Genomic DNA, 72,089 nt, shown 5'->3' on the forward strand with positions numbered 1-72,089 from the left:
GTCATAGCCTATCGTTGGGCTCAGCGAGGACAATCCTTGTGAAGGGGCCACGCTACGTCATCACCCGTCTCAAAACCCGATAAAACATCGGAAAACCGATAAAACCGGAAAAACCACGATCGAAGTCGGAAATGAAATGAAAGGAAGGCTCCGAGTGACCTGGTAATCATTCATCCTTGCCCATTTTGATTTTGGGTGTGAAAGGTTTGAAAGATTTTTTTTAGAAAATGCTTGAATGATTTTTTTTGAAGGGTTTAAATGATTTTATTGAAAAGTTTGACTGAACTTGGGATGACGGTCCCAAGCTGCCTACGTACCCTGTGGAAAGGGATCAAGCCAACGTAGTTCGAAACAGCTTTTCGAAAAACGCTTTGAGTGTTTTTTGATGTTTTTGTTGCTTTGTATTTTTATGTATTTTTATCCCTTTTGATTGAAAGGGGGTTTTGGCTCAAGAGGTTGCCGTCCGTCATCGCCTAAACCCGACGAGAGTGTTCCCAAAATCGATGGGGATCCCGAAATCGTCAAAGCAATGAGAAGCACTGATAGGATCAATGGCACTGCTAGCATCTAGTGATGTGGATATAGAGAGTTGGACATTCATAGTTCCAAAGCTATCCCGACTTCCCACATGATCCAAGGAAGACAATTGACAGAATCAACTAGTTACAAGCAATAAGCACAACTAACAATGTTAAATGATGGAGTTCCAAGGAGAACCACATTACCATTATGATGAAAATCATTTCACTTCTTATTTTGCACTTAGTCACCTGAGAATAATTTCAGTTCTTTGTACCCGATTGATCTAATTTGATCTAATTTGATCTAATTTGAAGGAGACAAAATAAGAGTAGCTCCAGCTCAAAGTAATCATCGAATAAAAAATATGCCCATATCCATATCCCTTTCCTAACAAGGCCCATGGATTTAGGAGTAGCTCTCATATACGCTTTTCGAAAGAAATCAGCAAAAACAAACGAGAAATCCCAAGAAATCCAGAGAAGAGTGGAACATTGAGCAACCCAAGAAGATTAGCATGAGAAACTGAATGGAAATTGAAGCAGAGTCCATGAATAAAAATCAATATGCTGGAAAGAATAGCCTCAGAAATCAAACAAGTATAACAGGCACACTCTATATACGAAACAAGAAATTAAGAAAATGGAATTACCTGAAATTTAGGACAAAATAGACTCTGACTTTGGATTTAGATGCTTGCCGTGCTCCGAAACTGAACCAGCTCTTCGTTTTCGGAGATGACAAATGCTCTATGCCGATCTCCCCTCTCTCTCTCTCGTATTCTTCAACAAAATTAGGGATCTTTCCTGCTTCTCTCGAAAACAAGTTTTGGGATCTTGCGAGAAGGGGTTGCAGAGACGATGGAATGGGATGGGCTTTAATAGAGAAAGAGAAAGAGAAAGAAACAGGGTCTATAGATTTTCTTGATTTAATTTTAAAAGAGGGCTTGCAGAGAGGGTATTGGACGTTAATGGTGGAGATAGAGGTGCAAATGAGAGTGGGTTGCAGAGGGACAGTGCCGGAATTAATGGAGAGGGTTGAAGAAGATGGTCGTAGGTGGTAGGAGAAGAGGAGATGGGAAAAATGAAATGGGTTTGGGTTTTATAAGTCTGGGTGGCCGGAATCCATGGTGGTGGTGGAAGAAATGGGTTTCAAGGGCAGAGATGGGTTTGAGGAGGTAGTGAAGATGGTGTGGGTTTGAAGGTGGGTTTGGACGTGGGTTTTCGAAATGGGTTTGGGGTGGAAATGGTGATGGGGTTGAATTTTGATGTGGGTTTCAAGGGGTGGTGGATGAGGAGATGGCTGCGCCGGATTTGGGGTTCGGATTCCGGAGCTCCGGCAAGATTGCCGAGGAAGACGATGGGGATCTCTTTCTCCTTCTCCTTCTGCTCTCTCCTACTCTCTCTGTTGCTCTGTTTTTTTTTTCTTTTAAAAATAAATGAAGGAGAAGAAGTTGGAGGTGAGGTGGAGGAGATGGTGGTTGGAGAAGGGTGGAAGAGGAAGAGGGTTTGGGTTGTTGGTGGATGACGATGGTGGTGGTGATTGGGTGGTTCGGTTGGAGGAGGAGTTGGGAAAAATAAAATGGGTTTGGTGATAAGGGTAAAGGAAATGGTGGGGGATTTCAATGGAGGTGGAGGTGGAGGTGGTGGTGCCGGATTCCGGTAAGGCCACCGGAATCAATGGAGGTTGGGGGTTGGGCGTGGCTGTTGGAGATGATGGTGGGTTTTGCTGTTGGAAGTGAAGGTGGAGTGATTGGCCGGAGTTGGAGTACGGTGGCTGAGGGAAGAGGGTTTTGAAAATCTGCAAAAGGATTGAGAAGGATGGTGAATAGAGGCGGTGGTGGTGGTGGTTGTCGGAGTTGCAGAGCAAGGTGAAGGTGGCGGGTAATGGTGATGGAGGTGGGATGCTTGGCTGGGGATGGTGGCTCGGCGAAGGTGGAGGAGTGGCCGGAGAAGAGGAGTTGGTCGGAGATGGGTTTCAGTTTTGGGTTTTGAAGAATGGTTTGAGGTGGCCTTGATCGGAGGTTGCAGATTTGGGTTGTGGGTTGTGGCTGTAAAGGAAGGGATAGAAATGGGGATGGTGGCCGATGGAGTGGTCGGTGGCCGGCCGAAGCTGGGTGTGGGTCGGAGATGGGAGGGGTTGAAGAAGACGTAGCACCTCTCTCTCTCTCTCTCTTAGCTCCCTCTCTCTCTCTCTCTCTCTCTCTCTCTGTTTTCTTTGGTGGCTACTGTTGGTGGAGGTGGAGGTGAAGAGAGGTGATGATGGTGAAGAAGATGGGTTTGATGGGGTGTGGGTGGCTAATAGTGGAGGGTTGGATTGGATCTCCGGCAAGGTTGGTCAGATTATGGGTTGAAGGTGGTGGGTTTTGGTGTTGGAGGTGGTGGTTGGAGAAGATGAGGGTGGTGGAGAAGGGTGGCGATGGGGGCTTCCTCTCTGCCGCTCCCGTTTTCTTTTTTTTTTATATCTCCTCCTCCTCCCTGCTACTCTCCCTCTCTCTTTTTCTGTGTGTTGTTGCCCTCCCCCAAAAATGAAGAAGCCCTCCTCCCCTCAAACCCTAAATCGATGGGGTTTTAACAAATAGAAAATCATATATTCTACGCCCTTTTCTTGTCTTGGACAGCCACCCTTTAATATATTGACTACATTATTCCATCGAAATGGGGAGGTCCAGCTAAGAAAATGGGGGGAAAGTGTACCATCCTTCTCATCTTTTGGAATGATATTGGCACAATTATGTTTTGATAATCGCACCAACCCAGTCCACCTTTTCTTCCATCTCTTTTCCGATTTCTCTGAAAAATTGCAGGAATACTCTCGGAGATGTCAACCACCCTGGGAAAATTTGTACCAATTAGGGAACATTGTGAGTCAGCAAAACTTTGGGGTTTCTTCGCATTTGGGTTTGGTCCTTTGCGGATTTCGGAATTTGAAACTTGGCTTCTAGGGGATATTGAGGTTGACTTTAAGACTCGAGTTTCGGGATATTTGGGAATCGGAATTTTGTTCGATCTCGGGAATTTATTCGATTTGGGAAATTGGGGGTCAGGTCAAAATGGGGTGTCTACAATTGGATAAAAGAATGGTGTAACCTCTTAGAAATGCTCCATACCTCACATAGTTGTCGTTATCCTGGATCCATCTTAACCGTCCCTCTAATAGGTAGTGTAGACACCCCATTTTGACAAGGCCCTAAACCCACGTATTCAAATGAAATCCCGAGGTTGAATAAGGTCTCGAAGTGCGAAACCAACCCAAAAAACCTGGAAAATACTGTTGTTGCCAAGCCCTTTGATCGATGTTCCTACTCGATCCCCCCCCCCCCCCGCCCCACTGAATAGAGTAAAAAGAGAGTGAAATACACTAGAAAGTGGCTGTCCAAGGCAAGTGCATGGGAGGTCAAATTTACCATTACTTTTTTTTATTACCCTTTTCCTACCGAGCCACCTCCTGTAAAGAGAAGAGTAGTTAAAATACACTAGATGGGGCTGTCTAGAGCAAAAAGGGGGATCAGGTATATCATTCTTCTTTAATAAAAATCAAATAGGGGTTTGGGCAAGGAGGAAATCAACCCATCTTTAAGGGTATTCTTGGATGTTCTCATTGCTTGCTTGGGAAGTAATAATTCTAAGCCATAGGATCAACAAGGAAAGTGTGTGGGTAGGATAAGGTGAGAAAAAGATTTTTTATTAGGGTTTGTAAAGACAATGGAAGAGATCAAGAGTTGAAATTACACAAGACACATGGGCTTTGCAATGAATGGCTAGGATCATACCCATGAAAATATCTAGGTTATAAAAAGCAACCAGAGAGAGAGAGAGAAAGGGTTTTATTTTTTCGAAGAAAACAGAGGAGGTTTTCATTTTTCGTAGAAAGAGAGAGAGAGAGAGAGAGAGAGAGAGAGAGAGAGCCCATCCTCCGGCCAAGCCGCCTCCATCTCGGCCTCATCTTTTCTCCACCCTCTCTACGTCTTCACCTCCATATCCGAGCCACCCTCATCTCTTAAAACCTGCAAACCCATTTCCACCTCCTCCTCCATCTTCTCCGGCAAGCTTGCCGGATTCCGGCCATGCCTCCACCTTGCCCTTATCATCCACCACCACCTTTTCTTCCTCATTTCTCCATCTCATCCATTTCCCCTAAACCCATTTCAGAAACCCACAGCCACCACCTTCTTCTTCCCCTTTCATCCCTGCAACTCCCGACCTCCGGCCATCTCTCTTGCCGTCGGCAAGCTCCCCCATCCACACCACCATCATCTTCCCAACATCATTTCCACCCAATCCCACATCGAAAACCTAACTCCGGCCAACCCAAACCACCTCTGACCCATATCTGACCGTACCCCCATCAAACCCATTTTCCCCATTCCATTTCTCAGATCTTCATTTTTGTAAAATCCGGCCCCATCTCCGGCCAGCCACCTCCACCTTCCTCTTCATTTTCGCCCCAACAACCTACCTCCACCATTTTTTCTTTTCTTTATCACTCAAACACATTAACCCAAACCCTCTTCCATTTTTCTGCCATTCCCACCATTACCACCACCACCACTAATTTCTCAACCTCCACTACCAAACCCGTGCCCCATCAGCCACCCAAATCACTTCCTCAAACCCATCAACCACCACCACCTTCCTAGCAGCCACCTCTGCAAATCCGGCCGGCCACCTTTTCTAACCCTCCTACCTGCCATCGCATCTCCTCCCTCAACCCCCTTTTTTCTATTACCCCCACCAGCACCTTCATCTCCTCATTGGGATAACCTGAAACCCACCTCTATATCCACCGATCTTTACCCTCAGTCAACCCATTTTTCATTTTCAGATCCCCCTCCTTTACATTTTCTTGTGCTTGAGCGGACCCGAATTCCGGGCAATCGCCCCGTTCTCCGACCGCACATTCGGAAAACCTGACCCCATCTCCACCATCTGCTCTTTACCCTGGTAACTCTAATATCTTCTTGTAATTTTTTTATGTTACATTGCATATATGATTGTTCAAAATTGATTCATATCTTGTTTAATCGGGTTGTTTTGGTGAACTGTAGCTAGATCTTGGCAATTCTATTGGGTCAGGTTAAAAGCTTGTAAATGGGATTATGATGGGTTTAATGCCATGGGGAATAGAAACGAGCTTATTCCAATTTTACTCATAATTTTATTTCTGGCATCCTACTACAGTTCTTTGAACTTGATTTCCATGAGATTTCAGAAGTAGAATAGATACATCTGTCTCTTCGGACCATGCTCTTTTGTTATTTTTATTTTTGATGGAATTCTTCTTCACTGATTGTTTTATGAATGCGAATGGGTGCTAATATTGTGTGGTTCTTTGCCCCTATATAGTTCCTCGCTTTGGGGACAGATATATATATATATATGCTCCCGTTTTCTAATTTGTGAGCCCATATCGGTTAGAATTCCTTTCTTTCTTTCTTTCTTAATTGCACTAACATCTTCTGTAGTGTAACGGGAGATTTGATTGAATGTGATATATGGGTATCTTCATGTGTTTGATTTGATGAAGGATAAATGGTGTGCACCACCAAATATTTGTACAGATGCGTGTGAAGGCCCTTTTGCCACAGGAGCTTGAAATTAAAGCATATACTTAAGGATGTGATCAATCGTATCTTTTTTTTGGGTTGGGGCGGATTTGAGCGTGCCATTTAGCAAAGGTTGACAAGTGTTGAATTTCAGCTTGGAGTTTAACCCAGAAGACAAAACTCCTTATTTTGGGTCTAATGGTAACCATGACACTCAAATACATGATTCACTTGGGGGTGCATGGTGGCCTTTGACTCCCCTTTTGTTATGGCTTGGAAAATTAATTCCTTTAAGCGATAGCGCCTGCAGACCGGCACTTCATGGAGAGCCCAATCGACCCCTCTCTGCATTTACAATATTAAGTATGTCAGGGGTGGAAAATCTTGCCCAGCTCTTTGTCTCCTTTGATCATCATATTAGAGGGATATGTAACTTGCCTTTTAAATTAGCTTGCCTTTTAAATTCCTCCTAAGTCATCCGTGAGAGCTTCTTCTCAAGTGATTGCCCGGGTATTTTGAAGTTCTTCTAATGTCAAAGGGCAAGATTGGCTATTGCAATTATGAGAGCAAAGTAGTGATGACGTCATTTCAGTACGGTCAATTGATATTCGCACCGTTATGCTTTGGGAAAGTCATGGGTGTTTCAATCTTCATCAGTCCTCAGAATTTTCCCTCGGGTTCGGCTATGACGGAATGTATCTTGAGCCAACCCCTTCCCTTCGTGCCTTAGAGTCTTCGCAGGTTAAGGGATTTCTTCCTCTTTAGAGTCAGTCGTAGAGAGTTTAGGAGTCTGTCCTACCATCCTAGGGTTTAGGAGTTTGTCCTACCCTTGTAGAGTTTAGGAGTCTGTCCTACTCTGTCCTATCCTTTTAGAACATAGGAGTCTGTCCTACTCTGTCCTACCCTCATAGAGTTAGGAGTCTGTCCTGCAGTCGTAAGGTGTTGGGAGTCTGTCCTACCGTCATATAGAGTTAGGAGTCTGTCCTGCTTTTCATAGAGTTTAGGATTATGTCCTACCTTTATAGCGTCATAGGAGTCTGTCCTACCCTCATAGAGTTTAGAAGTATGTCCTGCTCTTTATAGAGTTAGGAGTCTATCCAACCTCTATAGAGCATAGGAGTCCGTCCAACCTTCAGAGAATTTAGGATTCCGTCCTTCCATCTTTCAGAGTCAGTCTTTGCATGTTCCTAGGCTTCGTAGTTTAGAAAGGATCCGAACTAGGGATGGCTTGATCCCTAGCTGAGAGGTACGTAGGCGGCTCAGGCTTGCAGCTGGCATCCTGAGTTCAGTTGCAACTTCAAAAACTTTCATAAGCTTCAAAACCTCTCAAACCTTCCCAAAATATAAAAATTCTTCAAAATAACCTTGCAAGCCATTTTCAAAAGATCTTCCCATAGAGTTAGGAGTTTGTCCTACGCATTTGGGGTGTCTTAGAATTAGGAGTCTGTCCTGATTGTGTTGATATACTGTATCTGGTCGTATGAGTGTCCCTAGAGTTAGGAGGCCTCGAGTCGTGGTCGGCTAGACACTTAGTCGATCCAATGGCTAGACTAGAACGCACTTAGATAGCCCATGGTTTTTCTTAAGACGCACAGCTTAGTCACACATAGGGTGTAGGGTCCACTTGCAGTAGTTAGGGCATATGGGGAATCCTAAAAATTACCATTCACTTGAACTTAAGTAATGGCGCAAGAAGCTTTAAAAACTAGTTAGGTCTAGTTGATCAAGTCTAGGATAGCGGTCCTAGAGGGTTAGGCATTGTAGTTTAGCATAGGTCGCCGAACTACGTTGACTCTGATTCTTCCCGAGGCCGGGATATGTAGTGCAGCCAGGATGGATGGCCATCTTGGTCCGAGTCAAGTATCGCATTAGAGTCTAGGGTTTGTCATATTGTATGTTTTGCTGTGTTTTCTCACTTTCCTGTGCAGACCTTATACCTTTAGTTGTAGTGTGTATGTGTTTGCCCATCGGAACTTAGACACCAATTAGGCATGACACTCATAATCTAGCTATTCTTAGGTGGCATGTCTTTCATTTTCTTTTGTGTGTGCTTCTTATTCATCTCCGAGACATGCATGATTAGCTAGACGTTATCTCGGGGATATTCACTCCCATTTCGCATGATTTTCGTCTAAAACTCTTCAAAGTTAATAATAAATGGCATAAGAGACCAAGTGATTGCAGTTGGGCGAATTGGAGGCGCCTAACCCCTTCCCCATTCGTCATCAGGCACGGACCTTTTGTATCATGGGATCCAGGGCCCACTTCATTGGATGGCGACTCTTTCTTTGTTTAAGGTACGCCTCGAATCCGGGCTAGTCCCCGAATCGAGAGGTATCTCACTTTACATCGCCACTCATGCTGTGAGGGGCACTCTTTCGAGAGTTCCTTGGTGGAGCTCTTCTTCACATGGATGATCTAGAGACTCTCTGGGGGGTCACAGGTAGTAGAAAAAAAAAACTATGTATATTGCATGATAATATTATCCACTCTCTTTCTCACTCTTTTCTAACAGAGATAAAAGTAACACAAAGGATCCAACCGATGGGTTTTTATAAAGAAAACTAAAGGAAGGGAGATAACTGGTGGGCGTGTGATGACCAAATCGAATGGGTGTTGATATCAACATGAATTACCTTAAAGGCACTCCTACTTTGCTAATTCACACCCCTTTCATACCTTATACATATAAGATGGCATATTTACCTCCCCCAAAATTTCACTTGGACAGCCCCTTATGTTATGATATTTATGGCTATTTTCAACTCTACAAGGGTGATCTCAAGTAAGAAATAGGGCTGAAATTTGGCTTTCTTCTTTGGGCCCACAATTGGTATTGACACACTTCTATTGGATAACCCACTCTCTTATTTCTACACTATGCTAAAATATACTACAAATTATGCTTGTTTGCTAGGCAAACCTCTACGGATTTCGGTGAAATTTTGCAGGGTCCTAATTGGGAATCTAAACTACTTTAGGGATAAATTTAGGACTCTAGATCACCAATTTAAAGGGGTTTTATTTAAAACAAGATGAAAAAGGGTTCGGTCAAAATGGGGTGTCTACAGCTCTGTTCCTTTGGGATTCAGGGAATTGATTTTGAGTATATGTCACTTTCCCACCTCTGTCTCTCTCTCTCTCCACACACACACACAACAGAAACAGTTGGTGGGCCCAACGGAAACCGTTGGTGGAATGGTGGGCCCATCTTTGAACAACGTAGGCCCCGCCCATACCACACCATAGGATAATCCAAACCGTCCATTTGATGGGCCATAAACGTAAATAGGTTGTGTCCCAAAATATCATTTCCATAGGCTGATCCTAGCCCTCCGATCTAAATAGAAACTACATCTTATGCAACCTCTATAGATTGTAGGGTTGTGATCATCCTATGGAAATGATTTTTGGGGCACAACCTATTTACATTGTGGCCCATCAAATGAATGGTTTGGATCATTCTATGGAGTTGGTCGTAAAGTAACATTAAGGCCCGTCCACAACACAGGACGATCCAAGCCGTCCATGGTTTGGATAATCCTATGGAGTTGGTCGTACAGTAACATTAAGGCCCAATCATAGGCCCCACCAATATTTTTTCAAATTGAAGCGTACCGTCCACAACATAGGATGATCCAAGCCGCCCATGGTTTGGATCATCCTATGGTGTGGTTCGTACAGTAACATTAAGGCCCAATTTAGGCCCCACCCATATTTTTGAAAATGAAGTGCACCGTCCAGACCATAAGATGATCCGAGCCGTCCATTTGATGGGCCACGTAAATGGGTTGAGCGCCCAAAAGGGTTGGCCCATCAAATGAATGGTTTGGATCATCCTGTGGTCATACAGTGACATTAAGGCCCGTCCACAACATAGGATGATCCAAGCCGTCCATAGTTTGGATAATCCTATGGAGTTGGTCGTACACTAACATTAAGGCCCAATCGTAGGCCCCACCGGTATTTTTCAAATTGAAGCGTACCGTCCACAACATAGGATGATCCAAGCCGTCCATGGTTTGGATCATCCTATGGTGTGGTTCGTTCCAATTTAGGCCCAACCCATATTTTTGAAAATGAAGTGTACCTTCCAGACCACAGGATGATCCGAGCCGTCCATTTGATGGGCCATAACGTAAATGGGTTGTGCCCCCAAAAGGGTTGGCCCATCAAATGAATGGTTTGGATCATCATGTGGTCGTACAGTGACATTATGGCCCGTCCACAACATAGGATGATCCAAGCCGTCCATGGTTTGGAAAATCCTATGGAGTTGGTCGTACACTAACATTAAGGCCCAATCGTAGGCCCCACCGGTATTTTTCAAATTGAAGTGTACCGTCCACAACATAGGATGATCCAAGCCGTCCATGGTTTGGATCATCCAATGGTGTGGTGCGTACCAATTTAGGCCCCACCCATATTTTTGAAAATGAAGTGTACCGTCCAGACCATAGGATGATCGGAGCCGTCCATTTGATGGGCCACGATGTAAATAGGTTGTGCCCCAAAAATCATTTAAGTAGGATGATCACAACCCTACAATCTATAGAGGTTGCATAAGATGTAGTTTCTATTTAGATCGGAGGGCTAGGATCAGCCTATGGAAATAATATTTTGGCATGCAACCTATTTACGTTTATGGCCCATCAAATGGACGGTTTGGATTATCCTATGGTGTGGTATGGGCGGGGCCGACGTTGTTCAAAGATGGGCCACCATTCCACCAACGGTTTCTGTTGGGCCCACCAACTGTTCCTGTTTTGTGTGTGGAGAGAGAGAGAGAGAGAGAGAGAGAGAGAGAGAGAGAGAGAGAGAGACCGGTCAAATGGTGGGAAAACGTTAGCCAGCCGTTAAGGCTCTGTTCACTTGCGTTCGCGGGAAAGCAAATCCCTGGAAAACAGCCTCTTTTTTCCTTGACAAGACAGAATTCTGGTGTTCACTTGCTTTCCTGAGAAAGTAACAAGCCTAGGTGGAAAATGTCAAATAATGACATGAAAATTGCCAAAAATGATGTGGAAATATCTCTTTTCTCACAAGTGTGGGAAACCAAATCCCACTATTTTGGTCAGATTTGCTTTCCTGGGAAAACTAGTGAAAAAAGGTGGGCAAGCAGTTTCTCGGGAAACCTTTTCCTGCACAGTTCCTGCGCACGTGAACAGGCGCGAAAAACCTTTTCCTACACAGTTTCCCTGGATTTCTTTTCCTAATGCCACGTTAGATTCCCGGGAAACCTTTTCTTTTCCTTTCTCGGGAAAACAAGTGAACAGAGCCTAAGGGAAAATAGCCTACAAGAGGGGGCGGCAGGAAGGAAATTTCAGCGCCCAATATCTATCTCTCTTCGTTTTTTTTGGGATAATTACATTTACACCCCCTCTAGTTTCTGACATATCCACTTCCACCCCTATAGTTTAAAACGTGACAATACACCCCTGTAGTTTCAATTTGTTTAAGGTTTGCCCCCTCAGCTGAAGGTTCGACAATAGATTGAAGGGTTAGGATGATCCGATGGAGCTGATTTTTTTGGCACACCTTATCTATGTCAGGACCCATCAAATGAACGCTTTGGATCATCCAAATAATGTGGGCCCATACCCGAATCCAAACACTACCAAAAACTCATCCAAATAATGTGGGCCCACGTTTTGAAACCTCAAGAGGTGTACTTGTCACGTTTTGAAAGTCGGGATTAGAGTTGAATGTGTCAGAAACTAGAGGGGTGTAAATGTAATTTTCCCTTTAAAAAAATTGGTTGTTGAGAGCATTTTTGCAAAGTATAAGAACCATTAAAAAAATAAAAAAAATCCGGCAAGAACCCTTACAACAAAACCATGTAATCAATTAGACCTCCACATGTTATTCAGGAGGGGAAGCATCCTATTTTGCATCAAAGAGGCCCTAACGGCACTCCGACGACAAAAATATGTGATCAATTACAGTTTCACTTGCTCTTGCAGTTGGCCTTGATCACACCATGGAAAAGAAAGCAAGCAAAAAAGTCACCCCCAACTCCTCATGTTCTTTCAGAAGGGCAAGCTTACTACTAAAAGTCAGGGACACAAGGGGAGGGTTGGGGTTGGTCAATTACACTTCACATGTTCTTTAAAGCTAGAAGACAGAAAGTTTCCTATTAAGACATCAGAATGCTATTTTGGGTCCTAGATAAGCCCCCGGAATACATAAAGTCCAGACTTAAAATGGATTTTTTATACAGATTTGGGAAGATTGAAAATAAAAATGACCTTCATATGATTTTCATTGATTTCGAGAAAACATATGATAGGATTCCTAGGAGGTTATGTGGTGGGTCTTTGAATGGAAAAAGTGCCTTCTAAATATGTTGATACTATTAAGGAAGTGTACGGTGGAGCAGTAACTAGGGTTAGAACTATGAATGGCATGTCTAATGAGTTTTCAATTATAATAGGACTGCACTACGGGTCAGCTCTAAGCCCTTATTTTTTTATGCTAGTTATGGATGAACTTACGGAGGGTATCCAGGATGAGGTGCAGCGGTGTATGTTATTTGCAGATGACATAATATTAATTGACGAAACCAAAGTAGGAGTTAATGCTAAGTTAGAGTTATAAAGAACTACTTTAGAATCCAAACATTTTAGACTGAGTAGGACTAAGAGGAGTGCAACTTTAGTAATGTAACGAGGTGGGGCGAGGATGTAGTATATATGATTGGACATGCAGTACTTAAGAGGGATATGTTTCACTATCTTGGTTCAATCCTACATAAAGAAGGAGAGATTGAAGAGGATATTAACCACAAAATAAGAGCAGGTTGGTTGAAGTGGAAGCATGCTTTAGGAGTTCTATGAGACCGTAAAATACCTACCAAGTTGAAGGGAAGGTTTTATAAGACAGTTGTGAGGCCAGCCATGCTGTACGTCTCAAAATGGGGCACCAAGAAGAAGCATATGCATAAGTTGAGTATAGCCGAGATGTGAATGCTTAGATGGATGTGCGGCCACACAATGGGTAGACAGAATTAGAAATGAAGACATCTGTAAAAAGGTGGGGGTGGCACCAATTGAGGAAAAGATGAGAGAGCACCGTTTAAAATGGTTTGGGCATATCCAACGTAGGCCTTTGAATGCTCCAATGAGAAGAAGTGACTCGTGCCAAGTTGATGGAGTAAAAGAGAAAGGGGCAGACCGAAAACAACTTGGGTAGAAACAATGAAGAAAGACTCGAGGGCTAGGAACGTAACAGAGAACATGATCCTGGATAGGATATAATGGAAGAAAATGATCCATATAGATGAACCAAATTAGTGTCAGGATTAGACTTGGTCAATTTGAGCCAGGTAGATCCTTTCACTTTCTTCATGAAAAAATTCCGAAGGATTCATTAGCCGACCCCAACTAGTTTGGAACAAAGGCTTAGTTGAGATGGGTTAAGTTTCTGAATTTGGAATTTTAAGTCTCCCCCCCCCCCCCCCCCCCCCCCCCCCCCCCCCACACACACACACACACACACCCCCACCACAGATATCGTTGCGCAAATCCAGCTTGTCTTTTTAAAATGGGCTTCTGAGAGCTTTTGAGGAACTGTAGTAACCTATTATAGCTCCGTAAATAAATGAGATTTTATTTAGTGTAAGCCCTAATAGTCCAGTATTTTGTAAAAAAGTACTGCTTGCACGGACTATCCAAACCGTCACAACGTAAATAACTAAATAAGTTGCACCCCAAAAATCATTTCCACAGGATAATCCCAACCCTTAGATCTATAGAGTTTTCAATAATATGTGGTTCCTCAACAGATTGTAGGGTTCGGATCATACTATTGAAACCAACTTACGTTGTGGCCCATCAAATGGACGGTCTGGATCATCCTATGGTGCAAGCCGTAAAGTATTTAAATACTAGAAGAGTATATGGGCTTACACCATATGATCATCCTATTGTGATACCCCTACCGTACAAGGCACCATATAATTTCTCTTTGTTTTGAAATATCGATCTCTCTTCGTTTTCTTCCTCCTTTAGAACTAGGGTTTGTAATTTCTCTCTCCATTTCTTTTAGAAGCTTTGCAGACTAAAAGGGGACGATTTCTCTAGCTCTCGTCGATCTACCCTTTTGCCCTAAATCCCCATTAAAAGGTGCGTTGTTTTTCTCCTTCTCTTTCTCGGTCTTTTATAATTTTAATTTTTTACCGCCGTTTGTCTTCTTCTTCTACCTGTTCTGCAAACCCGGTATGATTGATTCTTTTTTCCCCTACTCCTTTGTTTTTTTATATGTTTGGGATTTTGTTTTGGTGATTGTAGCGTGTCTAAGGTTATCGCCTTTTCCAATTTCCTTTTCTTTTCATTCATCTAGGGTTTGAATTATTCTTCTAGGGTTTCCTTTTCTTTTTATTCATATAGGGCTTGAATAATCTTCTGAGGATTTACGGAATCGTAGTTTAGCGATCAGTTTGAATAACGGTACAGTGTTTATCTAGGGCATCTGTTTTTCTCGAAATTGCGTTTCCTGTTTGGTTGTCTAGGGTTTAGAGACCAGTAATGTGTTGTGTTTGATGTTTTCTAGGGTTTTTGGAGTTGGCAGCTAATGAATTTCTGGCTCGATAGTTTTATTATATATTTTTTCGTTTCGATTTATTTTTGTGACCTGTTTATACATTGAAGTCGAAAGATCAGGACCTGGATTAGGGCTTTGATGCCCAGTTTTGAAGTATTCATGGGTTTTAAGCTTCGAAACCTGATCGCTTTTTATGCATTTGTGAGGTTCATTATAATAAAGATCAGAATTCATCCTTGTAGGGCGTGCAATCACCAGTACCTGGTTGTGGGCTTTTATACGGTAGCTGCGCACATGGCAACCACGGAGTCGACTGCGGCTTCGTTGGGTCCACGTTATGCACCCGATGATCCAACACTTCCAAATCCATGGAAATGTTTGATTGATGGAAGTACTGGTCTTTTTTACTACTGGAATCCCGAATCGAATGTCACTCAGTATGAGAGGCCGGCTACTTTACCCCCTCCACTGCCACTTGGTCCTCCTCCTGCGGTTTCTACACCAAAGCTGGCACCAATACCAGTGGCCCGCACGCTACAACCAAATGGCACGCTAGTTCAGCACAGGCAGCAAATACCACCGCCGCATCAGGGGCAACAAATGCCGCTGCCGCAGCAAGGGCAGCAAATGCCGCAGCATCAGGGGCAGCAAATATTGCCGCAGCAGGGTCAACAAGTGCAACATTATCAAGGGCAGCAGGTGCCGCAACAGCAGCAAGGGCAACCTATGACTCAGCCACTGCGGCAACCTATGACTCAGACACAGGGGCAGCCTATGACTCAGCCGCAGGGGCAGCAAATGCCACACCAGCACGGGCAGCAATTCCCTCACCCACAGCTACATCAAGTGCCACACCAGCAAATCCAACATCCTTCGGGCCAGCAAATTTTGCACCATCAGGGGAAGCAAATTGGGTTTTCACAGAGGGAGGATACTGGGTTTCAACAGGGAAATCAAATTGGGTTTTCATCATCTCAAGGCCAACAAAGTGGGTACTCATCCATTCAGAACTTTACATCTGGAACACATCCTGTACAGATACCGCAATTGAGTGTTCATTCAGCTCATACGCAACAACCCGGTAGCTCTTCTGTCAGTACACAACAAACTGGTGCTTCTTTGCTTCAACCGCAGCAGGCAGGCAATGATTCTATCCACATGCAACAAATAGTTGGGTCCATTTTTCAGAATCATGTGGGGCCGGCTATGGGTCGTAATCAGCAAGCTGCTGAGCCTTCTATGGGATCAAAAATGGGATATGAAGAAGATCCGAGAGGAAGAACTGGAAATGACTTCTATTTCAATGGTAGCAAGGAAGGGGCAATGATGGCTTCACAGCAGCCAAAGCTTGCATCAATTTCCCTAGCCGGCAATCAACAGGTATGCACCAAACTCTTCTTTTGTTTTTTTTCCTTTTTCCTTTTTAATGATATGTTATCCAGATTTTAAATATGTCATCCATCAGGGCATTAAGACACCCCTAAACAATGATTGTAGAAAAGAAAATAAACAACTAGCAGGTTGGCAAACACTGTATTCGAGGCTGGTAAAGGTCAACTCTCAAATTAATTCTTTGTATGGTTTGGACATATCCAACGTAGGCCTTTGGATGCTCCGGTGAGAAGAGGCGTCTCGTGCCAAATTGATGGTGTAAAAAGAGGTAGGGGCAGACCGAAAACAACTTGGGTAGAAGGTAGAAACAGTGAGGAAAGACTTGATAGCTAGGAACATAACAAAGAACATGACCTTGGATAGGATAGAATGGAAGAAAATGATCCACGTAGAAGAACCCAACTAGAGCCAGGATTAGAGCTGGGTAGATTCCTTCTTCATGAAATTTTTCTAAAGGATTCATTTAGCCGATCCCAATTAGTTTGGAATAAAGGCTTTGTTGAGTTGAGTTGAGTTGTATTGTCACCTGCCAAATTAGCCTCCATATTGACTTGAAATATCTAAGTTATGAGGAAAAACTATCATGTCAAAAGTTTCCTCAAACTAGCATATCTCGTGGTTTATCAATTGCTTTTCTCTTAGCATCATTGTGGCACTTTTTAGTGCTCAAACTTTTAATGAAGTGTTTCAGCTATTGTTGTCAGAGAGAATGACATATTCTTCAAAGTCTTTGAAGGTATATCCCTCTTGGAAGAAGCAGAAGCAGAAATTTAGATGCACCATTGGGAAAGCTCATAATATAATACAGGCTGATATGATTGAGACTTTAGGATCCTCACGATTTCTAGTCCTGTGGAGGCCTGAGATGCATTCTGCCAAATGCGAACGTGATAATTGCCCCCTCTCTCTCTGTATATGTGCATGTGCGTGTTAGCTCCTATACATTGTGACGATGCCATTAAACCTTTTGTTGTTATTAATTCCTTTCTAATCAACCCCATGGAGATTTAAGATGTTAGCCTAAATATCATGAACTCTTTCATGAATGATTGGAATGGACTATTACAGTGATGTCATTGGAGGCAAACAGATTGAACTTCAGGGATATATTTGACTTTGTTTTGTGTTTCTTGACATCATGTGAATGAAAGTAGTTTTCTATTCTCTGTTGTATTGTGAAGGCAAATAGATTGAACTTAAGGGATATATTTGACTTAGTTTTGTTTTTCTTGACATCATATGAATGAAAGTAGTTTTCTATTCTCTGTTGTATTGTTAACTTTGGTTAAACTATCAGTATTTAATTTACTTCATGTGTACTCAGTACTTAAACTGCTGGACTGTATCCTTTTCTCTTGGTGTATAACATTCATTATTTGTAAATCATAGATCATTTTGTTTTCCAAGCTGCAAATCGATGCCATTGTTTCTATTCTGCATCATGAAATGGACATGGATGTTATCATTCAACGGAAAAAATGGACTTGGTTGTTATTCAAGATTTTACTATGCCACCATGTTTTATTTAAATGTAAGTGGTGATTACTGTGCATCAGGAAATGAGGATGGCTGCTGTTCATTCTCAAAATGCCGCACCTGGTCATCCGAACGGATTAAATATTGCAGCTGGGAATGCAATGTCTAACATGTACAATCATGCCGTTGGGAGTCAAACATTTCCCAATAATGCGCCTGTGAGGTTGCCTCCAAAAACTGTTGGCTCATCAGATCTTTCAAATATCTCACCTGCTGATGTCTACCGTAGACAGCATGAAGTTAATGCAACGGTCAGTGCACTTGGATTTGTTTATGTTCCATAACTATTATCATTATATTTTCATCGTTAAACATGCATACAGTTGGATTTTTTATGATAAGCTGATTTATGCATTATATAGTATGATGACATTGGGCCGCTTTTGTACTTATCTTTTCATATCATATGGGATTACAGGGCTATGATGGATTTTTGCATGATTATGATATGTGATTGAAAGTTAGTTAATAGACTTGTAGAGCCTGTCCAACTGAATGGAAACAAAATGTTGAAAAAAGGAAGTTCAGAACTGGGAATATTTTATGCAGCCAATGCCTTTTTAAAACTAAAACAAAAAGGAAGTTCGGATCTAGGAATATTTTATGCACCCAATGCCTTTTTAAAACTAAAACTAGTTAAAAACTTCATATAAAAGCAAATTATGATCATCATATGGATTATCAAATTCACCATTGGGGGTAGAAGGCTGTTCTATCCATCTGGAGTTTTTTCTTGTACGAGATATTGAAATATTCAAGAGCCATTTGGAAGAAGGGTCAGACTTCTTTTTAGGTTTATGTCTATTGTCCCCACGCAGGATGTACAGGTCAAAGTTACATGGTGCTAGAACTGGGAGGTAGGTAGTGCAGGTAGGTCGTGGGAGTAGGTGTCATGGACGTTATCAAAGACTCACTATAGAGGTCATCCGTGCCTTGAGGGAATCATATCATATTTAAACAGTGAATCAAAACACATGTGATTGTGCATGTTAAAACTCTTAGGCATCTGAGGTGAGTCCTTGTAGTGATGAACTATTGGCAACAGTCTTACAGCTTGTCTCTGTGAACTGAGGAGAAAGGGGGCTTAGTGGGAAGAGGATTGTATCAAATAAAACAGTTAAAACCTCAATCACCGCCCCCCCCCCCCCCAAAAAAAAAAAAAAAAAAAAAAGGAAAAAAGAAAAGAAAAGAAGTTAAAAGCTCATGCGTAAACAGATTACGATCATCATAAGGGTTCGAAATGTTATATGTAGGTGATGCAGATTGTATCACTTTTCAAGTAAAACAGTTAAAACCTCAATTACCTACACCCCCTCTCGCCCCGCAAAAAAAAGAAAGAAAGAAAGAAAATAGTTAAAACCTCATGCGTAAACAGATTATAATTATCATAAGGGTTCTCAAAACTCATCCGTAGAGTAGAATGCCATTTGATCCTTCGGGAGTTGTTTTTTATACAGGATATCGGAAAACTCGAAAACCATTCAGAAGAATGGTCATATTTCCTTTTAGGTTAGCATCTAATCTTAATCCACCCAGGATGTACGAGTTGAAACTTTTGTTGTTCTAGCATTGGGAGTTAAGTAATGCAGGTATATGTTATGAATAGTGATGGGGACCTTTGTATGGTCCATATTCTAAGTTTGAAGTGTCCTCTAGGTGCCTTTTAAGTGCCTTAAAGTCATAGGAGGGGTATTACAATTTTTCCCACTGATATCACTTGATTTCTTTAAGTTGTAGGTGTTGAAAATGAGGCCTAGTTGTTTATTACGAATGTTTTAAGTGACAGGGGCATAAGTCATTTGAAATTAATCACATAAGTTGTTAAGTGGCCACAAGGTCCTACATCGCAATATTAAGGTCCTTGTATTTGTGTGACTTGAAGTGAGTTCTCCATGATGAGTCAACAGTCCTAGTGGGTTTTAGGAGTTTTAGTTTACTTGTAGTAGGGAGAGTACATGTAATAAGAGTTTTATTTCAATGAGCTAGTAGTTAAGTATAATAGGAGTTCTAATTCGACCAGGAGTTGTTTTGTAACAAGGACTAGGAGTCTTTTAAAAAAAAAAAAAAAAAAAATTCGTATGGCTTGCATAGCCTATAAATATGAAAGGTCTATTGGCGTTGAAAACAATTGAATATGAACAAAATTGATATTTTCTTATGTTAATGGGGTTTGATGCCTTTTTTGAACTCTGATGCTTCATATTAGGTGAGTTTTTTTTTTATGACTAAAGGCCTAAACTCCTTGTTCACTTTCTTTCTTTACTATTTCATCCAGTCCCTCTTTATCTTTTCCCTCCTTCCTTCTTCACCCTTCCTCCCCCCCCCCCCCCCCCCCCCCCCCGAAAAAAAGAAAAAGAACTTCTATTACCTTTCTTTCTTGATTTTGATATGAGGGACCATTTTTTTTTTTTTGACAAGTTCGCTCCGATGACTTTTTAGGAATGTAAAATGCTACAAGCTAAATGCCAAAAAAAAAATACTACAAGCTAAAATGATTCGAGTGGAGAATGCCATAAAACTAAAGCTTGTGCGATGAAACTATCGGCTTGTCTTGGGATCTAGAATGTACTTGGACAAACAAACATACAAGAGCCAATTATCTTTAAGCATCCAAATCCAAGCTTGTATGAAAGGATAGGCGGCACAACAAGCACTGGACTTAACGCAACGAACGAGAGCCGCACTTGTGATCCAACAACAATTCTGATAGTACATGACTTGCTCATGTTGCTTAGGGTTTGTTTGGTTGCACCAAAAATATGAAAATCAAAGTAAAGGGACATATTTTTCTTATCTTTTTTGGAGTGATGGTACTTTATTAAAATGAAGGAAAAAGGCCCGTGGTCGAGATGATCGGGGAAGCATGGATCACAGAACAGAAACGAACAAAGAAGTACAACAGCAAGGATAGTCAAGGTGGTAATCATTAAAAAAATATCTAACGACTCCGAGGGTATCCACTAGAGAGGGTGAACTCGTGAACTCAAAAGTAGATGCTGTTGGGAAGGATAAACTATTTGTCGTCACCGTAGATATATTAGGGCAGGAATCGGTAGCAAAGGATGCTGAAATTGCAACACTTGAAGAAAGGAAGGATCCTACCCCAAGATATGGTCAATGTTTTAATCATCGAGTAGGAAAAAATGAAACTTTTGTCGGCATTCTTAAATAAGCAAGCGTTTCTTTATTTCCATAGGACCCATATACTGGTGAGCAACAATAGCATCCAGAGAATCATTCCTTTCCTTGGCCAAGGCACTTAAAACCAACAATCAAAGAGGTCTGACAATGGTGTAGGGAAGACCTAAGAGATCCTAAACCTCTTGACGATCCGAGCCCATACATCTCCAGCGAACCTGCAATGGAGGAACATATGATCCACAAACTCTCCGTGTTCCACAGAGGGTGCAGTGGTCGATGATGAGCATCTGACGGTGCTGAAGATGATCAACTGTCCATATTTTGTCTTGACAAGCTGTCCACTTGAACCCACGAACTCTAGGTAGGGCTGGAGCACTTCAAACTCCAGTCAGCTGTGAAGAAAGAGAACAATAAGCAATATGGTGATAGAAAGACTTTACGCTGAACCATTCATTGGAGTTTAAGATCCAAACGATTTTGTCTCTAGTAAACTTTCAATCATAATGTGCTTCCAAGCAATGAGTAAGTAGGACGATCTTGTCGACTTCCCAGTCAAAGAAATTTCGTTTGAAATTAATCTTCCACGAGACCTAGTCTCCTTCCCTCTCAAAACAATCCTGCACAAAGGCTTCTTTGTTCGAAGCCATACCAAAAAGATCAGAGAATATGCCCTTTAGTGCCGCCTTTGTACACCATTTGTCTTGCTAGAACTTGACTCCGTCCCAAATGTATGCTCTACACCTCATGCCTTATGGGAATTTATGCTTCTAATTGAGGATACCCCTCCACATCATCAAAGCTCCGTCTCTGTACTTGTTGTCGGAAATCCAATTACCAGAGCAAACCACATACTTTCATTTGGAGTTGCAACTTACAAGTGATCAACTTCCTTGAAAATAGTTGGAGAAGGTAGCAAGTTACGAGCGGCTATTGTAGCTTAATGGGCACTAAAGGGCACCTGTACTGTCCTGTAGCTGACATTTCCAACTGTTGGCAGCAGGTTTAGAAGTCTGTTTGTAACATTTGAATGGGATTCAACCGGGGCTATAGGAAAACACCAAATGATCATGTTCCATGATTTAGTTTACATGATCCAATTTCCATATCATTTTCGTTTCGGATAGCCAAAAATGTCATTCCAAGAAGTATAATTACGCATACTTAGTCATATATAATAGTGCGACTGAATATAGATGCCAAAAATGTCATTTCCTACCACATGCTAGGAAATGCCATACTGCTTCCCCGTTCTAGGACCACGTACCGGAGCGACCTGTGTTCCAGGTAACATTTGATTCTTTCGACATGTTTTTTGTTTTGTTTCTTTTTTAATTCCACTTTTAAAAGAAATATTGATTAAAAAATAGCAAATTTGTAGTTGAAATTGGAAAAAATTGGAACAAGCAAAAGAGAAGGGTTTGTCTAGGTTCATGTTTTCATCTACGGTTTTTAAAAATTCGACAAGCAAACTTAAAAACCGGTGGTGGAGCGCCACGTTGGGCTGATTTGCATTGTTAATCAAGCAGTCAACTTTGTCTCTGGCGCACAAAAAAACATGATCTGAGACATCAATGAAATAGGATGATGACGGCAATGACAGTAAAGAGAGACAACAACAAAGAGACGAGGAAAGGATCAGTAAAGGTCGGAATCTGTTAATCAAGAGGTCACCCATTGGGCTCCAAGAACTAGTCTAAGGCCCGAAGCTGTCTATCTTCGTCACACGATAACGCATACATGCTTCGAATAGGGCATGGTTTTAGATTTCCCCGACCTTGACTGATGTTTCCATTTCCATCCCCACCGAAATGAAATCTACATAATTTCCTTTTACGTCATTATTTCCCCGAAATTTTGACTCCCAAATTCCCGAAATTCAAGAAAATCGACTGAAATGGTCAGAACGACAAAAAGAAAAGAAAAGAAAAGATGTTATTATTTGCATTTTATTTCATTTTATTAATATGGAGAATGATATTTGGTAGGCAACATCATTGAACTATAGAGCAAAGTAACCGTATCTTATGCGTGGGATGTCAGATCGGCATGAGACCATATTGACATAGAGCCGGGGTCCTTAGAGGGGAGAGACCAATGTTACCCCCTGACCAGGGTTGCCATCCTACCCTCCGTCCTGTGATCCAGGATTGTACGATCCCAAACGTTTTTCGTTCGCGACCCGGATCACCCAAATGGCGACTCACGAGTGAACATACACTGAGATATGGAGAGAGAGCTAAAGTAGAGCATCAGTTTGTTAGGGAATACCTTCGGTATGTTCTTGGAGGGTAATGGGTTTACGACAGCCAAGACGTTGCAGATGAGGACAGATTTCCCTTCTCTTCATGTTCTTTGCGTCGTTGGTTTCATTGCTTGTGCTTTTAGATACTAGTTTGTTTTCTTAACCTTCTCTTTCCCTTTTTCGTATGGGTTTTTAATGGCAAATTTCTCTACCTTTTTTAGGGAAATGATATTTACGCCCCTTTTGACCACGAGTGACACCTAGCGACAGTGTACATGGCAATCAAGGCCACTGGATTCTATTGACATCAAGTACATTAGCCCTTTTAGTCATTGATACACTGGCGCCAGGTGTCCCTAGTGATGAAAAGGGGCGTAAGTATCACTTCCCCTTTTTTATCATATGTTTTTTATGCCTGTAGGGGAGGCTAGGGCATACGAATAACACATGGTTTTTAACGGCAACTTCCCTCTATTTACTTTCATTTAGGATTGAGAATGCAATATATGTTCGTACTTTATTTTTGTGATATTTGGGATATCTTCAAATTTTATATATTTGGGTTGAATTGAAACTTGAACTTTCTTTTTGAAAAAAATATGTATGGCATACATGGGGTTTTTTTATTTTGTTTATTAGATGTATGTGGTATGAACTATAGAATGATATTCTTGTAAAACTATATTAAATTATTTATATGTGTGTGTGTGTGTGTGTGTGTGTGTGTGTGTGTGAAGAGAGATTGTATGTGTACTGGAGCGACCCGAATTAGCGCTCTAAACCGACCCGTAACCCCAAATAACGAACCAACTTATCCTACCCTCATCGTACCGCGTACCGGGCTACCATCGTATCCCGTTCCCGTACCACGTATTGGAACGACCCGCGTTCTAGGTAACATTGGAGGAGAATTGTCATTGTACTCTCTTATTCTTCGTTACATAGTACTTCTCTATTGACTTTGCTGTTCCAAACATGTGCGACGATGCATGTCACTAGGTGGTCCATGTGATTAAGCCATTATGCTTTCTTGCTTATGTGATGGTTTCTAAGTATATGTTTGTGCATATTCTAGCATTTCTAAAAGTTTCATTATTTGCATATGTTTCTACGATTTTACAAGATTTCCACCGAAACCTAACTACTTCCGTTTGCGTGCCGACTGAAACGAAAACCGAAACCGAAAAACTCCGATTAGGGCAATGGCAATGACAAGACGTATCTCTGGTACCCTTGAGCTCAACAGGGATTTGTGCAAGGATGAGGAAGGGGGCAATGGGGCCAGATAGAGTCGGAAACTCCGTGGAGAAGGGGGCAATGGGGTTAGATAGGATGACCAGGAAAGTGTGGTGGTAGAAGGGGATTCCCTCAATGTAATTCGTTGGCTTAGTGGTGCTCATGTCCCCCTTTGGAGATTTGCCGAGCTTTTTGACGAGATAAATGATATCGTGGGAAGAGCCAATATCTTATTCCATCATATTAGGAGATCGGTCAACGGGGTGGCGGATGAGCTGGCCAAGGATGGGGTGCTTTTGTTGTCTTTTCAACCTTTTGACTTCTCGCCTCTGATTTTCTTGGTTTCTAATTTGTATTTCTCTTTTCTTTTTTCCTTTTCGTGCTTTTTTATCTGACCATCTCGGTCTTTCTTTTGAATGAAATCTTGACCATTCAAAAAAAAAAAAAAACTCCGTGGAGACATTCTTCTCTCAAAAAGAGCGGAAAGAAGAAAATTTTTAATAATCAGAAAGGCATAGCGATTTACTGATTTTAAGTTTTACAACAAGTGATGGGGGAGAGAGAAGGGAAAAAGAGGGCTGATTTATCATCTTCCTATTTTTATTGTGTGTGCTTCATTGAAGAGTTTGTTTCAATGGAATTTTGAATTAGGATATCTTGTAAGGCATGCTTAGGTCATGATATGCATCAAACAGGATCCTCTCTGTAATGGAGGTTCTCTTTCCAATCACTACATTCTGTTCAGCGGTAAATGATGCATCTCGGGGCCCTAGGGTCCTCCATTGGGTTGCCCATGATTCTAACATGACCATAGTATAAAGAATCTCTTCGAGGTGATCACCCAAAAAAGTTTCGAATAGAGAAGGGGAGAGGAGGATGAATTCTACACAGTTCATGGCTTCATTAATTCTGAAATTGCTGTTGACTTGATATTGATATTTATACATGTTGTAAAATGACCAAACTACCCCTATACTCATAATTCGACTATTTTCAACACATAATAATGCAATTCATGAAATTTTGAGGACATATGTGATGTCCGATCATTGTGCTGCCAAGAAGTAGATTAGTCGTATGTTAGTGATTGTTAGTGCTGCTTAAATTATTTAACATGCTTTCTTATTTTCTTTTCATGATGAATATTGGTCTTAAGCCCAAAGAAAGAAAAAGAACAAAATCTAAGCAGTGCAAACCGAGCTGTTTTACTGCAAGCACATGCTTATTCAGAAGACCTATGATGAGATAATAGAATGTTTCAAATGTTTAGAGAAACTTTTTCATGGGCGATGCTTTGTATGCCTGTTATTTTATTACAAGATTTGATTTTGCAGTGTAATTGACTTGCTAAATATTAAAATCCAAATGAACTAGCTTATGAGTTGAACAGATGTCCTCTATTATGGTTGATTTTGCCTACTACATTTTTAGTACATTTTTTTATCGTGGTTTCTGTTTCCCTTTTCAATTAAATTTGGTTTTTTTTTGACATTGATTCCTGAAAACAAAATTGCTTAGGGTGACAATGTACCGGAACCATTCATGACCTTTGAAGCCACTGGTTTCCCTCCGGAGATTCTCAGAGAGGTGAGTTTACAATGACTTTCATCAGCTGGTTTTGCTTTTAAGGTTGGTTATTGGATGTTATCCTTGTTCCTATTGTGTGGAGGCTTTGCAAATCTGGTTAAAAAGTTCTTTCTTCCTTTTGGGGTGATGATTTTTTTACTAGAAGTTTAAACTCATGTAATTTGTCGGTTGTCGCAGGTGCGATATTTGCTCCAGAGAGGAGCTTATGTCGTACGCTGTGCTGCTATACACCCTGAATACACAGCAACTGCTATGTCCTTAGGGGCTGCTAATATATAGTTGGAGCCTTTCCTCTGGACAAGTTTGGGCCTTCTTCCAATTCTCATGGTGTGGCTTCTTGACTCCGCCACTCAGTCTGAAATGCCCCTTTTTGCTGCCTCGAGTTGCTTAAGTAAGCAACCATGTACATATGGGGTTGTTATTGTAACTTTTTCCACCATTATAATAATGAATGGCATAATACTTTGTGATGCTTCTCATAAAATGTGGATGCTATAGTTTTGTCATCTATTGAACTTGTTTTATATTGGTTGATTTTTTTTATTTACCCTTTTTCAGATGCATTTAGCTGGTTTTTCTACTCCAACGCCAATACAGGCACAAACATGGCCAATCGCTCTACAGAGTAGGGATATTGTGGCCATTGCCAAAACAGGTTCAGGGAAGACCTTGGGTTATGTGATCCCTGCTTTTATTCATCTCAGACGCTGTCAGAATAATACACAGAATGGCCCGACAGTGTTGGTTTTGGCTCCAACCCGGGAGCTCGCCACACAAATACAAGATGAAGTCATCAAGTTTGGACGATCTTCAAGGGTTTCTTGTGCAGTAAGTTCTGTCTGTTTATTACACTGATTATGCCCCTGCTGGCTCGGCCCTTTGTCTTCTGTGATCTCATCATAACAAGGAAGTTGTAGTTTGGAATCTTGGTGATAGAAACTTGAAGCAAAATAAGAATCACCAGTTATTCAAAAATAGAATTTTTCTTGGTAGATTGAATTTATAACTTGTTAGTTTTACTGAAAGAGCTTTGTGGCGGGGTTTTATTTGTTGAGTGTGGTGAACTGAAATTCATTCACCGGACAGGTAAGTTTCCCCTTGTTACTGCAATAGCATTTTAGGAATAGTTGTTTTTTTTAACCCTTTGTAAAATCCAGACTTCGGTGGCATATTTCAGGTGCTGGTGGTTGTTCAAACTAAATGCAAGTACTAATGCGTAATTATTGATTACTTGTTCACATACCTCTGTTTTGTGATTCTGCCTTTTTTATTTTTGTGTATCTTTTTTTCTATTTTCTGATTAAGTACTGATTTTAGTTTTTCTTCATGGCTGAACTTTGTGGTTCAGTGTTTATATGGGGGAGCTCCAAAAGGCCCTCAGCTGAGGGACATAGAGCGAGGAGCGGATATTATTGTGGCCACTCCTGGTCGGCTCAATGACATCCTTGAGATGAAAAAGATAAACTTCCGTCAAGTTTCTTTCCTTGTGCTTGATGAAGCAGATCGTATGCTTGATATGGGCTTTGAACCTCAGATCCGTAAGATTGTGAACGAGATCCCTCCTCGCAGGCAAACTCTCATGTACACTGCGACTTGGCCAAAGGAGGTGAGGAAAATAGCTGGGGATTTATTGGTGAATCCTGTCCAGGTTACCATTGGCAGGGTTGATGAGCTTGCCGCAAACAAGTCCATCACACAGGTAACCATAATTTTTTATATTTTACTGTGACAATTTTTTTTTTCCGTTGTGTTTTTTTGCTAATTTTGTTTTTATGATGCCCCAAGTATTCATGTGTTTGTTAGTTTTGGCGGAAAGGCTTTGTGTCGATTTTTTTAAAGTTCCTGGGTTAGATTTTGCTGCTGGGATAGCCAAACCTTTTTGTTTAGATGTTCCAACTGATAAGTATGGTAATTTTTGTTCCTGTAACCTCATCTCACCACTCTAAGTACAAGCTTGAGAAACATTATGATGGAAAGCTCTCCTTTTTTCTGTAACTATCCAGATATAGTTGAATCTATGTTTTCTTATTATGATTTTTTTCTACTTGGAATTAAATAAATTTCCAATGTTTCTCGGTTGATATTGCTGTTGCCTGTTAGGAAAAAAGTCTGGTTCTGTTCCAATTGAAATTCAGATTTATGTCTTCCTTTACTTGACCTTGGATGGGATAGAATGGAAGAAAATGATCCACGTAGAAGCACCCAACTAGAACTAGGATTAGAGCCGGGTAGATTCCTTTCACCTTCTTCATGAATTTTTTCTAAAGGATTCATTTAGCCGACCCCAACTAGTTTGGGACAAAGGCTTTGTTGAGTTGAGTTGAGTTGAGTTGTCTTCCTTTACTTCTAACAAATATTAGTTGTGTATAAGGTAATAGTGCCCGAATTTTTGCAATAATTGTTTCTGATTCTGACACTTCAACTAGGATACTTAAAATACTTCAAATCAAGTGAATATTTTGTGACATGGCATACAATTTGGATCTGTTTTGCTTTTATCTGTCCGAATTTTCAAAGTTGGGATTTTGACAGGTTTTATATCTATAAGTTAACCTTTTCTGCATATATGTTATTTATCGAATGAATTTTTGTACCATATGTCACACCTACACAATACACATGCCGTGTATGATTATTATTCCTGATGTTGATTCTACTGCTCCTTTTCTGTTCGGTGTCTATGTGCATGTCAAGGTTTGAAGGCTGATTTACTGATCTGATGTAATATATGTAATCATCCAACTGCAAATGTGCTTCACATGTTGATGCACATCATATGCCCCCTATCCGACCAAAGAGACGGCTTCCAGGAAAAACAAGACGCAGCAGCATATTGAAAACAAGCTTTTTACCATGCCATGATGACAAGATGATGCCTGAATATGGGCCCACAAAATATTTATTTGCATGGATATTCATGAAACCTTTGCAGTTTTCCTCTGTGGGTCTTGGATGAGTTTTTGCCAAATTTTAAGAGTGGTTTGAATGTTTGAGACAGATCCTTGAAGGAAAGCTAGTATGAATTGTTTCGAGTAGGGACTTCTATTAGGTTGTAGAAACCTTTAGGACTTTAGGAAGTGCATTTAGGTCTTGTCTGGCAAGTAAGATTAATTCTAGATGAAGGGGGCTAGGATTGAAGGTCTTCACTGTTCTTTTTAAGTATTTAAGGTGTTGCTTTGGAAATTTGTGTCATTCTATTAGTATGATTTCCTTTGTGAACAGAAAACTTCGAGCCTTGCTCTTTGGCTTGATCGTTTGTATATCTCATTTACTGTTTTCAATTCTTAATCTTGGTCATCATGTGATAGTACACTGTTTTTTGCTGCAAACAAAGTTCTGGTTTGTTTTTTAATAATCAGAAAGATTATTTCTTCGAGTGGGCGTGTAGACTTTTTAAGTACCGTATGGAAATGCTGTAGATATTTCCATCATGGAGGCCTAGCCTTGCCATTCACAGTATCCAAGTGTTCTATAATGCAGAAATGGGGACATTTGTTTTGTTGGTCCATAACTAGAAAAGGTGCCTTCCTTGGATTACCTAGGATGTGGAGCAAGCCTATTCTCTTTCACATACCTTGGATTACCTCTGGGGTTTCAAGATCAAAGGGCGCAACACGTATCTCTTGGGCAAATGGTTGTGGCGGTATGGAAATTTAAAGTCAGCACTGTGGCATAAAGTTGTGGGGAAAAAATACGAGATAGATTGGGGAGAATGGCAAGCTAAAGCACAACGATCAGGCAAGGTCTCAGGAGCCTGGAAATCAATTTGCTCTGTAAAAGAGATGTTTGAGCCGTTAGTCCAATACAAATTTGGTAAAGGAAATCAGGTCAGATTTTGGTTGGACTTATGGAGTGGGGATAAACTGCTTAGTGACGCATATCCGAGATTGTTTAGAGTGGCTTCGAATCCTAAGGCAACGGTGACGGACTACATGGAAAGACCAAGCGCCATGGGGCGGGGTTTTTGGGACCTAAGACTAAGAAGGGACCTAAAAGAGGTGGACATTTCGGATTTACAGGAGCTCTTAGGTCAATTACAGTCTGTGTATTGCTCGAATTTTAAAGAAGACGAGAGAGTATGGACCCAAGAGCCGGATGGAGGGTTCTCAGCGAAGTCTTTCTTTGCTGCAATTAATAAAGGCAGAGGCTCCTCAATAAAATTTGGAACTCCTTGCCTCCTCCAAGAGGGGTGGCCTTTGCATGGATGGTGGCACACAGGCGAATCATCACTTGTGATCGACTCCAAAAAAGAAAGATCCAATTGGCCAGTAGATGTGTCATGTGCTTGGAAGCAGAAGAGACATTAAACCACATAATGTTGCATTGCCCATTCTCCTCGCAATTATGGATCAAGGCTATGCGAGCCTTTGGAATGTCATGGGTCAGCCCTCGCACTATCAGAAATGTATTACTACGTTGGAGCAATGGCTCCTTTGGGGGTTTTGGCAGAATGTTATGGAAAGCAATCCCCTAATAGTATTGTCTGGAACATTTGGAAAGAAAGGAATATGCGCATTTTCGAGGAGCAAAATAGGAGTTTGAGTCGGGTGGCATCTGACATCAAAGTGGAAATTATCTCCTGGGCAAAATAAAAAAAAGAGAATTCCTTTTGCCATTGGCGACATGCTGCGAAATTGGTGGACAATAATATGGGATAGAGCGATCAGGACTAAGCCCCATCCCAAATGGAAACCACCACGTCTAGGTTGGTATAAACTAAATTTCGATGGGAGTTCGATAGGCAATTCAGGTAGGGCTGGGATTGGGGGGCTCATCAGGGATGATAAAGGAATAACAATCATGTCTTATTCCAGGAATGTGATGCAAATGAAGTTGAAGTTAAAGCCCTCTTTTTTTTTTTGGAACGGTGAAGCTTTCAATAGAAGGGAGTAGACCGAGATGCTCGAAACTCCAAAGATATAAGGAGAGAAGAACAAGAAGAGAGAAACAATTATGGAGGAAGAAAATTAAAAAATTCCAAATTTGTCTACCCCACTCCTTGACGAGCAAGGCCATCTGCCACATTATTGGCCGACCTCCGGATATGCTTAAATGTAATAAATGAGCCCCTAATTTTGTCTTGGATCTCATAAAAAAGGTGAGCAAATCGCCATGGAGTGGCCACCATGCCTTTCAACCATCGAATGACATTCATTGAGTCACCTTCCACAATCGTCTTATCCAGGAGCTCTCTCCTTATCCTTTTTATGCCTTGATAAGCTGCCCTTACTTCCGTTTCACTAGCGTCTGCCGATCCAATTGGACCCGAGAAAGTTCAAATGGTCTCACTGCTGGAATCCCTCAAAACACCTCCAATTCTAGTCGGCCCAGGATTACCCATGCTAGATCCATCAAAATTAAGTTTAATCAACCCTTCCGGTAGAGGTTCTCTTTGGACTTCGATGGGCCCATGAGCACATTCTGAGCCAACTGATAGTGGAAGGCGACTCAACCAATGTAGTAAGCTGGGCATCAAGCAAATCTAAGGGTCCTTGGAGGATCCAAGGTTTGATTGCGGAAATCGTAGACCTTATGACTATTGAAGCCGAAGATAGAGCATCGAAGGAGATCTGCAAATGAGGCAGCAGACTCTTTGGCTAAGGAGGGGGTTCTGTGGGAATCTACACTAATTGTATCATTATCTAGTCCCTCCCTTTAAAAGCATCTTGTAATAGGTCTACGGAAAGCATTTTATGTAATGTAAGTTGTGGGCCAACTTGTCCCTGACTAATCCTATTGAAATTAATGAAATGTCAATCTTCAAAAAAAAGAAAAAAAGAAAAGAAAAAGGAAAGGTACCTTCCTGCTTTCTGAAAATTGGCCATGCTTTGTCTATTTCCTACGTGTTCTATTTTTATTTTCTTCCATTTCCATTTGCTAAATTGTTACTTTTAAAACTTGCAGCATGTTGAGGTGGTTGCACCAATGGAGAAGCAGAGACGATTAGAACAGATTCTTAGATCTGAAGAACGCGGGTCCAAGATTATTATCTTCTGTTCAACAAAGAGGTTATGCGATCAGCTTGCCCGCAGCATTGGGCGCAATTTTGGTGCTGCCGTCATCCATGGTGACAAAACTCAGGGTGAGAGGGATTGGGTTTTGAACCAGTTCCGCAGTGGTAAGTCCCCGATTTTAGTTGCCACAGATGTTGCTGCTCGAGGACTTGACATCAAAGATATAAGGTCAGTTTTTCTTTATTTTGCTACCATATATTCATGCTATATAGAACTGACTCAATCTCACAGAAGAAGAAATGTATTAAGATAAGTGTTCGTCCCAGTGCTTCACATATTTTGCATGCTTCTAAGGGGAAAAGGGAAAATCTGTAAATTAATGTGCTTTCTTAGGGATTTAACATATTGTGCTTTGTAGCTTATGCCATATAGGAAAGTTCAGGATGCAACTGTGTAGTATAGTGTATGTTTGCATGCTTTGTAAACAGCAATTTCTTTGGAGCTTTCAGGAATGTCGAGTTCTTGTATCTTCCCTGAGTTGGACTCAGCAGCCTTGCTCTTCTTGGGCCAGTACCTGATGCTTGTTTTCCAGAAAACTACTTCAGTTCAGGAAGGAGAAGTTTTTTAGTCTCTATAAGAAAACTGTTTCTCTAAAATATTTTCTGAAAGCGACTGAACACCTGTCTCTCCAATCCAGACTCCAATTATTGCTTAGAAAGGAGGAGAAATTATATGGTGAGTGCGCATGTAGATCAGTATTGGTAGTACGACAGAAGTACCACCCATTTGATCCAACAGCAGCATGCTGGATCAAATATCGTGGGCGGTACTGCCAGTACCGATCTACATACTCATTCACTATATAAAATCTCTAGAAAGAAGGCCTACGGATGAGGTCTCCTTTGTCTGCTTCTACGTCTTTACCCTTTGGTCTATCAGCTTTGTCTAGGACCCTCTTTATCTTTTATAAAAAAAAATGCGGCAAAAAACATGCTCTAGGCCTCCTCTCAAGGTATCTTATTGCTGCGTGACAACAGCTGTCTCTTCCAGAGCTGCTGTTTGGTTCAAATGACTAAAGTACTAAACTAGCCCCACCTGTTGGAACTGGAATAATATCTCTGTTTGAATCTCGCTTGGATTTTCATTTCTTTCCTTCGTTTCCCTTTTCTTCTTGGGCATTATATAACTACGATTCTTTCCGCATAGCAAGACAGTTTACTAAGGCACTGTTCGTTTAAGATTATGTCAACCTATTGTGAGTCCAAAACCAATGATTGGACTCAAATTTAAATGTAATTTTGAGTCCAATAGTTAGTTTTGGACTCACAATCGGTTGTCATGATCTTAAACGAACAGGGCCTAAGGTAAGGGACTTGCAGCTAATTTCAGTACTGGGAGGGGCATTGGATATTGTTGGAATTTAATGTTGCTCGCTTCATATTTGTTCTGTTTAAATAAGTTCCCTTAATTGACAACAATAATCTAGGATGTAGTTCTCTCCAGAAATGTCACATTTTTCAGTTTAATCAAAATCAGCTTTGATGCATCACATTATTCGCAAGAACCTAATATAGAGTTTCCAGAACTTATGTTTAGATTTATATTCCAGCTTCTGACTATTGCACTTTCAGATGTGGATGATGTTCCTTGATGGAGAGTCCTCTATATTTTTTAGCTTCTACAGCTCCAGTTAATTTTCACATGTTCTTTTTTGGCACCAATAGTCATCTGAGATTTATTTGATTCCAGGGTGGTCGTCAACTATGACTTTCCAACGGGCATTGAGGATTATGTCCACCGCATTGGAAGGACTGGCAGGGCTGGTGCAACTGGCGTTGCCTACACCTTCTTCTCCGACCAGGATTGGAAGTATGCAGCTGATCTAGTAAAAGTATTGGAGGGAGCGAACCAGCGAGTACCACCTGAAGTGCGAGAAATAGCTACACGTGGTGGCCCCAGTTTCAACAGGGGGCGTGGTGGAATTAGCCGCTGGGATTCTGGTGGTGGCCGGTTGGATTCCGGCGGAGGTCGGGGAGCAAGGGATGGTGGTCGTGGTGGCAGAAACGACTCCTTTGGCGCTAGGGATGGTGGCTATGGTGGTCGTGGTGGCAGAAACGACTCTTTTGGTGGACGTCGTGGGAACAGGGGACGAGGGTTTGGTGGGCCTGGTAGTTTTGGTCGGAACGACAGGGGCTCACATGACCGGTATAATGGCATGGATGGGCGAGTAGGCCGGTATGACAACCGAAGAGGATTCGGAGAGAGGAGTAGAGGCCGTAGTTACAGCAGGAGCTACAGTCCTAGTCCTGATAGGGTTCGGACTTGGGACCGAAGCAGAAGTGAAAGTCGAAGTAGGAGCCGAAGCCGGAGTTGGAGCCGCAGCAGAAGTCGAAGCCGCAGCCGCAGTTATGACAGATATGACACGTCACAACGACGGAATTATGTGCGGGGTCCTCCGGTGGTCCCTCCGGCAGTGACCGGATATGGGGTTCCTCCATCGGCATCGCGTATGTCGCCAATGTCGCCGGGCCCGAATGTCAGCTCCTTCCAGAGTAATGAGCCAGCGAGGCAACTGCCAGTTGTAGAGCCCAGTTCTGCCGCGCTTGGGGAGGGAGCCAAGCCAAGTCCCAGTGGCTGATCATCTGTGAGGTGTGCTACACGACATCATTATCCTGAATTTATTGTTGGTTTTTCCTTATAGATTATATCTCCCATTGCTCTTTTCTCTTTGCCAAAGAGTGTTGTCTTTTGATTGTATCTATACCCTTGTCGAGAGGCTTTTTTGGTTTCTCTGTCTCCACGTATGGAGGATTAAGTGTCCCTAAAGCTAGAGCCTTATTTTGGACAGAAAGTATGGTTTTGATCTGAGGTTGGGCTTGTGTCAAGCTATGGATTAATTGCCTGTCAACACCATGGTTACAAAATCCAGTCTGCTCATATGCTGTGGCCCACCTCTGATCTATCATGAAATCAAACGATTTAAATTGTTTGTGTTATTCCTATTTTTGGTCCTCACAAAAAAGGGGGCTAATTTTCCACATTTATTGGGCAAAAGCTGGTGGCTCAAATAATTAGAATTGTGCAATGGGTGTTTTTTTTATTGATATTTTTGGTCCTTTCATGGCCCATCCTAATTTTAATTGCGATCTGGTGACCGATGATGTCTTCTTCTCTTTGCCGGAGCTTGAGAAGCATGAGGTGGCCGGGGCTTTGGGAAATTTCCATTACGGAGATTTCATTGGTTGCCGCAAGTTTTCTCTGTTTATGGTCTTCGTTGAGAGGGATTTCGACGTTGTGGGCATCTCTCTGTTCCTCCATTAGTGAGGGATATTGCAAAGAACAGAGAATGACTAATGTGGTTTGAAAAACGAAATTGGGAAATTGAAGATCCATGGTGATAACACAAATGTGGATAGAAACAAAGGAGTCACTGAAGAGTGTGTGCAGTTGATTTGAGATTCTTCTGTCGGGAGAAAATGGGGAGAGGGTGTGAGAAATATTTGAGGTGCTGAGAGATATATGAGGTGTGATTCATCTTATCAATTTCGTTATTTTCTTCTTCTCAACTATCGTTTTCTTCTAAATCTCACACCATTTAAGATGTATTCCCATTGGGTTCTATTCATTTTTTGACATTTGAAAGGTGGATGGAGAAAGTCACGCATATGGACGTTGTCACGCAAAAGGTGAATTAGGTCTCTGATTTCTGTGATGTAGGTTTCCCACCATGAAAAGAATTGCTAAAACTACTGATTTTTGTAGTCCTGTAAACACTACCAAAAAAAAACAAGCAACTCTAGAAGCACATTAAGGGTGACGGTAATTCTGAAAACTAAAGGGGTTTATTGATAGTAATGGCCATGTCTGGTAGCGGAATTTTTTTTCATGATAAATTAGTGTCTCCAAGTGGTGGGAGAGATTTGAGAGGGCACAGCTGAAATGAGGATGATAAGGGGCTAAAAATTGGGAAAATGTTGATAATATTTTGAGTAAGTTTTTTGTTTCCTAATTTCTCAGTCAATCCCTCTAGTATCTATCCTCTCCCATCGTCCCTCACCATTGGGTAAGCTAGGGAAAACAATCATGGTAGCCAAACGCGCCCAATATCTTTCTATAATATATGAAGGGGTTTATAATTATATTGGATTTAATTGCTGACTAGGGTGGTTACTCTTGACTGGAGATGCCTTATAAGATTCAATGTGTTTAATCTTAGTTTGCTCATCATGTGATTTTAACATATTTTCAATATATGGTGTGAAAAGGAAGCTGTAGTTGGCCATAAAAATATATTTAAGAGCTGTTTGGATGCAAGGACAAATTTTCTTCAAATATTTCTTCAGAGAAAAGTTTTCCAGTATTTGGTGAATTTACTTTCCATTAAAATATTTTCCAAGATAAAGAATTCCCATGTTTTTTAAGGAAAATTTAAACAGTACTAATCTTAATTTTTTCCCCACTTCACATAATCCTTTTTACCTTAAATTTAAGAGCACCCTTAGAGTTTAACAATAATGAAGCTAAAATTCATAAAGATAATTTCCCCTATACTTTCGGAAGTCCATTATAAGTGATGCATCAAGCCTAACTTACTCAATATATATACACGTTTTTTTTTTCTCTCTCTCTCTCTCTCTCTCTCTCTCTCTCTCTCTCTCTCTCTCTCTCTCTCTCTCTCTCTCTCTCTCTCTCTCTCTATATATATATATATATATATATATATATATATATATATATATATATATATATATATATATCTCTATGAGAATGGAGTTCCTAAGGTGTCACCTCATATAGCTTATATGAGGTGGCGCTTAAAAACAAAAGGGGCCCACTTTGTTTGGATGATCCAAAGCATTCATTTGATAGGCCCTCACATAGATAGGGTGTGCCCAAAAAATCAACTTCATAGGATCATCCTAACCCTTCCATTTGTGGAGGTTGAAATGGATGGTTATAAATCTCCATAAATATGCCCATTTTTTACCTCCATAAATGGAAGGGTTAGGATGATCCTTTGGACCTGAATCTCATTGATCACTTCCAATATATATATATATATATATATATATGGGAAAGGTGTGCGTACTCGGTCGAGTAGATAAGCTTATCTACTCGGTCGGGTTAAAAACAGTGGGGGCCCACATTTTTGGGGTGATCCAAACCATTCATTTGAAAGGCCCTTACCTAGATAGGGTGTCCACCAAAAATCAGCCCCATAGGATCATCCTAACCCATCCAACAGTGGAGGGAAAAATGGGAAAAAATGGACAAACACAGCTTGTCCACAAATCTGCCCATTTTTCCCTCCACTGTTGGATGGGTTAGGATGATCCTATGGGGCTGATTTTTGGTGGACACCCTATCTAGGTAAGGGCCTTTCAAATGAATGGTTTGGATCACCCCAAAAATGTGGGCCCCCACTGTTTTTAACCCGACCGAGTAGATAAGCTTATCTACTCGACCGAGTACGCACACATTTCCCTATATATATATATATATATTTTCTCTCAACATATGAGGGCTTTGCAAACTTTGCATAAACTTAGGCTGCCCATCAAGGAACTTTAGGAATCATATAGGTTCTCTTGTTCATTTAGGATTTACATTTAAGAGGGTTCCTCATGATTTTTGTAGCAAACTAAAATAGTTGTTCCTTTCCTAGAAAGACATCTCAAGTTACCTCAAACAAATTCACTTGAATCACATTGAGCACTTCCAATTGAGTTACAAGCTTAGCCCTAAGTTAACATTTTCTTTTAATCAAGCTCATTGACCTTAAGTAAAACACCATACCAGTAATTTAAACATTACTTGGGGGGCCTATCCTCTATCCTCTTAGACTTCTGAAGCTGGAATTTTCAGCTATGGTGCATTATCAACATACATTGTCCAGTAGAGCAAAGTGAGAAGAAATTCTATTGGATGATGTAACATTGACAAGTGGTGAATCTCATTGATCGTGACATCCGATCCGATGCAATGCTTTTACCCATGCTTTGTAGTCTCACACGATGTAACACAAGATTCTAAGCTCATGCCCATTGTTATCATCCTTCTCATATATAGCATGAAGTGTCCATACGAGTCTACAGAACCATTGGAGCCTTGACATAGAACAATGCAGGTACAAATCTTGCCTCTCCTCTTAGAGAAATCAGCTTAATAGTATATTTCTACACTAATAAACAAGGGAGATAATATTATCACTCATAAATTTAGAGAACTCCATCCATCAAATAAGACAAACTAACATGGATGGAAGAAGCCATAATAGCTCTGTTCTTCGTGCAGATAAATCCAGGAATAAGTTGTCCTTGGGATTGGCCACCCTGCTTATATAGTTTTATCAACCTCAATTAATTATAAGGGTGCCTATATTAATCCTTTTAAAGAATCACATAAAATTGTTTTGGTCTTTATTGTCCTCCTTTAGGACCTTTACCTTGGTTGAATTGAACAATGCATGAATTTTAAGCTGAAGACCGAGCCGATTCAGTTTGGTTACAGGTAGCTACGTCCTGGAGTAGTGATGATTTATAACTTTAGTAGTCATCAGGGAGGAGACTCGTCTTGTAGTTACCTCGTAGAAAGGTGGTAAGTAGTGTTTGGTTGTCAATCTCGTAGACTAGCGGCAGGGGGTCATAACCATGGTTTTAAATTTCGACCGAAATCTGAAATTTCAGGTTTCGGTCTAGATCGAAATCGCCGAAACGTTACGAAATATGAATTTCAAGACCGAAATTTTGTTTTTCGTGAAATTTCATCAGAAATTTAACGATTTTCACCCAAAAAATCTCAATTTTCTTTATTATTTAATATTTCCTAAAATTTCGTACGAGATAAAATATTAGTTTAATATATTTTATCGGATTTCGATCGAAATTTCGAAGGACCAAAACGCATTCTGAAACAGAAATTTGAAACCAGTCATAACTAATATACAAAGAAAAAGAGAGAAAAAGCATCAATCTCAAGAAAATCCAAGCCAAAAAAGAAATCATCTTTTCTTGTAAATTTAAAAAAATGAGAAAAGGGTTTTTGCGCTCAAGCGCGAATAAGCAAATAAGCTTATTTGCGCTTGAGCAGCAGGGGGCATTAGGGTGAGTGATCAAAATTATTCATTTGAAAGGCCTCATCATGGATGGGGTGCCTACCAAAAATCAGCTCCATTGGATCACCATAGGGTGTCCATTTGTGTGGCGAAAATGGACAAATACTTTTCTTCACAAACTTGTCCATTTTTTGCCCCACAAATTGACACCCTAAGGTGATCCAATGGAGCTGATTTTTGGTGGACACCCTATCCATGAAAGGGTCCATCAAATAAATGCTTTGGCTACCATAAAAAAATGTGGCCTCACCCTGTTTCTGTGCTTGAGCCCAGATAAGTTCAGAAACCATTTCCTCTTTTAAAATAGTAAAAGGTTTTTTTTTTCTAATAAATTGAAAAAATTGCGGGAGTGAACGTCTTGCTTTCGTTTTAGGAAAAGCATGTGGCAAGGTAGATGTTTCGAAAGGGAGGAGGGTAGAGTGGGTATTATATTAGGAAACTACAAACATACAAGGCTCCCCTCTTCTAAACGCTTCAAATTCCAATGTTGTTTTTTCTTGGGAATCACTGGCTTGAATTGCCTTTTTCAAGTAACCCCTTCTTTCTAGGGTCAGAGTTTTCGGGGCTTTTCTGCTTCACAATGGTGCAGAAATTCACCTCTTCTGCAAAGAAATCCTCCGTTTTCCCCCCAATGGTCTTTAATTCCTTTTTGGCGTGGATTAGGGCCTCTTGGGTGTGTTCCTTCTTCCCCTTTTTTTTTATTATTCCGAGTTGATTTTTTTTTTCTGATAAAGATGGTGTTTTGTATCCAGTTTTGTTGAATTCTTTTCTGGGTTTTCTTTTTAATGTTAGAATTCCTGTTATCAAGTTTTTCTTTTCCTATTTCTGTTGAATTCTGTGCTGGGTTTTTCTCCATTTTGTTTTAGGGTTTCTGAGCTGATATTGTCCGACATGAGTAATATAGCAGCTAAATTTAGTTACTGCTTGAGAAATTATGACTTTTTTTTGTTTCAGTGATTCAATGTCTTTTTTGTGTGTGTGTTTATTTTCTGTGTTGGTTGTTGAACTTTGTGATTTGATTGCTATTCTCTGACAGAAATGGTTTGTAGTTATAGACTTATAGTTGCCATCAGTATGAGTTCTTTGGAGTTATATTGTCTAGTCTTTTTTTTTTTTTTTTTTGCATTATATGGGAATTTCTGTCTGAACATTATTTGTTGGAAGACACTAGTTCGTAATTAAACAGTTGGTTAAATTCATGATTTAATTTTTCTGACAATAGTAGTTCATTTTATATTCCATTGGAGGTTATTTGTTAAAAGTTGTTTTGTCTTTCTCTCTTTTTCAAAATTTTTCTTTATTCGCCATTCATCATTGCATATAAGTTTTTGAGGTTGCTTGATTTAAGATTTAAACTTGTGGGCTTTGTCTTGAAGTAGCTGTTTGGAAAATCAGGAGGCCTTTTTAAGCACCAGGTTTTCAAACTTTTGTGAGCTGTTTTCTTTTCTTTTCTTTTGTTTCTTATTGTTGTTGATCTTTTTTCGGAGAGAATTTACTGGAAGATATTGATTTTACAGTTTTGGTATGTCACAATTGATTACCTGCTTCATGTAATAGTTGATAATTAATTGTAGAGAGGGGACTGGTGAACTAATTGTTGATTTTTTTGTGCTCTGTATGGTTCACCTTTTGTTTTGGTGTTGGAGTTTGGGTGTTCCTCTGGTTATTCTAAGCTTTGCTATAGTGTATGTACATGAAGTTGGTACAAATAGGTTTTATTCTGGCTTATAGACATGGTTATGATCAGACATTACATGTCTTTGAATTCCCTGAACTCTTGTAAAATTACCTTCCAAACTAGATTTTGATGCCTGTTGCAAGAAACTGCATCTTGTAACTAACTTCAGCCTATTAAACTATCTCGAGAGTTGGTTACAATAATTTCTACAATTGGAATAACTTGATTGTTAACTGTCTCTATTGTCTCCGTCAGTTGTATTTCTCTAGTTGGTCGTAATAATTTACGTTATTGTTAATTATTAATTTCCAAGCTTACTGCAATACATTTTTTTTTGAATAGTTACTATTTTCATTCAAAAAAGCGGGCCAAAGGTCGGGGACTGAGATGGTCAGTAAAAATAAACAAAGAAAGACATATTAATTGAAACCACTCAAAGGGAATAAAATCGAAGACTTCCAAGGCACTTCTATTAGCTCCAGGGCGAGCTAACTTGTCAGCCTCGTTATTGGCAGATTTCCAAAGATGCTAAAATTTGACTACGTGACCCTCGACTCTAGCGAGGATTTCTTGAATTGTGTCTTCACTTCTCCAGGGGAAATATGATCCATTAACTATCCAATTGGTGACATTTATGGAATCTGTTACATCCTTCCATTATAGTGTGGGCCAAATCCCTTTTTTGCATATATTAGTAAATATCTGTTAATATGGCCTGAACCTCTACCATAGTTCCATATTTCTGTCCCAATGGTCTCAAGAAAATTCACCTCGTGATCCTGCTATGGTCACGAAGCAGACCACTTATGCCCGTTGACCCAGGATTCCACAAGCTGGACCTATCAAATTTTAAATAAGGATGCGTGGCAGAGGTGTCAACCAATTTCAAATTAAGGATGTGTGGCAAAGCTGTCAACTATCTGGGGTTCAACTTGCTCTTTAGGTCATCCTGTTTTGCGGTATTTTGCTTAATTGGACCTCATCCCAAGATCTTCCTATAGTTTTCCGTAACACCCTTGAAATCCATCAACACACAAGTCCACCACACTATCAATGGGAAATATGTTGGCAGTTGCAGAATCCTTTGGAAACTCCTTTAGACACGTGATTGTTCCTTTATTACCATAAGCTCCATCATGTTGCCATTGTCAGTAGTACCAAGCTCCAAAGCACTCGGTCCCTTAAGGCCATAGGGGAAGGCACCGGCTCCCAAATAGATACTCAATGTAGGCCAATTGAGTCCAAACAGCATTGAGCAGGTGAAACATATAGAATTAGACATCCCATGCAAAACTGCAATGAATAAACCTATGATCTACTGTCTCTTTCGCCTCGAGGTTGAGGGTGCAATAGTCAACGGTGGTCATCCTCGGGCTTCTCAGATGGTCCATAGTGAGAATTTTGTTGAGGCACACAGTCCATTCAAATGCACACACTCAGGGGGAGCTGGGGATCTCCAAGCTCTTGCATCCTGGCGAGGTGGACGGAATCAGCATCAAGTACTAATAGAACGATAGAACCAAGAAAGCACCACCTGATTCCCAGGATCGCACCCTCCTATCCTCTCCATTTCTCTTTACAAAAACCGTGCCTAGCCCTTCCGTGAAGCTTGCCACCCTGTCAATCTATCTATTGAAGGAATTCCCGCTGAACTGAAATCTTTAGCTAATACTGCGATCTCGCCTCTCGAGTGAATCTTTGACCAAGCACCCCGGATGCGAAGCCACCAGGAAAAGGTGTGGAAACTTAACCTTGAGAGGCGTTTCCCCACATCATAAGTCGTACTAGAACCAAATATTCCTACCTTGACCCACTTTGAAGCGGATCTCTTTTTGAAAAAGATGTAATCCAGACGTTATACCTATCCCCATGTCATGCATTTTGTTTGTTATTCTGATTTTATATGTTTCTCTGGGTTTTATAATCTTTCTGGAGCTCAGTTTGCTCTGTTTTCTTTTTTTTAGTCACGGTGTTTTATGAAAAAGTGTTATGGGTTTGGAATTATTGCTTTCTTTAATGATCTCTGTGCTCATTTTACATGACTGTGATCTGGGCTGTTTTTTTTTTCCCATGGAAATCTCACTTATACCTTGAGTTCTTGACATTTATTCTAACTTCCACTACAGGGGTGGCGGTGACAATGGTTCTGAAGGAAGACCTGCGGAAACAATTATGGTAATTTTTCATTTATTTTTATAGTTCATCATTTTATCTTTCAAAAAGTTCAAAAATTGAATTTGATCATACATAAGACGGTAGGATCGCATGGTAAATATTAAGAACTTTAATTTTCTATAAAAATTTAAAACTAATAGACGTTAAAAATGGAATAGATCAACCGTTTTCTGCAGTACACGTTGGAAAATGTTGTCAATTTTGTAACATTCAGTGGCTCATTAACTGAAAAACAACTATGCTTTCCGGCATTTTTTCTGAATCATTGTTATCTAGTAGTATGTTTCCCTTAAAACTAATCTTGGAAGCTTTAATATGCATGGATACTGAAACCCTATGCCTTTCCAGTTTTGAGTTGATTGTATGACTGGCTTATGTCAATTGCCAAACAAATAGGATTCCTTTAGAACCTTAAAATTTGTCTCGCATATTACAATGCTGACACTTATAAATATTTCCATCATTATTTTGCTCTCAGATTCAAGGTGCCAATTCAAACCCACATTTGACAGCTACCCCACCTCTCGAAGAAACTGATGTCATGGATAATGAAGTGGCACCCGAGCTCATTGTTGATCAGGGTCCATACTATCCTGCTGCTACCAACTATTATGGGTATTATTGTACAGGTATCTTTTCAACCCCACATCTCATGCTTCTGTTTGATTTACGTCTCGCAGTAGTGGTTCACTCTTGCATTTTGGTTACTATGCATAGGATTTGAATCACCCGGCGAATGGGATGACCACCATAGTTTTTTTGGGTCAGATGGTCAAGATCTCCATTACACGGTAAGTTTTGAATTTCAGTTTTTCTCAATTGAGACAGCTGATATATTGGAAATTGGCATTGATCATATCTTATTCTTCCCAATTCCCCATGATTTTGTTGCAGGGTCTGAAAACTGAAAGTTTGCCTTATGTATATTACACACCTAGCTATGGATATGCGGAGTCTCCTTACAACCCTTACAATCCTTACATACCTGGTGCTGTCATAGGAGTTGATGCCCAGTTTGTAGGAGCTCAACAGTATTACACTGTCCCGGCTTATCAGCACCCAGTTTCTTCTCCTTATTTCCCAGTTATTGTCCAGTCTAGAGCGGATATTTCTCCCGACCCTACTTTGTTTCATTCGGGTGCGTCTAGTGGTAGTATATCCGATAATGCAGGTTCGAAACATATCCCTCCACCAACATCTGCTGTTATAGCCACGCCTCCGCCAAAAGCTAACTCAGGGGATGCCAGAACTAAGCCTTCTCAGACTTCTTCACGTCTGATCCAGTCCTCGGCTATTGCATCACAAAGCAGCCGGTCCACATCACATGGCACTGTTCCCTTCAGTAGTGTCCCCCCGTCAACTTCATCACATGTTACAAAGGTATGGTTTTTTCTTAAATGCATATATTTGCCGCAACCCTTCTATTTTTTGCAGACACATTGATGGAAACAGCCATTCTTTCAGCAGCCATTTCCATTCAAGGAAAAAAAAAACACATTGATGGAAACAAGACTACATTTCTATGATTGAGTAAAGTATCCTTGTAAATGACTGAAGCTCCAAATTAGACCTTTCCTATTAATTCAAGTACTATGAGTAAAGAAGGAAAATGCAGCCTAACAATAGATCCAAAAAGAATATTAAGATGTATATGAAGGGGAATACGGTAAGCCCTAACGGGCTTCAATAGAAAAGAAACCAATAGTAAGGCGATCCTTTTCTTTCTCTCTTTTTCTTATATATATATATATATATAGTAAAAAACCCCAACAAAGAACTGTTCGGACCACATCAGAGGTTGATCCAAACCGTCCATGTGATGGAACACAACATTAATACGTTGTGTCCGTAAAATCATTTCCATAGGCTGATCCTAGCCCTCCAATCTATAGAGGTTTCCATAATATGTTGTTCCTCTTAAGGTGCCTGGAATTCGTAAATATTTTTAAAGGTGTGCTGAATTCGTAATATCCTCAAAAAATTACTAAGGAAAAGTAGTTTTTTAGTAATTGTCATATTTCGATACCTCTTCTTTGTAGTTTTTTCCGTAATTGTCATATATGGGTACCCGTTGTCCGTAATTTCTCTCCTAAACTATACTACGTAATGATTATTATTGCTAGCTTCTTTCGGTACTTATTATTGCTAGCCACCTTTCAAGAAATAGTATTTCCGTGCAGTTTTTCACCACGTCTAATAAGACAAATCTCTGAACACATACAATTGCAAAGGATGAGTGAGACGTCGCCTTTGGAGAAGGTGGCTAGCAAATCATGATTTGCTTTTTCAAATATTTCCAAAAATGGGTAGGATTGAAATTATGTGGCTTTAATGGGTGCCCTTGTTAAAAAGCATAAAGGAGGGGTAGGATTGAAAATATGTGGGTTGAATGGATGCCTTTGTTTAAAAAAGTAAAAAAAAGTGATGTGTAATTCCATAGAATTTTGGGAGAAATTCAAATAATTCTCTCCTTTTCTCTTATGCTATATATATATATATATATATATGAAATGCTAGGCTTGATGGTCCGGTCTATAGTCTATACAAATTCTCTCGCTTTACAAGGGAAATGACTAATCTGCTCTATTTTCAGTTTGTTAACAAACCATTCTGCTTTTATCCCACCAAAACCATGGCAATGTGATCCGTTTTACACCAATTTGAACTATAGGTAGTTGACTTGATGATCCTACATGTCAAGTTTCAACTTTCAAGTCATGTGCCCTATAGCTTGGAGCCCATGGAAGTAATCTTGAATTATGCTAGATTTTGTGACAGCGCACACAGATTAGTCCCTTGTTTCCTTTTGTCTTTTTCTTTACTTTTTGTTCTTTGATTTCATTGACACAGTATATTACATATGCATAACAAAAGTGGCAAACTAAATAGCAAATCAGTCTAAAAGGAGGTGTTTTGCTGGATGCGTTAGTTGTAGGAGCTCACTTTCCATTGTATTTCTTTTGCCGCCTATTTTTTACCTATTGTTTTTGCCCTTCTTGACCTGCTTTGCCTTTTTTTGGGTAGCATTAGGTCGGTCATTGTTGTTTTAACTTTTCTTCTTTTCAATAAAGTTCTGCTATTGGGTCATACAATCGGTGAACAATATTTTACTTGAGCTTGGGAAATTCACGGGAAATTCAGGGTGTTTTTTGTCAATTCTCTCATAAAAAAGAGGGGTCTTTTTAATCTTCTTTTTTAACCCCCATTACTTTAACCACCTTGGCTATATATTTGACCAATTATGGCTCCAAAGATGTAACTGAATGCAGCTCCTTATATTGATGATTCGCTTTCAGGATAAAGTTTCTTCTGGTTCAGTTCAAATGGCAGATCACTTTGCAATCGAAAGGGCTTTCTCTCTCAGGGACCAATTAAAAGTTCTGCCAGCTACTAATGGCTTAGTGGATTTTGGATCAAACACCCGCGGCTGGACAGCCATAGATAAGTTTAGGCCAATGTTTCAATTTGGTGGAGGCTTGAACAGTGGAATTGAAAGCCCGGATGTTCTGGGCATGCAGAACCACGGTCCTAGAACTAACAGGTTTCAAAATCAATCAACATCACCCATTTCTGTCAAAGGCTACACCACAAATACAGGTGCTACTAATTCACAAGGGGACATTATTATTTATGCCGATCAGTATGACAGGAAGGACTTCCCTATTAACTTTGGAAATGCGAAGTTCTTCGTGATAAAATCATATAGTGAGGATGATATTCATAAGAGCATTAAATATAATGTATGGTCAAGCACGCCGAATGGAAACAAGAAGCTCGACATTGCATATGAAGATGCAAAGAGTATATCTAATGGGAAGCCTGGAAGCTGCCCTATGTTTCTTTTCTTCTCTGTGAGTGGCTTGCTCTCCATTTGAATGTCATTTTCAACCCTTGATTCCTTACTGATAAATTGTTTTTGTTCCTGTGCAGGTTAATGCGAGTGGGCAGTTTTGTGGTGTTGCAGAGATGATTGGTTGTGTTGATTTTCACAAGGACATGGATTTTTGGCAGCAAAATACATGGAGTGGTAGCTTCCCTGTTAAATGGCACATAATAAAAGATGTGCCAAATACTAATTTTCGGCACATCATATTAAAGAACAATGAAAATAAGCCAGTGACTAATAGCAGAGACACACAAGAGGTAGGGTTCTTACACTTACAGGTTTGATTACTTTTTTCATCGTTGCACACTGAACTTGTGTGCATTTATTTGTGAAGGAGAATGCATACAAATGATAGCCATGTAATAAGTAATGTTGAAAATGTAGATGTTATAAATAATCTCCACATGTAACATGAAACAAATGATATGATGCGGCCATCATCTTAACTGTTTGATTTGTTGTTTTTTAATATTGGACTATTGGTCCTGTTTTATGTTCATTTTAGGTAGTATTTTATTCCATTTATTTGCATTTTATTTACCCTAGATGGGGGGATGTCTACATCGGCCTGTGACCCACCTTACGCAATTTTCATGGCACACTTATCCTTTTAAAACTCATATTTTATAGCCGTTTAACCTGACCCACTCATTTCTTATTTCCTACATGCTAAACCCCTAAATCCCCTTATTCCTCTTTTGAAGCCTTTTTTAACTTCTTTTCCAGCCCTAGGGGCCCAGGACGTAAACTAGTGCCCTCCATTTATATACCATGAACCCCAAATTAAAAAGCTAATTTGGAAATGATAAAGCATAAAAGATTAAATAACGCCTTCTCCAACAGCTTAAGCTTTTGGAGTAACCGGTTGTTTCACAGGGTATTAGAGCCAAAGGTCCTGTGTTCAAACCTTCTTGATAGCAAAAATCCACATGCAATGGTCAAACCCAAAAGAGGGCCACATGTGCCACATGTAGGCCGACCCTAAAAAGAGGGGCACACGTGAAGGGGAGTGTTATTGTATAAAAGATTAAATAACGTCTTCTCCAACAGCTTATGCTTTTGGAGTAACCAGTTGTTTCACAGGAAAAATCGAAAAAGGAATCCCCTCCCCTCCCCCCACAGCAATACCATGGCCGACTTTTCCTTTTAAAACCGATATTTTTATAGCCTTTAGCCCTGACCAACTTATTTCTTATTTCCTATTGGCTAAACTCCTAAATCTTCCTTAAACCCTTTTTAATACCTTTTCTTTAAACCTCTTGGCCTTCCATATCAATAACATGAACCCCAACCTAAAAAGCTAATTTGGACAAATTGAAAAAGGAATCCCCCCGCTCCTTCCCCACGCACCCACGCACCCCACCCCCACCACCACCACCACACACACACACATTGGGCGTCCCCTTTCCAGTCCACGCATCTTCCCCACCCCTCGCTCACGACTTGGAGACTCTTTCCATCTATTTCCCTTTGCTTCCTTCCCTCCCATTTCACTCTTCTTCTCCTCATCCTCTCTCGGTTGGGACTATAAGCCGTTACCCCATAACCCTTCTTTCTTCTTACATTCTTTTCGCCTTCTCTCCTTTTTATTTCCTTCTCTCTTTCTAGTCCCATTTATCTTTTTCTCTTCTTTTCTCCATTTCCTTCTTCACCCTTTCCGTCTGGGTTCATAACTCCCCTTTCTACCCTTAGCTTTCACCCTTTTTTTATCTTGATTATGGTTTCTTTCTTAATCATGATTTCCTTTTCTTGATCTTGATTCTCTATTCTTTCTCTCTCTTCTTCTTGGCTGAGATCAGCTCCTTGCCTCTTGACAGTAGATACCCCCCCCTCTCGACAGTAGCTATCTCTCTCCCCTCTCTTGGAGACCATCTGCAACAAGAGGACGCCTCGATAATGAGCTAAACGGCTTCTATGCCCATCTTTCTTTAGCCGAAGGTGCGGGATAGAAGCACTTAGCTCTGTTTGCTGGGCCATAGTTTGCGCTGAAGAAAGCAACGAAGCCAAGGGTCTGAAGGAGGTGAACTAGAAAGAGAGAATGATGAGATGGAACCAGCAGAAGGCTCCAGGAAAGCTTTAGATCGAGCCTTTATTAGTAAGCTTAATTGCTTGACCTGAGGATGCAGGGACGGGAGACAAAATGTCATCCCAGGTACGAATACATTATTTCTTTTCCTGTTGGCCTCATATATTTCCCTTGAATTTCAACTCAACCATAACCCTAATAATTCTCTTTTTGTTTCCCTTGCCTCATACCCATTAGCCTTATATCCTATTAGACACCTTTTTGGGCCATTGTTAGACATGATTTTGACATAATTATATATAGATATGATTTATTTGATTAGTTAGTTGATTTTCTCTTTGATTAGCACCTGATGAGTTGATTTTAATTGATGAATTATTTTTAAAGCCTTGGATCTTTATGAAAAAATTAGCTACTTTTGGTTATTATGTGTTGTTATTTTAGCCTTATATCCTGTTGGACACCTTTTGTGCCATAGTTAAACATTAGTTTGACCTAATTATATTGAGATCTGATTTATTTGATTAGTTAGTTAATTTCTCCTTTGATTAGAACCTATTGTTGGAACATTACTTGGATGAGTTAATTTTTATATATGAATTATTTTTAAAACTTTGTATCTTTATGAAAATTCTAGCTGCTTTTGGTTATTATGTACTGTTTATTTTGATTTGGGAATATACGTTAGTGTTAATCTGAATTAGAAACAATTCTTAAGCTCCAAACTTCCCAGAATATGATACACGAACCTTTGATTTGGAAGTTTAGCTTCCAACTTATGATACCCTTTCTGATATCTGCTACTTCTGCCTATATGCTCCCTTTCTGGAAAAGCATTTAGAATTTATTAGGGCAACTTTTTTTAAAGATGGCTCTGTAGAACTCTTTTGATAGGTAAGGATTAAGTTTCAAACCCTGACCTCTAGGCTACCAATTGAAGGCTCTTAGTATGTAACAACTTCAGTCTTCCCAAATCTGTCTGGAAAAAATCATTTTAAGCCTGGAGTTTATGTATTCTTGGGGCTTACCTTTTCCTTTGCTTTCTTTTCCCTCCCAAGTCTAGGACCCAAAATAGCATGCTGATGTTTTAATAGGAACCTTTCCGTCTTTAATGAACATGTGGAATTGTAATTGACCACCCTTTTTTGTCCCAGCAAGGGTGTTAATGCCATTGACTTCTATCATTCAAAACAGCATACTGATGTTTTTATCATTGCTTCAAAATGCGGATGTGGTTCAAAACGGGGCCGAAGAAAATCCTAGTCAACTTGACACGATGCGGTCAAGTACTGGATTGACCTGGCTGAGTACTCTGTTGACATGGACGTAACTTGGGGAGAGCCAAAGGAGTTTTTATTGACTTTGTAGGGAAAAATGCGGAACATGGCCAAGGCAAAACACAGAATGCGGCCAAGGCACAAGGGAGATGACGTGGTGGAGTTATGAAACTATGGTTATAATAGTAAGCTTGCCCTTCTGAAGGAACATGTGGAATTCTAGGGGGCTGACCTTTTTGTTTGCTTTCCTTTCCATGACGTGGTTAAGACCTGAAACAGCATGCTGATTCTTTAATGGTAAACTTCCCAACTGCAAGAGCATGTGAAATTATAATTGTTCACATGTTTTTGTCCTAGGAGGGATGTTATGGCTTCTATGATCCAAAATAGGCTGCTTCGTCTGTTGAAATAACATGTGGAGGTCTAATTGAATTCATGTTTTTGTCATAGGGGTCTTTTAATGGCTTTTATCACCTAAAATTCTAGGCGAGTTTTTTTGTTTTGTCTTTTATCATCTAAAATTATAGGCAAGTTTTTTGTTTTATATTCTTATTTTGTAGCATTTTCTACATCCCAGAGACTTCCTGGTAATAGTGTTGGTATCTGCCTATATTCTTGAGGCTTTATTCTATCATTCAATTTTTTATTTGGAAGTGTTTAGAAAATGGTGAGACGATTACTGAGAAAATCCAATGAATGTTTATAAATCTCAGAAAAGAAATTCAAAATATCCAACTACAGCTCGAGGCTTTTAACCTTGAAAATGTTTTCTATCTGCTTATTGTCATCTACTAGTAGTCTAGTACTATTGATGACTAGTTTTGGCTTGCAAATCCACGAGATACTTAACATACCCGCCTTCGTGTGCAGATAATGTATATGCAGGGCATGGAGATGCTGAGTAATTTTAAAAGTTACCCATTGAAGACATCTATACTGGATGATTTTATTTACTATGAAAAACGACAGAAGAATATACAGGATGAGAAGTCCATTATACTTGGTAAGTTTTTACCCTCGTTTGTGCCCTCCAGCAAACCGAATGGCAACATCAACCAACCCCTGGTGGCAGCTGAGAAACCCACCAAACCTAATGATCCAAACAGCTCAGGCAAGACAGTATTAAATGACAAACATGTCACCGTGAAACTCGATGCCACTGATTCGTCTATTAAAAAGGACACTAAGCATGATGTGACTTCTGTTATGAAGTTCGGCTCTCTCTCTATTGATTCCAAGGGAGGCAACACTAGCAATTCAGGATCTGTGACCGTAGGCAATGTGCCTTTTAATGTTATGCCTGTCAAGGTTAGTGGGTATGGTGAACCTTCCTCTGAGATTTTAACTATAGGGACTATTCCCATCAATCCGAAACCATTGACGCTTAATAAATCAGGCATTGTTTCCACGGATGGAACTCCTCGCCAGTAGAGCAGATGTAGTGTGCATACTCTTCTTCAGCAATCTAGTTGCTAAAGTTTGCATGGGTCAGTGTATTGAGGAAGGTGGGTGCGAATGTGAGCGGATCAGTGCTATATTCAATAGAGTGGGTGCAGGTGCGAGTGCGAGCCTTCAATCTGTTTGCCGAACTGTACCATACTTGTGTTACTAGGTTATAGTAACCGAACTACATCAATTGGAATGCCCCCGAGTTTATTTTTTCTAATTTATTCTGCTGCGGCTGAAACTGCCAACCTTTGGGGAATATTTGGTCAACTTTTTTTAGTCTTTTCTCACTTCATCTGGTCAATAGGCATGGTTTAGTCTTGTGGGGATTCTTCATGTTGGACCTGAGGAGTTTTTTATTTTCGTCAATGGATTTCAAATACAGAAGGATTTTCTTCTGGCCCAATTGTCAACTGCTTCTCTTATTATCGGACACTCTTCTATATTTCTTCACGCAAAGGCACTGACCCTCATCTAACTGAAGCAAGAAAAACAACGAGGCATTATTATTGTGGCTCTAATTTTCACTCTGATAAATGATATTTTCACACCCTTGATTCAACAATGACACTACGCACTTAGTCTTTTTCTAAGTAGCTTTGAATGATTTTAATAATTTGCAAAATGCACAATTTTAAAAGAGGAATATGAAGTAAAAAGTAGAGTGGCATTATTGAAACAAAGGTGTGGGAATATTATATTCATTTCACACCGAGTGTCTTGTGAAAGCAACAGGTAGCCACAACTCAGTAACTCACAAGTCCATAATAAATAGGACTTGTGTCTGGATCGGTCCTTCACACTATATTTATGAAGTTCATTCATGTATATTCTCACGCTGATGCTTTCAACTTCCCAAAATTATGTTATCGAATGAATGTGTTAAAACAAACAGCACCCTAGTGTGGGACACTATAATTGATTGTTAGTGTTGATCCTGACCGTAGAATTTGAATATGGGCCTTCACTTTTTTTCCTAGCAGTCCATTTGGAAGGGAAGATGGCACGTGGGTGGGCCCATATAGACTTTTATATTATAAATATCTCTCTATCTCTTCACGTGCATCATACACACACCAGAACAACACTCTCCGTATCCACTCTATAATTGAGAAAGAAAGATGGGGAGAAAAGGAGTGGTTTTTGTTCATCTTTCGGTTCTGCTATTAATATCGATCTTATTATTTCCCATCAAAACCCAATCGAAATGCGTGAAAAAGCCTATCATTTTCAATTTCGGAGACTCAAACTCGGACACCGGAGGCCTCGTCGCCGGCCTCGGATTCCCAGTCAATCTGCCCAACGGCCGTCTCTTCTTCCGTCGATCTACCGGCCGTCTCTCCGACGGCCGCCTACTCATCGATTTCCTCTGTATGTACCTTCGCATCTCTTTCTTCTTCTTCTTCCATTTTGTTATATCCCCACTCCCTCTTTTCAATAATGCCACGTTTTCCTCTATCTGTAATATGATATCATCAGTCGATCAGAATGGTGTTACCCTTAATGAGATAAGGAGTGTCATTATCAAAACAGGGTGTGTGGATATCACTTCCTTTTCTCAACCTATATTTTACAACCTCTTGATTGGGCCCACTCAAGCGATCTGACCGTTCATCTGTGAGTGCTATCATGGAGATGCCATAGCCAGGCCAGGAATAACACTAGTAAGAGTGATGATCCTAAAATCCAATTTTACTCCTCTTATCCGAGGTGGGATTTCTTGGATATGGTATTTCCAGCATGGGGTCCACTAGATGGACGGTCCATATCATGCTGATGCCAGATGAATAGGCTCAGTCACAGGGTTTGTCAAACCCATTTTCTTTCTTTTTTATATAACTATCATTCCTTGACGATGATACAACAAGTTGGGTTGAATCAACAACTCAGTGGAGGTCTCAACAATTTTACTTTAATTTATAAAGTGAAGATTAAAGGAACAAATCATTTTTTTAGTTTAGTAAAATGATAAATTATTTAGGGACTTGCTAGGACCATTTCTCAGCTGGCTTTTGCATGTGAGAACATCCACCTCAGGTGAATTTAATGAATAAGACAAAATAAGTCAAAATGTTAACCTTTGTGGATGTTCTCACATGCAAAAGCCGGCTGCGAAATTGCCTAGCAAATCCCATCATTATAGAATTATCCATCGCAAAAGGCATTTCGCGGAACGTCTGTTGCATTACAGAGCAGCCACCTCATGAATAATAACAAAATCTGTTGGAAAGTGAGCCACCTCATGAATAATAACAAAATCTGTTGGAAAGTGAGCCTATGTAGCCGCTTTGTCATGCAACACTGCGAAATGCCTTTTGCGATGGACCCTAGCAAATCCTATTTAGGTGACATTATTATTAGCATTTTATTGAGATTATTCCAATCATTTTTCTTGATAAGTTTTTTTTTCCCTGCAGGCGAAAGTTTGAATATGAGTTATTTGAGCCCATATCTAGAGTCTGTTGGTTCAGATTTTTCAATGGGAGTAAATTTTGCTGTAATTGGTTCAGCCACTCTACCTGAATTTGTTCCTTTTTCTTTGAATATTCAAGTCCTTCAATTCCTTCGGTTCAAAGCTCGCATTCTTGAAACTGGACGAGGTGTGGCGTTACTGTCTGAACTCTGAACTTTTTAAAATATCAATCAGTATTATCAATGTAGCATTTCAGATCCCTGAAAGTATTATTTTGAAACTTTTAGGATCTAGAATGACTTCATCACTTAATAGATCTAATCAAAATGATTTTCTAGATCTATTAGAAATTATACTAATCTAACCTTACCTCGATTGTCCATTGTGGAGCTGGATTTTCTACTGCCCGCCTTACGATTAGTTTGTTGGAAGCAGAGACCAACCCCTCATATATAGAAATATGTTGGGCGTGGGGGATTTTGTCAGTGGTGGTGGCTACGTAGAATAAGATGCTTCAAGGTGTGTTACAATTGTCGCTTTCCTTAAGATAATTTTCGCCCTCACCAGTTGGAGAACAGGTGTGCACCGGGTTTCCTCGAATTGCCTCCAAGATACAATGAAGCCAACCAGTCACAATGACTGATGTCTATCAGCGTAATGCATTAACGAAGATAGACCCAAATTACCCATATTTAGCTATTATACATTTCCCAACCTGCTCATTCCACCCATTAGGCTACAAACTGCAATTTTATCTTTCCAATTTATTCATAAAACAGTATTTATATATTTAGACAATTTTCTCTGTAATTTATTAGTATTTACAGAATCAACAGCTTTGACAGAGGTGCAATATCGATTAACAAATAGAATTCAATTGCATATTTTGTTTGTACCTTTGTCTCTCTTTTTTTGAAATTTAAAACAATGTGCTTCCATTGCTCTCATCAACTTCATATGATTTGCAAGCTGGGATGAGGAGGCTTCCTTTCTGCATTATTCTCTTGATTATGGATGCTTTGTGTAGCTTGGATATTTCATTGTCTTAAAAGATTAAATTTTGAAAGTATTTGTAAGTTATATTTCAGATTCGAGATATTTCATTGATGATGGCGCGTTCCATAATGCACTTTACTCGTTTGACATCGGACAGAATGATCTCTCTAATGCCTTCTCTAAACACATGACTTATGCACAAGTCATTGAAAGAATCCCATCCACCCTTCAGGAAATAAAGAATGCTGTTAAGGTGAGTTTTGGCTTTTCTGGGTAGTTATTGATTACTAATGCTGTTTTTCCATCTACTACATCACTCATAAGTTACTTCTCATAATTTTTAGAAGACCAAAACATTGCTTTTTTATGAAGGTGCCCATGCTTTATGTGAGGGACTTGGCCTAAATGCTTAGGCCATATTTGGCACCCTTGAGAAAATATTCCATGGAATATTTGTCCGGCCAGTTCTGAGAGATTGGCCGGAGAGAGAAATTTGAGAAGATGGGAGTGAGAGGGCATTAAAAGCTCCTAAAATTAGGAAAATAAAAAATCAATTTTAAGTGTAGGTAATTTTTTCACTATTTTTAGGGATTTTTTATGCTTGGTCTACTACTAAGTCAGGTCTCCCCTCTCCCACTTTGTCGGCCTTTCTCACACAATTGGGGACACCAATATTCCAAGGAATAGTTTTTCATGGTAGTCAAAAATGGCCTTAGGGGATGAAAGTTAAAGATATTGATGCCAGTAGTCAATGTAAGTTGAAGAGCATGACAACACATGTTTGGGTTGTTTATTTTTGAAAAGGATGTTTGGGTTGTTTATTGAAGTCAGAAGGTGAGAGATCATGCAAGTCACCAGCTATGGTTGGTTTAAGTGAAGTTAGATTCTTGCTATTTTATGATATGGATGGTTATGATGGATATTTTCAAAATACTTTTATTTTTAATATACAAAATTGTGTTATTCAAAGAGACATATTGGTTCGCAATTAGGGGTGGTCATTCGGTTATAACCGAACCGAAATAACCGAAATTTGATAACCGAAATAATTTCGGTTATCAAATTTTGGTAACCGAACCGAACCGAAAATTTGCAAAACCGAACCGAAACCGAACCGATTAAAAATTCGGTTATAACCGAATAACCGAATAGTGAGAGAAAAAGAGGGAAAAAAGCAAAATCTTGGTTTCGATCGGAGGGCTAGGATCATCCAATCAAAATGATTTTTTGAGCACAACCTAATTAAGTTGTGATCAATCAAATGGACGGTTTTGATCATCCTTTGGAGTGCCCATATCACACTTTTTTTTGAAAAAATAATGGTTTTTATCATAAGTTCAGTTATTTCTGTTAACTGAATTTTTTTTTTGAGATAACCGAAACCGAAACCGAATAACCGAATTGCCAAAAAAAAAAACCGAAACCGAACCGAAAAGGGAAAAAACGGAACCGAACCGACCGAACCAATTCGGTTCGGTTCGGTTCGGTTATTCGGTTTTAACCGAATAATGAACACCCCTCTTCGCAATTGAACTTAGGCTGCGGCCCTTGATCAATAGTTGTGGGCATTGTGTCTTTGCGACTTTATTTCATGTAGCCACCTGCAAGAGTAGGGAAATAAAAGCCTTTAAGATAAATCCTTAATTGGCTTGCCTTTCCCAATTCCTTGTTTCTGTACTCCATTACATATTCGTCATGTGTTTCCTACTTCGATCGTATGCATCTCCATAATTCGATTTTATATCATACCAATTTTGTCCCAACAGATTGTTAATGTCAATGTTCTGCTCTAGGTCCTGTGTTTTGTTCTTTTATGCCAATCCTTTCCTTCTTGCTGCATATGAGTATCTATGGCAGAGAAGAGGTTGAACCACGAAAGGATTAGCTGTTTGGCTTTGTTACAGAGCACTGAAAAATGTAGATGTTTTTTTTTTTGAAATGGAGATGTTATCATACAGAAGCTAGTCGTGTCTATTGATTTGAGAGAGCTTATAAGGCTTCCCTAACAATAGTAAGCTATGTTAAGTGGGAGCAGTTTTCTTTTTTGCCTTCCAAAGGACATTTAGGAACTAAGCTGTCGAAAGTAGGATTTTTAATTTTAGTTATTTTTTTGTAGTACAGCTGGATAAACCCGCAACATAAAAGTTGGGGTGTAGAACCCCTGAAGATTGAGCCGTGGTTTCAATCAAAGTTATGGCGAATTGTTTATTGACCATTCCCCACATAGTAGAGGTTTCTGAAACAACGTGGCCTCTATTTTTATCTATTACTGATATTGAGAGTTAGCAGTCTCTTACACCTCTCACATTCTCGTATTCCTTCACCCCTTCTCCTTTTTCAGTAATATTAATCCTTGTTTTTATTTGATTGATCATAGATTGTACACTATTCTTAGTTCTTTTCATGAGCATGAAGATTGCAACAAACTAGCTCTCCTGAGAAGCTTACCTTTTAAATGGGTTTTCTTACAATAGATTGGAACAGGACATATAGATGAAATTTACAAATCCTCTAGCACTCTTGTTGGGGAAATACTTTCAAAAATTTTGATCATTTTGGTTGAAAATCAGAACGGTTGGAATGCAAATTTAGGATTGTCGTTAGTTTGATCATTTTGACTTTCGAGAGACCCAAGTGAGGCTTTTTGTAGACTTTTGAATAACTGAGATGGGTGTTATTTCTTTTTGTATTCAATGCAGACTATATATGAACATGGTGGCAAGAAATTTTGGATACACAATACTGGGCCCTTGGGCTGTCTGCCTCAAAAGCTTTCCTTATTTAAGAAAGCTAACGGAGATCTTGATGTGTGTGGATGCATTAAGTCCTTCAACGATGCTGCGAAAGCTTTTAATGTTGGATTGCATGATCTCTGTGAAGAAATGAGATCTGAACTGAAGGATGCCACCATCGTTTATGTTGATATATACGCCATCAAGTACGATCTCATTGCCAATTTTGCAAAATATGGTAAGCATAATGTCAAATCATAAATCTGAAGTACGAAAATTTTTTCTTTATCTCTTTGCCATAGTTTTATGATATTTCCACCTTATATGTTGATGGGCCATTAAAATCTGTGTATATTTTTTACTTTGAAGTGTTTACCCATATTAGGCTCTGGATTTTAAACTGTTATACAATTCAAATTTAGAAGACCATGGTTCTTATTGTGTCTAGTCACCAGTATAGTTTCAAGAATCTGTTTTCTCATTCGCAGCTTCGCAATTGTGAGATACTTAGAGTTTTTGGCCTTACATATTGACATATCATTGTCTCCTTAGGTTTCACAAATCCGTTAACGGCGTGTTGTGGCTATGGTGGACCTCCATACAACTACAACATTAATGTTACATGCGGTCAAACCAGCTACCAAGTTTGTGGAGAGGGATTGCGATATGTAAGTTGGGATGGTGTTCATTTCTCAGAAGCTGCCAATTCTATAATTGCATCGAAAATACTCTCTACAAACTACTCTGAGCCCCAAATCAAGTTTGATTACTTCTGCCAGGCTTGATCATTTACTAATATAAAGTCTTTACACATGTGCAAGATCTGCAAGCCAATCTTCCCTTCTGATGGAAATGTTTTAAACTTTAATCCCTATTTGGATTGCAGGAAAAACATTTTTGGCAGAACTTTTTTTTTTTCTTAGGAATTTTTTTCCTATTCATGGTTTAGAGGAAAATTATATGGTTATGGCTTATTTAGAGAGATATCATCATAAATTGAAGCCCCCTCTAAATAAAACTTGAACCACTCTTGTTCAAGTTTTTTTTTTCCTTCATTTATCAAACAATGGAAAAGCAGGAAATACTGGAAAAGTTTTTCCTTTCCAAAATATTCCTACAATACAAATAGGGCCTTGGAATGTTTGGCCACCACGAGTAAAATTCACGAGAATTGTGAGGATTGATTCATCTCCTCTTCTTCATGCATAAGCTTCACTTGGGCGCTTGAGGTGCAGTTTGCACTTTGCATTTGAGCCACTCTTTAATCATTTGGTTTTTCAAGTGGTTCAGAACCAAGTAGTCACGAACCTGGTTCCTCCCTCCTTGAGCTGCATAGAACGATGTGTGACCCCTTGTACATCATGAATTCATGATGATGTTGGCATTAGCATGATATTATGATGACATAGGCATGAAAGTTGTTTGGTTTGATATTCTACAATAGCTAAGAATCCTAGTTTGTTTGAGATTAAGAATTTTAGTTAGTTTAAGATTGAAAATTTTAGCTTGTTAAAGATTGTGAATTTTAGTTTTTTTAAGTTTAAGAATTTTAATTTGTTTATAATTAGGGATTGTAGTTTGTTTAAGACTACGAATTCAAGTTTGTTTATAATAAGAACTTCTAGTTTGTATGGGATTATGAGAATATTTGTTTTATATTATACTTGTAACACCTTCTTCATGAAATTTTTCTAAAGGATTCATTTAGCCGACCCCAACTAATTTGGGACAAAGGCTTTGTTGAGTTGAGTTGAGTTGAGTATTGTACTTGTAACAACCTTAGAAAGAGATGCCTTTTGATGGGGATGAAATATGGAATTTGAGTTGGAGCTTGGAGGACTCCTAGCCATTCAATTAGAGGACTTCGGATCATGCTAACGAATGATGTGGTGGGGTTGGCTCTCTAAGAGACGTATCTGCTTACCTATTGTAGCAAAATTTGTCCAATGATCCTAACCATCTGTGTGTTAGGCATTTCTATGGATGGGCTGTATGCCAAACTCCGATCTCATTTGATGATTCCCAGCCTCCAAGAGCAGTATTCGTCACTTTATCACATGCCCTCACACACCTAAACATATCAGGGTAGCCGAGCTAAAACATTGAAATGTCGTGGAAATGGGACTATCACTCCAGATCAAGCTGAGTTACCTGAACTTAGGAGGAATTCTGACTGGCCCCCTAGTTACCATGACATCATTCGAGGGATCGCATTAATGTTGTGAAATCTGACTAGCCCCCTAGTTACCATGACATCATTCAGGATGCATCATCATCCACCACTAACCATCCTCAAGCTCCATCCCCGTGCCTTATGCCTTCTTACTACTGCTAACTGAATAACACATGGACACCGGTTGTTCCTTCTACAAGCAATATCATGAGTTGCATATGGGTCTTTAAAACTAAACTTTGAGCTGATGGTTCCCTTGAAAGACATAAGACACTGGTTGTGGTCAAATGTTTCCTTCATCAACAAGAGATTGACTTCACAAATACGTTCACTCTAGTAGCAAAGACACTTACGGCTACCATTTAGCTTTTTCTTTCACTGGCCTCCTCTCATAATTAGCCTCATCGAAAATTACATGTTAGCAATGCTTTCCTCCATGGCCATCTCACGGGAGAAGCATGGTTTTAAATTTCAGCCGAAACGAAACGTATCGGCTGCGACTGAAACGAAATTTACATGAAGTTGTTTCTTTACAAGATTTTGGCGAAATTTGGGTTGAAATTTCGTTTTTAGCCTTTTTATACAAAGTTTCCACCGAAATTTATGAAATATTCACCGAAATAGCCAAAATTTCCACTGAAATCGCCGAAATTTACACTGATTTTTTTGACATTTTGGTCGAAATTAAAAAAAAACGAAATCATAATCATATTTTTACAGGATTTCGGCCTAAATTTCGGCCCGAAACCAAAACGTTTTGGTTTCAGTGGTGACCGAAACCGACACCGAAACCGAAACTTAAAACCTTGGGGAGAAGTACATATGCAACAACCACCAGATTTTGTTGACCCTACTCATCCTCAAACATCACAAAGGCGTTTATGGTCGAAAGCAAGCCCCACATGCCTGGTTCAATCGCTTCAGTTTTTTTCTCAACGCGACCTTGTTAGTAGACATAATGACCCTTCGCTCTTCTTTTGACTTGGTGAGAAAGCTGCTCTTCTGACTTGGTGAGAAAGGTTCTATTTTTCTCTTAGTTTCTTCATTCTCTTTTGAAGTGTTACAACATTTGCGATTTTGGACCTCCTCACTTCTTCTCGGGCATGGAAGTCTTTGGGTCTCATGAGGGCCTTACTTATTACTCAAACCAAATATGCAATGAATCTTTTTTCTCTGAAGATTCGATATCCTTGGCGCCAAACAAGTCTCTACTCTCTGTATCTGTGGTTCCAAGCTATCCGCATTGGATAGTGATCCTCTTCATTTCATGATGTTACCACTTGATGCAGATTTGTTGGTGCCTTATAGTATGTAACCTTAACAAGGCCATATATCTAAAATGTGATCGATCAAGTTTCTCGGTTTATGCACAAATCCACTCTGGTTCACTTAGAAGCTATCAAATGAATTTTGCACTACGTAGAGGGTAATGTTGATCTTGACATTCATTTCAAATCATCTCTCAACTTCTCCGGCCTTTTCCTATGCTGATTGGACTGTAAATGATAGGTTTTCCACCGATAGTGGGAGCATCTCTTGCAGTCCTAATCTCATTCTATGGTGTTCTAAGAAACAACCGGTTGTTGCTCGCTCTAGTACAAAATCTAGCTGCCATGTCTATTGGCTGACTCTTCACTATGAAAATGCCAGTGCAATGTACCTTGCGTAAATTCTATTGTCATGCATGTACAAAACACGGAGAGGTCCACTACTCACTTTGTTCATGAAAGAGGCTCGAGGTGTCTTACAAACTCGTTTCATTTCTAGTGCAGATCAAGTAGCTGATGGCGTCATCAAAGGTCTTTCTATTCGGCGATTTATCTGGTTCAGAGGCAAACTATATGTGATTCCCACAATCAATTTGAGGGAAGGTGTTAAATGATAATATCTTGAGAGATATATAAAGGGATTTGCTAGCGTCCATTGCAGAAGGCATTTCGTGGATGGTCTGTTGCATTTGACAGTAGCCATCTCATGAATGAAGACAAAATCTGCTGAAAAGTGAGCCTCTGTGGCTGCTGTCAGATGCAACAGACCATCCGCAAAATGCCTTCTGCTATGGACGCTAGAAAATCCCTCCTAACAATGTAGTTTGGATAGAATCCACCTATTCTTCTTACATATTAGGAGATTTGATTTTTGCCAATCTTAGTCTCTTGCCAGGACTCTATTTTTAGAGCCTTTTCATTTGAATCTTGTAATTAGCAGGACTATCTTTACATAGTATTTTTACCTAAACCAAATAATGAAAACCCAGCAACCTAGAAGATAAACTGAGCTTCTGACTTATATTTGGCAAGGAAGAGTGCCAAATAGGCACAAATGGACTATGAGCCTTGGATTACAAGTCCCTCGCTTACTTTCCAGGCTGGGGAAAACCAAAACTAATACTATTATGCTCTAAGAGGATGAATGTAGATAATGTACTGCAATGTGTTTCCACTGTTAATGCTGCATATCCTAAATATAGGCTACTGATATTTGCACTGCCTTGTTTTGAAAAGTTATTTCAGTTCCCAAAAAACTCACAGAAACCAATTTAAAAGAAAAAGACAAGCTGACTTTGTGCAATTATCAAATTGTGGTAGTGCCAATATCAGCCTCCTAAATACATACAGATAGATTACTAATGAACTGGGAATCCCTTTTCTCTAACCCTACAACTTCTCTATTCTTCACTCAAACCCTACCCTACCCTACCCTACGCCTACCCATTTGGTTACATTCCCTTTTCTTTCTTTCTTTCAAGCAGCTTCATGATGTTATCTACTCCCCTTCCCTACCTCAGACAATATTGCCGAGATCTTTGGCTTTGGAGTTTTGGATCAATACTTTTGTCTTACGGAAGAAGGATTCATTTTTTGTGCTGCACTGAGATCTAGACCTGGCAAAATGGGACCCGTACCCACGGGTACACCCGGCTCGCAGGGGTACGGGTACCAATTTCATTACCCGCGAAAAAAAATACCCGCACCCAACCTGTACCCGTGACCCGCGGGTGGGTCTGGGTTGGGCGTTGGTGCCCGCGGGTGCCCGCAGGTTACCCGCCATTCGGTTTTCAACTTTTTATTCTTAAGGCCTAAACACTAAACAGTAAAAAATAGACTATGTGGGTGGGCCAACAAAATAAGTCAAAGCAATCAGACTATCTGACTGATATCTTTGGTTGTACCAAAACAAACACTTGTTAAAGTAAATGAAAAATTGTATGATGAATGGGCATGTACTCATCATCCCATCCTTGATATTTGATCTAACAGCAGCTGACTTGTTAAGAAGCTGCTGTTGGATTAAATGTCAAGGTTTGTACATCCATCGTACCACCTTTATGTGTTTATACACCCACTCATCATATAATTTCTTTTGGTAATATATATATAATTTCTTCTTTAAATTTGCCGGGTTACCCGCGGGTTCATGGAAGGCTACCTGTACCCGCGCCGATATTTATTACCCGTACCCGCACGGGTTGTACCATACCCACGCGGGTTACCCGTTTGCCAGGTCTACTGAGATCCCACAGTAAACGTGGTAAATGGGTGTGGTGATCAAGACCACCCACATGCCTTGCCTTGATGGACAAAAGTATTTTGGTGCAATGTGGACCTTTCCAATACGTCTTTTCTAACATTATTAGTAACTTGACTAAATTGTATTCTTCAATGGGCAAGTGAAAGTCAGAAATTCTGATTTGATAATGACAACCCTAACAACCATTCTTAAGATTTGATCATAAAGATCAACCAATTGGGTCCCACTTGGCATATGTGTCTGGTCAGCCACACGGCACAATGGCCGTGGTTTTTCACCATATACAAACTTGGCATAAACTAATGGAAGAAGCTACAAAAGCCATCATTTTGGATATAAATCCAATCACACCTCGTAGAATTATTGGAGGCATCATTTCGTGTTACAGTGAGCTATGCTATAGGGTGTAGAGATCAGGTTGCACCTACACCGGATGCAATTCATTTATGGTAGTAACAACAAAAGTAGATCAAATTGAAGTGTCATCTACTAAAACAAACACCGGCAAATGCTACTGACTTCCACACGGCATAATCTAAACCCAAAATATATGCTACTTTGAGAAACGATAACTGTACTTAGAGCATAAAAAAGAGATTACAGATTCACTTCACATCAATGAGGGAGAGTGGGAGCCCCTCAATGTCCTGGATTCAGCCAGTCGATCCGCTGGATCATTGGCACTCCTAGAAACATGAACTAAAGAAATGAAGCTATCGTTGATCATGAACTAATAATCTCTTCCAAAAACTTAGCTCAGCTCCATGGATGAAAAAATGCACTATTATGATTCACGATCTACCGTTGGATCCTCGAAACATCTAAATGAAAAGTTCACATTCACTATTGCCACTTGTCGTAGTTAAACTCCATTGTAGCAAATTCCTGTTTTTTCGCGAAAGCAGAGGATAACTTTCGTTAAACCATAATCGAGTTTTAAATTCACTAAATCAGTGTATATGTTTCTAATGACAAAGTAGATCAAGACACCACTTGTCTATTTAAAAAACCTACAAAAATTACTTTAGAGTGCCCTGTGGCATAGCTAACAGTTCATCACTCTTTTTTTTCTTTTTTCTCTCTTTTTTTGTGGCATAAAAGTGGAGGATCAAATGTAGAAGATACATAATGTGTTTCATGATCTACGGGTTGGCCCTTCGGTGAACGTTGACTCTAGATTTAAAAATCTGAAAAAGCCATCAATTAGCCATGTGGCGTAGTTAATAGCCACAAGATACAATGGAAAGCACAAGAGAGAGCAGGGCATGATCGTGAGTGGAGCCCTTTAAAGGCTCTAGCCATCATCCATAGTGGGACCCACCACTTAGCTAGTGGTTGAGATCATCACAATGATTGAACACTTTTAGTGACCCATGGCTTGATGTTTGGCCTTCAAACTCTCAATGATTTGAGAGACCTTGTGAATAATGCTAGACAAAATCATTTTCAATGCTACTAGAAAAGCTCTAAAGCTTAAAATACAATAGTCTTTTTGCAACACCCACATAAAAACTAGGTTTTCTACACTTCTAGGTGAACCTTCCTAAGCCAAACCTCCTTAAAAATTAGTAGGCTAAAGGGTTCCTTTTCTTTAGTGGAAAGGGAGCATGAATGTTATGACCTGCGTCAATTTCTTCAAATTGAAGTCATTGTCATGTATGAAAGATCTAAAAGAGAAGATGGTTTATGGTTATTTGTGTTTGTGGAGGGCTAAGTCATAATGATGTTGAAATATACTCCATGCCAATAATTCAATCCCCTCAAAAGAAGAATCATAGCCTAGCAATGTATATGGACATACATTGCATCTCTGTCATTCCTTTCACTTTCATGTGTTTGATTTCTATGTTGGTCTCCTTTTGTTTAGGATCTAGAAATTTCATGCAAGGCAAAAGCTCCTTGAACCAAATAATTAATTAGAGGAAATGGTTTATGCGCTCGAGCACAGAAACAGGGTGGGGCCACATTTTTTATGGGATCCAAAGCATTCCTTTGATGGGCCCTTTCATGAATAGGGTGTCCACCAAAAATCAGCTCCATTGGATCACCATAGGGTTCCATTTGTGTGGCAAAAAATGGACAAATAGTTGGACAAACAGTATCTGTCCATTTTTTGCCCCACAAATGGACACCCTATGGTGATCCAATAGAGCTGATTTTTTGTAGACCACCCATCCATGATGAGGCCTTCCAAATGAATGGTTTGGATCACTCCCCAATGCCCCCTCCCCTTGTTTCTGTGCTTGAGCGCAGAAACCCTTTTCTCAATTAATTAAGCTAATTTCGATATTATATCGAAACCCGACACCGTTCCATTATAATTTTGAGGTAATCAATGCTAAATTAGTAGACAAAGCTTTGTGGGTTTCATTTAATATGGCTTGACTCCATGAAAGAGTGGTTTTGATGCCAATGATCTTGAAAGATACCAATGGTCTTAAAAGAGATGCTTCGATGCTTGTTGACACTTTGTAAAGAGAATGATCAAAATCTCTTCCCTCCTTTGCTTTTTCTTTTCTAGCTTTCTCAAGCAATGGTGATGTTGATGATTAGGAATATAAGTAGGAGATTCTTTTCTTAGAATATGAATATAGTCTCTCCCTCTCTACTACTAATACTATTAAAAAGTGTTTAACAAAGTGAGGAGTGCCATTATCAAATGCAGGTATCATTACCCTCTATTAATAGCTTACTTCAATTTTTGCTTAAATGAATTATATTCACAAGGTATAGTTAAGAAACTTAAATAGCTAATGCCTGTGTGTCCAGAAGACTAATATTAAGCTATTCACGTGCCAAGCATTGGTGTGCCTTCCTGGCATTTTATGTGGGCTTTGATCAAAATTACAGAATGGGCACACATTTATTTATTTCTTTATGTAGGGAAATGATATTTCCACCTTTTTCCCCAGCATTTAACACCCCCGCCACCCCCCAACACACACACATACACACACACACACACACCTTTCCGAGTCAATCATTGACTCGCCTGAGTTGACTCTCTTTTACATTTGCCCACTATTCGCCGAGTTCAAATAAGTCTACTAAACTCTTTTAACTCAGTCGAGTTAATGAAAAAATTGACTGTGGCAATCAATGGCTCGCCCATGTGGACTCCCTTTTAGCATGTCCTAGTTCTCATCTAAGTTTTGAAACACTGGGTTGAATCAAAACTGTAGCATAGCTATTGAAAAAGGATGAAAAAGGCAAAAAAAAAAAGATGTTGCAAGGATTGGGAGGACTAGAATTGGTAATGAGATGAAAAAGCACAATGATGGAAATGATGCCATGAAGACTCAATACTGACATGATAGACAACCAAACTCGCATGCCCAAAAAAAAAGGCTATTCACTTTCTAAGAAAAGCTCACTTGACCCTAAAATGGAATGGCGTGTTGTGAATAGGGTGTGACCAGGATCTATGGTTAAAGTGTAGACTCCCATGTTAACTTGTCTTATATGTAAGCAAGTAAATGAAAAGACAATTTAATTATAATGGAGGAAAATGCCTAAACTTGTGTATTCTACATTTATTAGGCTGGCAAGATGAGTTAGATTAATCCTCCCATTAAGCAATTTCTCACTTAATTTCATCGGAATTCATCAAACTGCTAAGCTTGCTGATTGGATAGATCTCGGACTAAGTATGATTAGACAAGCTATCCAAGATCGAAACGGAGCATGGACCGGGTACATAACAAGTCAGTTGAATAGTTACCACTGCGGACCACCCATGAATTTTTTGTCTGCCCACAGAGAAATGTTCTGGGCCTCTTCTTGAAATGATACAGGCCCTTTGTTTCCATCAATGGGAGAGAAAGGAACATGCATGCCCAACTGTTCTTAAGTGGTATGCAACTTAATTTGGTGGGCTCTATGCTCTAAACTCCAAATAAGCCAAAGGAGTGAAACAATGAGTATCACAAAGAAAAAGGGCAGCAAGTGAGTAGACCCTAGATTATTACACATACCTATGTTTGTAAGACAGAATTCTCAATTTTTTCTCTTCTTTTTTTGTCCTTGAGGGCCCACACACACACACCGAGTTGAGATGGTTTTTCATAAATAAGTCTCCTTTGCTCTATGAGATGGTTTGTATTCTCTGAGTTGGCTTCAGTTGACCTTGACCTTACAGCACATCTAAACCTTCAGTTCAATAATTTAAAATGCCAATCCATTCCGTGAATATTCATTTGAAAACTTGTCTCTGTGTAAATGCAAACAAGCAAAGAAATTAAACAAAAAAGATGCCAATCTAGAACACAACGTTCATGTGACTGATCACACTGTCTACATTAATGGGTGAAGGTAGTCAAAAGCTTCCACTATAACATGGACGCTCAAAAGGTCTACTGCGGAAAATTCATATAGAATCTCAACACTTATTTTGTGCTTGGAGTGCATCCGCATTATAATCTTAAGAGGCCATAAGAAAATGGCCTCTGATATAAATAAATGCTTGTCTTTTCTTTTTTAATCGGCTTCTGAGAGCTTTTAGGGAATTTCAATAACACAACAGTTGACAGCTGTTTAAAATGAAAAGACAAGCTAGGTTTGTGCAATTATTAAAACATGGTAGTGCCAACATCAGTACCCAAGAAAATATATATAATAAAAGGGATTTGGTAGGCAATTTCTCGGAAAGCCATTTCACAGCTTACTTTTGCAGGAGAGAACAGCCACCTCAGATGAATGAAATAAACAAGATGAAATATGCTAAAGTGAGCCTGTGTGGCTGTTCTCTCTTGCAAAAGTGAGCCCTGAAATGGCTTTCAACAAAATTGCTTAGCAAATCCCATAATAGAACTTAGGACATTAATATAACAAGTTTGTCGAGGCCGTCACTTGTCTCTTAGTGCAACAGTGATATTGAGAGGATGTATCTGTCATTTCACAAATATGAGAATTTTGTTGCCTATTGGTTATAAAGTCTTGAGTCCAAATCGATTAGGGTTCAATCAATATTCAATAATACTTGGATCTTTTATCTTATGGCCTCGTCATAAGGTCGTTAGCTTTTCTTTTTCTTTTTGAAAGAAATTAATACCGTGGGAATGGATAGAATGAAAACTCAGCCAGCGTATGAGGAAGTCGACTCAAGCAAGTCGACGAGGCCAGTTTTTATTAACTCGGGCAAGTCAAAGGAGTTTTGATTGACTCGGGTGGGCAACACTCTAAGGACCCGTGTAGAACTCATCCTTAAAAGCTAGTCATTAAGGGGAGGTTGCTCAAGCCCTTATAAGCCCATCCAGTCATCCACATCTCTCACTTTTCCGATGTGGTATCTTTTCTTTTGCTTGGAACACCAACAAAAAATTCGGACTTAAACAAGAACACAACCAAGGTGAAGGGTAGCAGAATCGAATCACTCCCTAATCAAAATTTGGGTTTCTACTATCGAGTATAATCATCATGGCCATTACGTACATCTTCATGGCAGAACCTCCTATGTCAACGTAGGTGGTGTCAATCACTGGATTTCCATGTAATTTGCCCATGATAAGAGCATTTAGTTGTATACGTGCATTCCCACGTTCACCTCCCTTGCATGCACCCTCTCCTCTCATATCGGTCAACCTCGTTGTATGCCATTTCTGTATCCAAATACAAATAGGTAACGTGAATGAGAAAAAATGAAAAAAAAAAAAAAAAAGTCTCCAAGGCTTGAGTTTGACTTCACGTGCTTTATAAATAAGCGTTATATAAAAAAGGACTTCACATCTAAGCTATAGGAATACTAATAAACTTATTTTATTTATAAGCCATGGTTGATATAAAATTGTATCACTTATTTAAAACTTGAACTCGAAGTAGAACTCAGCTAATTGAGGTAAAATTGAGTCAACTCAGATGGGTCATCAATGATTAACGCAATCGACTTATTCAGGTCAGTCAAAGGAGTTTTTGATTGACTTGGCAGAGCATAACACAGTCGATGAGAACTAAGAGTCAACTGGGTCAACAATGATTGGCGCAATCCACTTATGCAAATACTCACACAAGTCCAAGGAGTTCTTGATTGGTCTAGTAGAGCTTAACTAGGAGCCGAATGTGAACTCGCCCAAGGTAGAAAGGAGTCAACTCGTGCAAATTGATGATTGACTCGGAGAGTTTTTAAACAATTTGAATTGTTATTGCATTACTTTTGTTGGAAGGGAGCCACATGTTGTACCATATTCCACTGGGTATCTATATTATGATCCAAGTGTAATTTTATCACTGGAAGGTAATGCTAAAAGAAAGTAGATCGTTAAGATAGACTAGCAAGACAATCTCATCGTGATTAACAAAATCGGCTGACTTATTGTACAAGTGGCGTATATTTTGTGTTTGGAATCTTTGGTACGAGAGACAGCATTGGGCACTCCAGTGATCATGGCCGCTTCCCCAATGGAGATACCATTCCTTAGAATTGAGGCTTGGAAACAATCAGGGGCTTAAAGACATCTTAAAAAATGTCTTCTTCATCGATCACCATTGATAAAGGATTTAGTCATCTAGTGAAGGTGGGATCAGAGGGCATTAGGTCGGACTTATGATGGCTGACAAGATTTATAGACCCAATTAAAGTAATTCTGGACGTGGATCCATGTTGTACCATGACCATTTTCATTGAGGAAACGGTGCTCCTTGAGAAAGATATGAGAATTAACGGGAAATTGAACTCACGTGTGATGTCAATTGTACAATCAACGGCTTATCTGATCTAGTTATGTCATCTACAAACTGGATGGTCCCAACTGAAAGATCTGGATCATGCTGACAGAATGTGGGTAGGCCCAGGTCAAGCTTCTCACAGTAGGAATCTCCCTTTACACATTTTTATTGGTGTTTGAACTACAGGGTGCAGAATCAGGGTTAGAAGTGTAAGAATCACGGGTGTGCAAAGCAGTTCTTTTTTCTGTTTTAAATGACACAAGGAGAGGCCAGAATCATGGCACATGGCTATATTATCACCTTGGTTAGGTCAATTGGTTTGTTAAAAAGATCGTGGTGCTATCATGTTTCCCTTGAAAAATTCAACCTTTATAATACTACCGACCCCCCCTCCCCCTCTTGTTTTATTTGGATGTTAAACATACTTTTCATATGGAAGATGACACTCCACCCCTTTTGCTTGTCTTTTTTTATGAAATTAAGCATTGGAAATGCAGCATTTTTGAGAAAATAAACAAGAGGGGTGGAAATGTTTGAAAAGCTCACATTCTTGATCAGATTGGGATGCCCTTATATATGGACTCTCAAACTGCTGAAGCTACGAGACTCAACTATGTTCAAGTCTGCATTGAGGTGGCAGGTTGAAATCAAGACTCCCACAGGAACAATCACACACTCTGTTGAGTACGATTTGAAGCCTTTGTCATGCCACTCACGCAAAACCTTCCGTCATTCACCAGCTTCCTGTCTGAAATTAGAAATCAAGAAAGATCATCCCACCAAAATGGTATGGTGACCAATCAGAGGAAAGAAATTCACAGCTTTGATGCGGCAGAGTTAGATGAGCAACCGAAACCAGAAAAGAAGATAGCTTATGCAAATTGAATGTCCGATCCATTCAATCAGAAAAGGATGCAAATCCCCCATATATCCAAATCCACGACTCATACTCAATTCTAGGCATGCTAGGAACCCTGGAGGAAGGGATATCCCACATCGAAGAAGAAAGTCGCAATATGAAAGTACCATCCTTCCAATTGGAATCCAATCCCAGTGAAGAAGAGGAAAACATACCTCCCTCTTCTCCCTATCTTCGTTGACAAGTGGGCCATTTTGTCAACCCCCAATGGTTCAAGAGTCGGGGAAAAGCAAGAGAATAAGGAAGTATAGCCAGAAGATGATAGATCTCCTGGATTACAGTAAACAGGGCGTCATCTAAGTATGGAGTCCTGCTCTGGGGATCACATGTCCATCTCGTGTATTGTCTTTTCTCTCGATTGTTTTGAGTTTGTATTCAATAGTACCATGACCCCTGTTGTTCTGTCATTTCCCTTAGACATTGTTCTAAAGATTGGACAGTGGTCTGGTTCCTGCTATTGTATCGCCTTCCTCGGTCGACCGGGGTCTCGCGGTCACCCGCCGCGACCCATCTGTCCATTTTATTTTTAGTCTCGTGACCATCTGCGGTCGCCCACCACTGGGTCGGTCGATCTTTCTTTATTTAATATAATAGTAAGGGTCCCCTTAAACCCAGCTTACCCATAAAAAAAACGTTCATATTTGTCGTAAGAAGATTAAAGAGGACTGATATCCGCACAACTAAAATTAATGGATTTTTGTTCGATGGTGACCCTACTCACTCGAAGGAGGTGAATAGAATAACATGTACAATAATGGATGTGGAATATACACTATCACAGGTGGGCCCCAAACATTGTGGTGAAAATGACAAGTCAGGTTTTGTGGGCTCGAAACCTTGTGGTGAAAAAAATGAGCAGTCAGGATATGTGGGTCTCAACCTTGAGATCATAGCGTCAATCCCATCTCATCCACTCTAAGGGTTTGGAAGGTAACAATGATGAGATATTGACTCCAATTAAGTGGTGGGGCCATTAATTGGATGGCAGTTGATGGTATATACACAGAATTCTGAGTATGTGTTCCCATCCGCAAGTTTCTGCTGTGTATTTTTGGACTATTGGGTCCTGCTTTCGGTTTCTTTACCTTCGAATATGCATTTTCTTTTGGGAAATGATATCTGCCCCAAGTGTTTCGATAAACATGCGCTCCACTTGTTTGTCGTGTAGTATTTAAAGGGTTTAAAGAGCTTTTTGAGAACAGTAATATCCTCTTAAATCCCTTTAAATACTACACGACAAACAAGTGGAGCGCTTGTTTATCGAAACACCTTGGCGCAGATATCATTTCCATTTCTTTTTAAGGTGATGATATTTTCAACCCCCCCCCGGGGCAATACTTGCACACGCCCCTTATAATGTGATTTGACATAAA

The 72,089-nt window shown here is 39.9% G+C and overlaps 3 protein-coding genes across 4 annotated transcripts; all 3 read left to right on the forward strand.

The window, feature by feature from the left end:
• Positions 1 to 13,986: 13,986 nt before the first annotated feature.
• LOC143853398 (DEAD-box ATP-dependent RNA helicase 40-like) lies at positions 13,987 to 34,728 on the forward strand. 2 transcript variants are annotated; one of them, XM_077363153.1, is made up of 8 exons: positions 13,987 to 14,184; positions 14,845 to 15,982; positions 17,551 to 17,781; positions 25,668 to 25,736; positions 26,295 to 26,564; positions 27,085 to 27,435; positions 31,641 to 31,918; positions 33,440 to 34,728. In XM_077363153.1, the coding sequence occupies exons 2-8, from the start codon at positions 14,897 to 14,899 to the stop codon at positions 34,326 to 34,328; spliced, it is 3,174 nt and encodes a 1,057-aa protein (XP_077219268.1). In that variant the 5' UTR covers positions 13,987 to 14,184; positions 14,845 to 14,896; the 3' UTR covers positions 34,329 to 34,728. The 2 variants fall into 2 exon arrangements, with proteins under 2 accessions (XP_077219268.1, XP_077219269.1); XM_077363154.1 differs by lacking the exons at positions 13,987 to 14,184; positions 14,845 to 15,982; positions 17,551 to 17,781; positions 25,668 to 25,736 and adding an exon at positions 25,989 to 26,127.
• Positions 34,729 to 39,164: 4,436 nt separating this feature from the next.
• LOC143852545 (YTH domain-containing protein ECT4-like) lies at positions 39,165 to 51,690 on the forward strand. The gene is made up of 8 exons (XM_077361968.1): positions 39,165 to 39,477; positions 42,609 to 42,657; positions 43,136 to 43,286; positions 43,375 to 43,448; positions 43,552 to 44,037; positions 45,954 to 46,508; positions 46,588 to 46,800; positions 50,717 to 51,690. The coding sequence occupies exons 2-8, from the start codon at positions 42,655 to 42,657 to the stop codon at positions 51,275 to 51,277; spliced, it is 2,043 nt and encodes a 680-aa protein (XP_077218083.1). The 5' UTR covers positions 39,165 to 39,477; positions 42,609 to 42,654; the 3' UTR covers positions 51,278 to 51,690.
• A 650-nt stretch (positions 51,691 to 52,340) lies between these two features.
• LOC143852546 (GDSL esterase/lipase LIP-4-like) lies at positions 52,341 to 58,434 on the forward strand. The gene is made up of 5 exons (XM_077361969.1): positions 52,341 to 52,663; positions 53,710 to 53,892; positions 54,794 to 54,954; positions 57,401 to 57,671; positions 57,986 to 58,434. Exons 1-5 carry the CDS (start codon positions 52,414 to 52,416, stop codon positions 58,216 to 58,218), a joined length of 1,098 nt encoding a protein of 365 aa, XP_077218084.1. The 5' UTR covers positions 52,341 to 52,413; the 3' UTR covers positions 58,219 to 58,434.
• Positions 58,435 to 72,089: the final 13,655 nt, after the last annotated feature.

Source organism: Tasmannia lanceolata, unplaced genomic scaffold (assembly GCF_043159265.1).
Source record: "Tasmannia lanceolata isolate RefF3 unplaced genomic scaffold, GAP_Taslan_0.1 ptg000019l, whole genome shotgun sequence".
Taxonomy (NCBI): Eukaryota; Viridiplantae; Streptophyta; class Magnoliopsida; order Canellales; family Winteraceae; genus Tasmannia; species Tasmannia lanceolata.

Bases quoted from the DNA above. Each gene is read 5' to 3' on its own strand.
- LOC143853398 (XM_077363153.1), top strand. From the start codon at position 14,897: ATGGCAACCACGGAGTCGACTGCGGCTTCGTTGGGTCCACGTTATGCA. The intron at 17,782-25,667 runs GTCAGTGCACTT...AAAATTGCTTAG, and splicing joins AGCATGAAGTTAATGCAACG to GGTGACAATGTACCGGAACC. The intron at 26,565-27,084 runs GTAAGTTCTGTC...TTTGTGGTTCAG, and splicing joins CTTCAAGGGTTTCTTGTGCA to TGTTTATATGGGGGAGCTCC.
- LOC143852545 (XM_077361968.1), top strand. The intron at 44,038-45,953 runs GTATGGTTTTTT...ATTCGCTTTCAG, and splicing joins CTTCATCACATGTTACAAAG to GATAAAGTTTCTTCTGGTTC. The intron at 46,509-46,587 runs GTGAGTGGCTTG...GTTCCTGTGCAG, and splicing joins CTATGTTTCTTTTCTTCTCT to GTTAATGCGAGTGGGCAGTT.
- LOC143852546 (XM_077361969.1), top strand. From the start codon at position 52,414: ATGGGGAGAAAAGGAGTGGTTTTTGTTCATCTTTCGGTTCTGCTATTA. The intron at 52,664-53,709 runs GTATGTACCTTC...TTTTCCCTGCAG, and splicing joins CCTACTCATCGATTTCCTCT to GCGAAAGTTTGAATATGAGT. The intron at 57,672-57,985 runs GTAAGCATAATG...TTGTCTCCTTAG, and splicing joins TGCCAATTTTGCAAAATATG to GTTTCACAAATCCGTTAACG.